At 57.4% G+C, this 68,315-nt stretch overlaps 4 protein-coding genes across 7 annotated transcripts in view; 2 read left to right on the top strand and 2 right to left on the bottom strand.

Annotated features, from left to right (window-relative positions):
- LOC311510749 (syntaxin-binding protein 2-like) overlaps positions 1-8,066 on the top strand; it is an 18,115-nt gene extending 10,049 nt beyond the window's left edge. The window contains exons 10-16 of the mRNA XM_084610712.1: positions 118-183; positions 2,051-2,131; positions 2,465-2,603; positions 4,001-4,107; positions 4,618-4,707; positions 6,799-6,884; positions 8,012-8,066. Of these exons, the coding sequence (XP_084466838.1) occupies positions 118-183; positions 2,051-2,131; positions 2,465-2,603; positions 4,001-4,107; positions 4,618-4,707; positions 6,799-6,884; positions 8,012-8,051 (609 nt within the window). The 3' untranslated portion in view covers positions 8,052-8,066. The remainder of the gene's footprint in view (positions 1-117; positions 184-2,050; positions 2,132-2,464; positions 2,604-4,000; positions 4,108-4,617; positions 4,708-6,798; positions 6,885-8,011) is intronic.
- Positions 8,067-25,260: 17,194 nt separating this feature from the next.
- On the bottom strand, positions 25,261-38,323 carry MCOLN1 (mucolipin TRP cation channel 1; the record flags this gene model as incomplete). Its single annotated transcript, XM_084610110.1, has 8 exons — positions 38,221-38,323; positions 32,810-32,906; positions 31,893-31,992; positions 31,161-31,267; positions 30,333-30,482; positions 28,494-28,651; positions 25,752-26,019; positions 25,261-25,290 (listed from the first exon to the last, which is right to left on the bottom strand). The coding sequence occupies exons 1-8, from the start codon at positions 38,232-38,234 to the stop codon at positions 25,261-25,263; spliced, it is 924 nt and encodes a 307-aa protein (XP_084466236.1). The 5' UTR covers positions 38,235-38,323.
- A 399-nt stretch (positions 38,324-38,722) lies between these two features.
- Positions 38,723-48,417, top strand: PNPLA6 (patatin like domain 6, lysophospholipase). Of its 4 annotated transcripts, XM_084610334.1 has the most exons (6): positions 38,725-38,892; positions 39,076-39,145; positions 42,792-42,908; positions 45,664-45,812; positions 46,370-46,522; positions 47,115-48,417. In XM_084610334.1, the coding sequence occupies exons 2-6, from the start codon at positions 39,127-39,129 to the stop codon at positions 47,160-47,162; spliced, it is 486 nt and encodes a 161-aa protein (XP_084466460.1). In that variant the 5' UTR covers positions 38,725-38,892; positions 39,076-39,126; the 3' UTR covers positions 47,163-48,417. The 4 variants fall into 4 exon arrangements, with proteins under 4 accessions (XP_084466462.1, XP_084466460.1, XP_084466459.1 ...); XM_084610336.1 differs by lacking the exon at positions 42,792-42,908 and having other exon boundaries at positions 38,723-38,892; XM_084610333.1 differs by lacking the exons at positions 38,725-38,892; positions 39,076-39,145 and having other exon boundaries at positions 40,899-42,908.
- Positions 48,418-53,748: 5,331 nt separating this feature from the next.
- Positions 53,749-59,168, bottom strand: LOC311510318 (uncharacterized protein). Its single transcript, XM_084609895.1, has 3 exons — positions 59,004-59,168; positions 56,100-56,201; positions 53,749-55,694 (listed from the first exon to the last, which is right to left on the bottom strand). The coding sequence occupies exons 2-3, from the start codon at positions 56,176-56,178 to the stop codon at positions 54,295-54,297; spliced, it is 1,479 nt and encodes a 492-aa protein (XP_084466021.1). The 5' UTR covers positions 56,179-56,201; positions 59,004-59,168; the 3' UTR covers positions 53,749-54,294.
- Positions 59,169-68,315: the final 9,147 nt, after the last annotated feature.

Below are 68,315 nucleotides of genomic sequence, written 5' to 3'. Positions count from 1 at the left end.
GCCCTGGCCCTGGCACGCGTGGCTGGGCTGCTGCGGCTGTCCCCAGGTGAGGCCTCTGCCCTGCAGGGAGCTCCAAGCGCTGGGAGCGGCCGGGATCTCACCACCGCCTCCCTCCAGACCAACATCGAGGACCTGTCCCAGATCCTGAAGAAGATGCCCCAGTATCACAAAGAGCTGAACAAGGTAACGGGGCTGGGGCTGTTAGTGGGCGGGGGGCAGGGCATTCGGGGACTGATGGGAGGCACAGGGTGTTCTGTGGGGCTGGTAAGGGACAGTAGGGACTCTCCTGGGGGGGCAGGGCACTCTGGGGTACTCCGCTTTACTGCCTGATGAGAGCTGCTGACCTGTCCCATTGGGCAGAGCCATTTTCCCCCCAGGTGCTGTGTGGCACCATGGGCAGCAGCCTGCCTGTCAGTGCCCAGAGCTGCCACGTTTGCCCCACCAATGGCAGCCCTTGGGTAATGCCCGTGCCTTGCTGCTGCAGCTCTCGGGAGAGGGCCTTGGTGGGCTTCCAAACCAGCCCATTGGAGCCACTCCTGGTGCCACTGGGCCATGTGCCAACAGAAAGCTCCTGGCCACTGGCACAGGTACCCCGACACCTGCTGGTCTCCAAGCCCCCAACCTCGTGGGCTGTTTTGGAAGCTGCTCCCTTGTAGCCAGACAGCCAGCCCCCCCCCCCCAGACCAGCATTGCTGGAAACACAGGAGGAAGCCGGAACAGGGCACTTAACATATATTCCAGCACAGCCTTTGAAGCTGTGAAAGCACAGGTGTGCTGCTACAATGTGCCTCTGGGAACAGATACGACGATTAAGCTCACAGCAGGCAGAGGCCCTGTGACAGACATGGCTCTTAGCCCCTACTAAATAGCGTGATGCACACACACCAACATCCTAGGTGGGAAAATATTTACCCTGATAAAAGAAATGTCCAGTAGTCAAAACTTATTGTTTCTCTCCCTTGCAAGTGTAAACTACTCTTGCGAAAGCTGGTGTCACCCAGACAGACCAGCCTCAATTTGGCATAAGAAAGGAGAAAGAGAATAAAGGAGTACAGAGGTATAAGTAGGGGACCTACAGCACCATGATTTTTGAGTGCTTTTCACTATCTATCTGCTGGTCAGATAAGTGACAGCCTCCCAAGGCTTCTGCAGCTAAGAGGGTCCCTACGCCTTGTCCCTTATTCGTCTTTCCGCGGAATTGAGTGACCGATCCTGGCTTGGCACCGCTGGAATCGAGAGATGCAAGGAGGGTAAGAAGCACCCACACCTGATCTCCTACCTTTAGTGTACACATATTTTGAAATAGAGCTCTATACTTTGTTTTCTTTCTTTGGGATTGTGGCTTCAGTTTTGTAACTTGTTTGTGTGTGTAACATCTCTACATTTAAATAAGTAGGCACTAGCAATTTTGTAACCACATGATTAGAATCTAGCTTAATAAATTTTGGTAACCATTTATGCATAAGCCTGACTTGTTTTCTCTGGTTTACTGTAAAGCAGCCAACACAATTAAAGAACCTCAGCCATTTTGGCTCTAAAGCCTGGCCATTAGGTGAGAGTACTAAGAGCCTAGCGTTGAGTTGTGCCGCCTCCACGGGGCAAACTCTTGGGGCACCTGTCAGTCAATCCTGGCTGCCCGCTGCGAAGGAGCTCTGAGCTCTAGCAGTTAAAGTCACGGGTGTGGAGAGGCTCTTAGTGCTGCCATTGGGGCACCTGTCAGTCAGTATTGACTGCCCGCTGCGAAGGAGCTCTGAGCTCTAGCAGTTAAAGTCACGGATGGTATAAACGGGAATAGCTGGCACCTCACCAAACATCCTTGGCCGTCGGCTAACATCCCTTCTCCTGATCCTCCCCTCCCGCTGCCCCGCTCCACCCCAGAGGTGGCTGTACATCAGTGCTGGGCAAAACTATCCCTATATACTCAGCTTCTACAACCGATTGGGGCTGCCCCTCTGGCTGAGGGGCCCTCCTTGTGGGTTGGGGGGTTCAGGTGCTCTGGACCAGCCGGTGATGCAGTAAACTCCCCCCGTGCCTCGGTCTCTCCCCGCAGTACTCCACGCACCTGAACCTGGCCGAGCACTGCATGCGGCACTTCAAAGGGACGGTGGAGAAGCTGTGCAGCGTGGAGCAGGTGGGTCTGTGGGCAGAGCCTGGCTGGGGGGCAGAGTCTGGCTCATGGACTCAGCCCGGAGAGAGGGGTCTCAGACCCGCAGGCTCGATGGAGCCAGGGTCAGCCCCCCCATGCAGTACCAGGGGTGCAGAAGGGGGACATGCGGCTCGGGTTACTCCCTGGGGGCCCGTTGCTCACCCCAGGGGGAGCTGACCCCAGGGAGGAGGCGGCCCTGGCATGGGGGGTAGGCAAGCTGTGGGTCGTGGGGCCCTCACATCTCCCATCCTGCTGCGGGGGCAGGAGGAAGCAGAGCGGCCTGACCTGGGCCTTGTGTGTGCGCCCCCTCCCCCACAGGACCTGGCCATGGGAACGGACGTGGACGGGGAGAAGATCAAGGACCCCATGAAGATCATCGTGCCCGTCCTGCTGGACCCCAGCGTGCAGGCCTACGACAAGATCCGCATCATCCTGCTCTACATCTTCCTGAAGAATGGTAACGCCACAGGCCTGCAGGGGGAGCACTGGGGGGCCTGCTGCTGCAGGGGGTGCTCCTGGAGGTGGGGCCCAGGCCTGTGGGGCTGGTGGGGAATAGCACTGCTCAGACTGGCAAGCCCTCCTGCTATGCAGGGCGCTTCCCGGCCAGCCGCTTCCCAGGGCCTGTGTCCAGCCCGGCTCTACGGCCCTGTCTTCCCTCTGCCCACCTCTCGGTGCCTGCGAGCCTGCCAGTGCGCTGTGCCCACGCTCTGCACTGCCCCCTGGGCTCGGACCTGGCGGCCTTTGCTCCCTGGGGCTGCCTTCCGAGCAGTGTCCGCCCTCCACGCTCCCCCAAGCCCGTTCTCTGCAGGAAGGGGGGATGGAGAAACACACCCGAAGCAGCCCCCCAGCCTGTACTCTGCAGGGAGGAGGGACATCCCTCCCTTCCTGCAGGCTGTTCAGATACCATGTTCTGTCTCTGAGCCTCCTGCGACCAGTCCCCTGCCCACCCCTTGTGTCATCCCTGTACCAGCTCCCTGCTTCTTGCTACATCCAGCCCCTTCCCCCAGCTCACCAGGGTCTAGGGAACCTCCCTGACCCTGACACTTGGCACAGTCCCTCTTCCCCCATCAGTTCCTGCCCCATGCTGGCTTGGTGGGGCAGGGCCCTGCTCCGGGGCCCTTCCTGTAACCCTGCTCAGGCACTGACCCGTGCCCATTGCCCAGGCCAGGGTGCCCTCATGTGGCTCCTCTGGCTGCCTGGCTGCCCAGTTTCCTGGCCAGGGGGTGCTGTGGAGTTGCCAGGCCTCCCCGTCTGCACTAAGCAGCAGTAAATGGTTTGGGGGGGCAGGGGTGGGGCACGTTGCCCTCCCTCCAGCTCAAGGCCTCACAGCCTTAAAGAGCCAGGCCTCAGCTCTGACATTGCACCTGACTGGCCGCAAAAGGGGAAGCCCAGATCAGGGGGACGGGGGCTCCCATTGCACTGCCAGGGGGAACTAGAGAGACCCCTGACCCCAGCGCCCGAGAGAACCTGTGGAGGGAGGAGCAGCAAGAACCTAAATTCAATCATTAACTGTGTGGGGTTCAGTGGGTTAGAGCGGATGGTGCTGGGAGCCAGGACTCCTGGGTTCTAACCCCAGCTCTGGGAGGGCAGTGGGGTCCAGTGGGCTAGCGCGGGTGGTGGGAGCCAGGACTCCTGGGTTCTATCCTCAGCTCTGGGAGGGCAGTGGGGTCTAGTGGGTTAGAGGGGGGCTGGAAGCCAGGACTCCTGGGTTTACCCCCAGCTCTGAGAGTGGTGGGAAGAGCAGGATCTCAGGATTTGATCGGGGAACTAGGACTCCTGGGGCCACGGACTCATGTGCCTGGGCTGTGGGTGCGTCCCAGGGGTGCTAGCACTGACCTGTCTGTCCCCGTGCAGGTGTGGACAAGGAGAAGCTCACCAAGCTGATCCAGCATGCCAACATCCAGCAGCAGAGAGACATCATCCACAACATGCAGTTCCTGGGCATTTCTCTCACGCCTGGGGTAAGGGACTGGGGCCAGGGGCCAGCAGCTGTACCCATGCCAGGGGGCAGATCTGTGCTGTACAGGGGAGCCCAGGCCATCCTGGAGGTGCCGCCCTATGGCAGTGACCTACTCCCAGCACAGAGGTGGCCTCTGCCCCTGTACAGTGGGGTGACACCCTCCCCATATGAGGGTGACCCCTGAGTTACTCCCCATCTGGGGTGACTTCTTCTGCCTCTGCAGAGGACCTTGAGGGTCAGGACCTCAGATCTCTAGGGAGCTGGAGCTGGTGACCACTGTGTGGGGTGGCCATGTGGCGAATGGGGAGAAGCAGCTCTGTTCTCCCATCAGTCTCTCTCCCCTCCTCTCTCTCTCTCTCTCGCTCAGTGATCCATTCTGTTCTTTTCTCTGCCTCTCCCCTGCCAGCCTGGCTGGCGCGACTCAGGTAGGCCACGCTCTCCCTGTCTGCCCCCGTTCCCACCCCGCACCTCCTCCCTGCTGCCTCTCACCCCCTCTCCCTTCCTCCCCCAGAGCAGGCAGCTGCGACCGAAGAGGAAGGCGCGGCTGGAGTCCAGCTACCAGCTCTCCCACTGGACCCCCATGCTCAAGGACATCATGGAGGTACCGGGCCATCTGCTTCCTGGCCTTGGGGACTGGGGTCACAACTGGCAGGCTGGGCCCAAGGGGGTGGTTTGGGGTCAGCCATGTGTAGAGCCCTGCATATCCGCGCCCCATTTCTGCGGATAGTGGATTGGCTGCAGATACAACCGTGCAGGGCTGTACTCCCCAGCAGCGCCTGGCCCGCGGCATCTGGCTCAGGCAGCCCGGGGGACGCAGGGCACTCGGGGCCGCCGGCCCACAGCCAGTGGCTAGGCAACACGTCGGAGTTGGGGCTGTCCGGCACCCACTCGCCCCACCGCGCGGCTTCCTGTCCAGCAGCTCGAGCAGCACCAGTGTCCCCACCAGCTCCTGAGCAGCAGGATTTGGGATTGGAGAGGGTGAGGCCCCGGCACCCCACCCCTCCACCCCACTGTGATGCAACATGCTCTGCTGCTGCCGTGTACACTCGTGACCCCCCAGGAGCGGCACGTGATGAGAAACCCCTTCCCCCCCAGCCCCCACCCCCTCCACACTGCCCCTTCTCCTCGAGACCCCCCCTCCACACTGCCCCTTCCCCCAGCCCCCAATCCCTCCACGCTGCCCCTTCCCCACCCTCGCTAGCTGCTGCCGGTGTGGATGCGGATACAGGTAAAAGGCGGCTTGTGGATCGCGGGCTGATGCACATCCACACTTTTGTATCTGCGCAGGGCTCTAGCCATGTGAGGGGCTCATCAGAGAGTCCTCTCCTGCTGCCATCCTTAGGGGTCTTCAACCATAGACACGAGTGCAGGGGAGTTGTCTTACCCGGTGCTGAGATGCTGCCACCTCTGGGGTGGGGCACGGGCAGTTTATACAGCGGTCCCTCACCGGGGCTGAATTCTTCCTAAGGAGTGGCAGGCAGCTATTAACAACGGCCCAGCAGCGCTGCATGAGAGTCTAGGGCAGGAGATGATCCGTGTGGGGCTGGAAGTGCAGGGGATCCAGGCAGCACACTGTCATGACTGGCACTGGAATCTGAATGGCTGGCAGGGTCCTTGGTCTAACCTCCAGTGAGGAGCAGCTGTGTGACGCTCATCTAAAGGATGAACTCCTGCAGCACAGTACTGGTCACGCCCCCTGCAGACCCCCACCCCCTCTCCCTGCAGTACAGCACCCCCTAGCGCCGCACTGGGGTCATAGAGCACCCTCTGCTGACTCACTCGCACCCCCCAGCACGCAGTGGCTTTTCCTTAGAGGTCTCCTATCCAAGCACTGCCTGGGCCCAAACCTGCTTAGCGTGTGAGAGGTGACATAGTCACTCCTTCCCCCCACCTTTGCTGGGGGCTGAGCCCCTCATCACCCTGTCCTGTGGGGCACTCCTCAAAGGGGTGGGGGGCACACTTAGTTGCCTTCAACCTACTGGCTTGGGGCTCCTCCAGGCCAAGAATTAGCCCCCCAACCGGAGCTCCTGTCCTTGGCAGATCACAGACAGGAGGCTCCCAGGCCCCTGTTCCAGCATTGTGATGGTTCCTCCTGTGGGATTTTGGGGCAGGTAGTAGCGGTAATCTCAGTCCCATGCCTAATCCAATCAGGGGCGCCCCCTTCTGCGCCAGCCACAGCTTGGCAGGCCTTAAGCTCCCTGTACAAGTCAACGCAGCGGACTAATGTAAACACCCCTATTATGTGGCATTAGGATGTATCATATCCTGGGCCCCCTGCGTGTCTGGGATGCACCTCATGGGGCAAGAGGCAGGGCCTGGATCTGCCCGCAGCAGGGAAGGGGCACTGAGGGCAGCCCCCTGCCTCCCCATCCCAAGCGAGGGGCCCTGGATCCAGCTGCAGGAGGTCTCTGCCCTCCCCATAACGGTGGATGGGTGGGGAGTTCACAGCAGGGCACTGAGCAGCTGAGGGGGATGTGGGGAGTTGGGGGGCATCACTGGAGGAGTCAGCGTGCTCTTTGCTGGCTCCCCATGCCCCACCCTGGAAAGGGGGCCCCAGGCTGCTCCCCACAGGGACTGTCAATCATTCAGTGAGGAGCCGCCCCAGCCCCTCCGCCCCAGTGCGGCCTGGCTTGGCCACCAGGTCTGAGGTTCCTGCTGCTTGGCCCCTGCTGACCTGTCCTCCCCCCGTCAGGACATCATTGAGGACAAACTGGACAATAATCTATGGCCCTTTGTCTCGGACCCTGTCCCTACCACCAGCTCCCAGGCTGTGGTCAGGTAAGGCAGAGCCCTGACAATGCCCCCCCCCCACCCCCAGGGTGTAGGAGCCTCTGTGCCTAGGAGTGTGTGGCCAGGACCTGCCGTCTATGGGGGAGGGTTGCCCAACAACCTGGAGCCCTGGACCCCTCTTACCGTGTCCCCCTCACCCCAGCAGTCCCTCAACACAGCAGGGCCCAGGATGGAGGAAAGGGACTGGACGAGCTTTAGACAGACCCCCAGCCCAGGGCAGGTGCCACCCTCCCCTACTCCCTTCTGCCTGCTTTGGGACTCCTGTCCCACTGCCTTGGGCAGGGCCTGCCTCCCATCCTCCTCCAGGCCCTGCCCTTCCATGCGGCATTCCCTCAGCGAGCCCCTAGTATCCACACCGCCCCTCTCTCCCCCCAGCCCCCGCTTCAGGCAGTGCCCACCCCTACACCTGGCATTCCCTCAGCGACCCCTGGTATCCACACTGCCCCTCTCTCCCCCCAGCGCCCGCTTTGGGCATTGGCACAAGAACAAGCCAGCGGCTGAGTACCGGACAGGCCCGCACCTCAGCATCTATGTGCTGGGTGGGGTGTCCATGTCTGAGATGCGCTGCGCCTATGAAGTGACCCCAGCCACCAAGGGCAAGTGGGAGGTGGTGATAGGTGAATGGGGCAAGTCCTGGGGGGAAGGGCGGCTGGAATGCCCAGGTCAGGGACAGTTGGGACCCCCACAGGGCACCCATGCTACCCTCTGTCCTCCTGCACCCGGGGGCCTGGGAACAGATGTCCTTGCCCCACATGGCCTGTATCTAGCCGCCTGATCTCCTGGCCCCTGGTTCCCCAGGCCTCTCATTGCCCAGGGACCATGTGTGGGGGCCCAGTCAGACACCCCCAGTAACTCCCATAGGGATATGGCTCACTCCCTGCACACACCCCTCGAAGACCCAAGGGTGAGGAACACTGTCAGCGCGGGGATTCTTGCCTGGCCGTGCAGGGTACAGCGGCACGAGGGGTGCGGTGCCAGGCCACAGGGGGTAGGAGACAGTTCCTCCCCTCCTGCACTAGAGCAGGGTCCAGCTGCAAGGATGGGGGTGATGGTGATGCCAACCTCATACCCGCGCCACTGTGCCGACCGCTGCCAACCACCTCTCTCTCCCCCAGGTTCCAGTCACATCCTGACCCCCAAGCGCTTCCTGGATGACGTCCAAACCCTCAACCAGCTGGACCCCGAGGAGGCCTAGAAGCAGCCCCCTCCCCCCAGAGACTCTGCCCCCCACAGCTCGCTGTCCCCAGCTCCACCTCCTCTTCTCAACAAGGCACCTTCCCCCTACTCCTGGCTGCGGTGTCAGTTCTTGGGGGCGGGGGGGAATGACCCCCAGGCTGCTTGGCTGTTAGGGCAGGGGGCAGGCCAGGCTTCCTCCCTCTGGCACAGCCTCTAGGGCTGTCACCCTTTGTGCCCTGTGGCCCCCTGCCCCTGATGGGGTAGGGGGAGAGTCAGGCTCCATTATCTACCAGCTTCAGCCATTCCTACCTCCCCTGCCTGGGACCCAAAGCACAGCCCCGCCCCTCCCCCTCCTGTCACCCCTCTGACAGCATATGCGGGGGGGGGAGCAGCACGGCTATTGCAGGCAGCTGGGGAGGGCGGGGGGCTGCAGGGCACTGACTTGGCCATGCAGCCATGGGTTGGGGCCCGGCCTGAGCCAGGTTTGTCTCAGGGATGGCCTGGCTGGGCGCGCCCTGTTTGTGATCATCTGGGCCTGGCCTAGGCCACGTTAGGCTAGCACCCCTTCAAGCCCAGTGCCCCTGGCTGGTTCACGGGAGGGCAGGTGGCTGCTTCCCAGCCCAGCTGGGGGCTGCCCTGGGTGGGAGACAGGCAGAAGGAGAAAATGCAGTTCCTCTCCGCAGCAGGAGGGGACCTGCCAGGTCAGGCACTCTCAGCCTATGCGCCCCCCTGCAGCCCAGACTCTGCATTGCACCCCTCCTGTGCCCCTACCCATCTCACCCTGTCATGGCTCCCCAGCACCTGCCAGCCTCAGAGTGCCCCAGGCTTGGCAAAAATTGATCCCAGCCCCCCAGGGGGCTTGGAAAATGCCCAGCAGCACCCGTGTGACACGAAACCTCAATAACAGACACCCAGAGCAGGAGTGACTCACATGGATTTGGGGGCAGAGCTGGGCATGGAACCCAGGAGTCCTGCCTCCCAGCCCCCCCTGCTCTGCCCATCCTTCTCTCCCCTCATACTCCTGCTAATAATTGCACACGCAGCCTGCTGGGAACGTGCCCCGGCCCAGGTCAGTCCATAGAGCCCAGCAGGCCCCGTTTCCCCTCCCCCTGGGCCAGCTCCTGTCTCCCTGCTGGGCAAACGAGCCCTGCCAGCCCTGCGTGCCTGCTGTGGACGGGGTGAGAGACCCTGGCACCTCGGATCTGCTGCTCGGGCCCAGCCCCAATCTGCTCAGCTGCGGAGCTTTCCATCCCTGATCCCCGTGGGGAATTATCAGCCGCAATTAACAGCCATTTGGATAATTGCTGCGCGGCTGCCAGGCAGGTGGGCGGCGGATTGGGGGCGCGGAATTAAAACGCTCCAGCAGAGACACCTGCCCAACTGTGGGCTTGCCAGCTCCCACCATGGCTGCCCTTACACCTGGGCTGCCACCGGGGCAAGGGGGACCCCAGCCACACGCGCTGTACCCCTCAGCCTGCCCCCAGAAGCATGAGGGGGGTACAGGCCTGAGACAGCTGGCCACGTGTGACGAAGTGGGACTGTTCTTAATGTTTCCTCTGAATAGTGTGGGGGGTGCTTCAGTTTCCCCTATGCAGTTCTTAAGTATCTAGGGGGTGGGGTAAGGGTGTATGATCATTGCAGATCCCTAGAGGGCAGGTGTGTGCAGGGGTCTGGACACAGAGAATGGCTGACACCCTGTTTCCTGGCCACTGATGGCCTGGGCCCTTCCCTCCTGCAAGGTGAGAGCTAAAGGGTTGGAGAACAAAGAAATCAGGTGACCTCCTGGCCTGGGAAAGGAACAAAGCCCAGAGGAGGAGGGGCTGGAGGGAGTTTCAGTTTCGGGCTGGCTGGGACATGGAGTGAAGTGCAGACGTGGTTGTCTGGCTCACGGCCCCCCAAAATGGACCCAGCTGAGGGGTCCCGTTCTCTGCACCTGCAAGCTCTGTTTTAGACCATGTTCCTGTCGTCTAATAAACCTTCTGTTATACTGGCTGGCTAAGAGTCACGTATGACTGCAAAGTTGGGGTGCAGGACCCTCTGGCTTCCCCAGGAGCCCCGCCTGAGCAGACTCGCTGTGGGAAGCGCACGGAGGGGCAGAGGATGCTGAATGCTCCGAGGTCAGACCCAGGAAGATGGAAGCTGTGTGAGCTGTGTGTCCTGAAGACAGGCTGCTTACAGAAAGGCGACTGCCCCAGAGTCCTGACTGGCTTCATGGGGAGCAGTTCCAGAGCATCGCCCAGGGACTCCGTGACAACATGGGCCTGGTCGGTACCAGGCAGGAGGGTGGGTCCGTCACGATGCTGCCCTGGCTCTGCCATGCTCTGCCCCAGGCCCTGGTGAGGGCAGCTGGAGAGGGCTGCACGCATCAGCCCATGCAGTGGGCCTGGGGGTGCTGATCACTGCTGGTCCCAGCCCTGGGGGCTGGTGGGAATGGGGCGCCAAGATGCCCCTGTCTCCTAGTGCCAGCTGTGCCAGGGCCCCCAAGATCTTTGGGCTGGATTGGGAGGATCATGACTAGGGTTGAGCTGGGACCCAGGGCCAGGTGAGGCTGCACCAGGCTTGCAGAAGGGCTCAGCCTGCAGAGACCTGCATGCAGACCCTGCTGGAGGGAGAGTGTTTGGGGCAGAGCGGGACGACTGGGGGGCTTACAGCAGGGCTGGGGGGAGGCAGTGGGGGTAGCAGGGAGGGGGAGAGGTTTACAGTGACTGCAAGCTGTATACAGTGCATGGGTGGGGGGGTCAGGGGGTGATTTGGGGTGGGGCAGTGGGAGGCAGGAGGTGCGGGTAGGTGATACCCCCATGCAGCGGCAGTGCCCCCTGTAGGCAGCACAGGTGCATCCAATGGGCCGTAGAGGAAATATTGTCTCAAGATCAGAGTTCACCAAACCCAGGCTGAGCCAGCCCTGCCCCCAACCTGCCCATCCCTTGTGGGTGTGGACTGCAGCCTGGTGCCCCCTGCCCTGGGCCTGGCCATGCTGGGAGCTGAGCAATCCCAGAATGATGCCCAGCGCACACCCCTTCTCCCGGGCAGGGACTCAGCATCTCGTCCCCCAGCCCTCCTCAGAGTCGGCCCCCAACCTCTGGGGCTGGGCGGGAGGCGGGGAAGGCGACCAGCCTGAGCCAAGTTCACAATTATGCAACCAGCCCGTGTGATGCTGCTTATCATCTTACCGCGCAGCCCAAAGCCGGCTCACCCGCCACTTTCGTGGCATTTTGTTGCCTGAAATTAAATCTCATTTCCTAATTACTGGGTGGACTCCAGCTGTTGGGCTGGGCTGGGCTGTGCTGGGCTTTAAGAAGAGGGCAGCGTAGTGTGATCAGCATCAGTTACAGAGACAGCCTGTTGGAGAGAACCCCCTCAAAGCCCGAGACCTCCCTCACCACAGCCAGCCCCCCAGGCTGCATCTAACGAGGCCCACTCACCTCCCTCTGCCCTGCAGGAAACTCAGCCTGGCTGGTTCCTACAGGGCCCATCCAGCCCAGTATCCCCTCTCCCTGCTACGCTGGCTCTGGGTGACCAGACAGCAAGTGTGAAAAATTGGAACGGGGTGGGGGGTAATAGGAGCCTATATAAGAAAAAGATCCAAATATCGGGACTGTCCCTATAAAATCAGGACATCTGGTCACCCTAAGTTCATGTGGTGTGGAGCAGCTCACAACATGGTGCCAACCTCAGGGCAGCCCCGAAACTGGCTGGGTGTTCTCAAAAGAGCTTACAGCAACCAGGTACTGGCTGTGAATTCCTCCAGCCCTGCAACAGCCGCAGACAGTCCCCTGAGGCACCCCGGTCTAGCAAGCCGGCCTCAGTGATAGACAGGCCCAGGGTTAGGTTCCAAAAGGCAATAGAAGCTGCTGTCACCTCCAAGCTCTGTTTCTCTTTCCGGGCTAACCCCAGCTGAGCTGCTTGGGGATCCCTTGCTTACGCTTCGAAATCTTGCCCTCCCCAGGTGCCAAGCTCGGCAGTGCTACAGCTCCTTCTGGCCAGGCATTTTATTCCTTGTTCCCAGAGCTCAAACTGATGGAATGAGTGTCGGCGCCCAGCTCCCCTTCAAGGCCGTGGGGGCTGCAGTAGGAAGACAGCCTAAAATAGGAACCCTTGTATTAAAGGCCTAGTACAAGGCCTAAGCTAAAGTAGGGGCAAATTTGCTAATAGAAAGCAAAAGTCAGGCTGTGAGAGAATGTCAGGCCCTGCCCGCTGGGACGTTCCCAGGGTCTGGCGAGCCCAGCACTGATCGTGCAGAAACGCGCAGTCCTGGACCGTGCTCGGCACAAAGGACTCACACAAACCCACTCCAGAAGCATGGTACGAAAACCACAATATCAAGAATGGTGCAAAAACATTCCCCAAGGATAACTGGAACACACTGAGCCCTCCTAAAAGATAAGGTCATGTAGCAACGTAATAAATAAAAATGTTTTAATCAAACCAACATGTACAAAAAAGTGGACAATAACTAGCAAGGTCAGAGGACAGTATCTAAATCAGAGGGGCAGCTTGTTTGTAACAGGGTATCTCTGAGAGAATGTTTTGGTCCAGCCAAGGGGGAAATGGAAAGTCCCGCCATTCACTGAGCTGCGTCCATTGTCACAGGCATACATGTCTTAGTATCCTCGTAGAGTCTACCAGGTGCTATTATCATGCCTTGTCAACAATAAACCTGGCCGGGTGCCTTCATCCCTTAACGGATCTTGTGGTCATTGGGCAGTTCACTCAAGGTCTGCTGTGCTGGCTGTCTGCGCAGAGCTGGGGCAGCACACAGGGAGAACACACACACGCAGTGAAATATCTAACAACAGAGGCAATCAGTAAGGTCTTTGATGTTTCGCAATGGCTCATTTGGTTTCAGTGGGCAGGCCCAGCACTTTACACTAATTCATGCTTCTCCCCTGTTGAGGGAGTTACACAGGCTATAGCTACACTACAAAATCAAATCGCCCTGCATGCAGCCGCCACAGTAGTTACAGTGCTTTTGTGTGTGTACACCTGGCTCCTTGTGTCTGTGGTGTGTGGTATCGATTGTACTGTCAGTGTGGGGTATTGCGGGACAGTCGATGTAAGCAAAGCAGTGTGTACACTGACACTGCATTGACCTAACTACGCTGACTGGGGGAAGTGGCAGGATTAAGGCAAAGCAGGTGAGTTACACCAGCGGGAGCCAAATTTTAGTGTAGACTCAGTGTTAGGTGGACGTAAGCTGCCTTGCAAACTCAGTGGTGTAGAGCAGTTACAGAGGTTTACGATGCAAACATTCATTCTAACTTTATACCACGGGCTACAGAGGTTATGGGAGAGATCAATCCTGCAAGCAATTCCACAAGTCGAAACACTCCACACACGCTGATCAGCAGCTGTTGTCACACGGCTAACACACAGGCTGGGTCAAGCTCTGCGCTTGTCAGTGTTCAGTGAGGCCTAAGGGTCTGGGCATGAGCTGGCACCTGGTCTGCTAGCGTCACAGGACCCATCTAGCCCAGTACCCCGCCATCTCCCTGCTGCCTCCTTCCCCAAACCAGATCAATGGGGCCAGCCACCCCAGCACCAGCTACTTCAGAGGAAGGTGCAAGAACCCCCTCTAGTGGCTAATGATGAAATAACCAGTCGGGGGAGGGGGGGAAGGGGGGCATATCCCCCTCATCCTGACTGTCAGCAGTGGCCTTGTGGCCTGTTTTCTAAATTCTGTCCTAACACCCTTGCCCCCCCCCATAACCCCTCACCATCCTTGTCTGAATCCTGCCAGGTTCGCAATGTCAGTGACATCTAGTGGCAATGAGTTCCCCAGGCTAATTATGTAACTTCCCTTGACATTTGCTTTCACAGAGCATCCCATTGTTCTTGCAACACTGGGGCAGGTGAAGGGGGAGGCAAATAGGAGCACCCCCCTCCTTTCATTATATTCTGTACCTATTTCAGCCCTGCTTCTTTCGCTCCTCTTTAAACTAAAGCCTGAGCTTTTTTGTTGGTAAATTGGCCTTTTTCTTGACAGTGTTGTAGAAAAAATTTGCTTCTTTCTAAACATTTCAGGTTTTTGATGAGCAATTTAAAAAAAGCCTTCGAAAAATTATTCCTCCCTCCCCCATTTCTCTGCCCTTTGTCCTTTTCTCATTTGCCACTGGAAAGTGGACGGGAGGGGATGAAAACATACACACACACACACATTTTTGGCTTTTGAAAATTTTTTGCAAGGGATGAAAATATAAGGGTTCCACCCACCCAGCCACCCACGCACAGATACCCAAATTTCCAAGGCAGCTTAATTGTGGGGCTGCTGCTCTTCCTGCTGCCCTTCTAGTGCCAAGGTAGACCAACGCCCTGTCACACTTTAACCCTTAAATGGCCAGCGTTGCCAACGCCCATCATTGCATGGTGAGCCCAGCAGTGGGTGGGTGGGTGAGTTGGAATGGTTTCAGAATAGCAGCCGTGTTAGTCTGTATCCGCAAAAGGAAAAGGAGGACTTGTAGCACCTTAGAGACTAACAAATTTATTTGAGCATAAGCTTCCATGAGCAACAGCTCCCTTCATTTGGGTTCAGTTGGTGGGTTCAGTTGGAATGGGATCAGTAATGAAGAATCTTCGCTTTCTTCTTTGAATGATTGTTCACGTCCATTCCAAGCAGGTGCGTGCGCGCCACGTGCATGCCAGCCGGAAGATCTTTCCCCTAACAGGGTCCGTAGGGTCAGCCTGGGTGTCCCCTAGGGTGGCGCCTTCATGGCACCCAATATCGAGCCCCGCCGACCCCCCCACCCCCTCAGTTCCTTCTTACCACCCTTGACGGCTAGCTGGAACTTTGCTCACTCTTGCAGCAAGTGCCTTAGCCGTGTCTTTGTTCTTAGTGTAAATAGTTTTTTTCTCTATAGTTGTACTTATCGCAGAGTTAGTAGTGTTTGGTAGATAGCTAGTTTCCCCTCCGGGGGTATGCCCGGGTCTCTGGGGTTTAAACTCTGTGAGTCCTGTGGCAAGTTTATGCCCAAGAGCGATCCTCACGCGTCCTGCCTGCGGTGCCTGGGTGAGACTCACCAAAAAGGACAAGTGCAAGGGTTTCCGCCCAAGAACCCTTAAGGACAGAGAGCAGAGACTGAAACTCCTGCTCATGGAGGCAGCTCTGAGACCGCAATCTGACCCGGGACCCAACGACCCGGCACCGAGCACATCCTCTTCGGTGTGCAGTGCTCCGGCACCAACGGCGCACGAATTGGGCCAGACTAAGGACTCTAAAGCCCATCGGCACCGCCACTCTTTGGGACATAGGGCATCGGCATCAGTTCGGCACCGTTCTCCATCTCCGGTGCCGGTAAAGAAGAAGAGGCCAGTGAGGGACAGATCACCACCCCCCGACCCCAAAGCCTAAGGGGCTGGTGCCATCCGCGAGTGGCTCGGCACAGACCGCATCCACCTCGCTTCCACCCAGGGTCTCATTGACTCCTGCCCCGGCCAGGGTCCAGTTGACTCCGAACCCTCCTCAGTCCCCGGACCACCTGGTGGACATACAGCGTTCGAGGTGGCAATGGACCTGATGCGCCGCCCAGTGCCGGCCTCCCCCGAAGGAGGGACAAGTCTCCGGCAACCGCACGACCCCTGTTTCACTCCAGGGGCAAGTCAACCATGATGGCTCGTCGGTCTCCATCTCCGGCACTGCCCGCACAGACACAGGAAGCGCGCCGCTCCCCGGAGTCAAGTCGTCGTTCATTGGCGACCCAGGGGACTGCTCCTCCGTGGTCTTCTTATTCGGAGACCTCGGAGTCGGAGGTAGACTCGGCTTGATCGAGCAGATCACGCAGCAGAAGATCCTGGTCCCGGCGCAGTCAACAACCATATCCGGCACCATGACAACAATAGTGGCAACCTCCTGCTCCATGGCCTTTCTGGACACCCTGGGCGTACCATCAGAGCCAGGGTCAAGTCCATGGTCCGTGCTCCAGAACGGTGTCGGTCTCCTCAGCGTCGTTCGTGCCTCAGCCAGCCCCGGCACCAACTCCCCAACTGACGGCACCGGTGGAAACCTCAGCTCCGTCCCAACCAACCTCGACGGTCTCGGTCCCACCAGTTTTACCTGCCCTGGCACCGGCTGCAATACAGAGTTCTTCATCGGCGCCGGTTCCTCAGTCCAAGTACTGTGTGCCGAGGTACGCCGAGCGGGGGGCTGAAGGCAGTGAACTGGGTCCACCTCCGGTTGGGCCTCTCTTCCTCGTCTTCACCCGACGAAGCGGTCGCGGGGACTTCACCGGCCCCAGCTTTGGAGGACAACCTGGTTCTTCAACAGCTTTTGAAGTGGGCCGCCCAAAGCCTGGGGATTCAGGCAGAGGAGGTAGAAGAAGACTTAGACCCAGTCACAGACATCCTGGCTCCCTCCGGCCCATCCAGGGTTGCATTGCCATTTACCACGTCAATAACTGAAATGTCTAAGAACTTGTGGCAAACCCCTGCTTCTCTGGCACCTAGCGCCAAGAAATCTGAGCGCCACTGTTAGGGGGCTTATTCCTTTACCCACTTACTTCCCTGGTCCTTCTCGCATGAACAGAGAGCAACAATAACCGAAGTCCAAAGGTGCAAACAATTCCATGTTTATGCCACTACTTTGTTCCCTATAAAGGGTATGAACACCTTTATACCGACCCTCCTCCAGACTCTTTGGTGGTCGACATGGCCAATCAGAGAGAACGTCAGGGGTTTCAAGGCTCCACCCCTAAAAACAGGGATGCCAAGAAACTGGACCTGTTTGGCCAGAAGGTCTACTCCACAGCAGGTCTACAGCTTCATATAGCCAACCAACAGGCCATAGTAAGCCACTACAGACACAACACCTGTTCGTCCATGGCAAAATTTACGGAGCTTCTGCCCCAGGAAGCTCAGGGAGAGTTCTTTGCGCTCATGGAGGAGAAGAAGCTGGTCTCCCGAGAGTCTTTACAAGCGGCTCTGGACGCGGCGGATGCGGCCTCTCGCTCTTTGGCCACAGGGGTGATTATGAGGAGAGGCTCCTGGCTACAGGTCTCTGGTCTTCCCCACAAGGTCCAACAGACCATTCAAGACCTCCCCTTCGAAGGTGTAACTCTCTTCTCTGAGAAGACGGATAAGAGACTTCACAGCTTGAAAGACTCAAGGGCTACCCTTCATTCGCTGGGGCTTCACACACCTGCTACCCAGCACAGACAGTTTAGGCCTCAACCTGCTCCTCATCGTTATCAACCCCAGAACCACCAGGACGCTCCACATAGGTGGAACAGGAGCACTCGGAGGAGGCAACGTCCTCCCTCTGGGCAAAACTCGGGGAAGCCTAGGGCCCCACAGGGCTCTAGACCACCCTTTTGAGGGTATGGTCGAGGATGGATTGCCAGTTCGACCTTTGGATCCTTCCCATCTTACTTTCTCGTCCCGTCTATCCCCTTTCTACTGTGCCTGGTCTCAAATTACTTCGGACTGCTGGGTGCTCCACACGGTAGAGAGGAGATATTCCACCCAATTCTGTACCCTCCCGCCCCACCCCCTTCCCCATCCCTCTTCAGGGACCCCTCTCATGAGCAACTTCTGTGTCAAGAGGTGCAGTCCCTCCTCTCGGTAGGGGCAATGGAGGAGCTAAGGGGCAAGGGTTTTTACACCCGGTACTTCCTAATACCGAAGGCCAAGGGGGGCCTCAGACCCATACTGGACCTGCGACAACTCAACAAGTACGTAAAGAATCTCAAGTATCTTATGATCTCGCTAACCTCCATTAGCACCTCACTGGATCCAGGAGACTGGTACGCTGCCCTCGACTTGAAGGATGCGTATTTTCATATCGCAATAGTCCCACATCACAGACGCGACCTCAGATACGTGGTGAACACAGGCCACTACCAGTTTGCAGTCCTCTCATTCTGACTGTTGACTGCCCCATGATTATTCACAAAATGCATGGCAGACATTGTGGCGTTCCTGCGCAAACGCCAAATACAGGTTTTCCCATACCTCGACGACTGGCTGATCAAGGGTTGCTCGAGGGCCCAGGTGGAAGCTCAGGTCAAGTTTATAAGGAGGACCTTCCTTGACTTAGGTCTCCTCCTGAACAAGGAGACATCCACTCTGTCTCCAGTGCAGAGGATAGAGGTCATAGGCACGGTCCTGGACTCTATTCAAGCCAGAGCATACCTCCCGGAGGCCAGGTGTCGCTCACTTCAGGACATCATACAGAGCCTCAGACAGTTCCCCATGTGGTCGGCAAGAAACTGTCTAAAGCTGCTGGGACACATGGCCTCATGCACTTACATGGTGCAGCATGCCAGGCTCAGGCTGTGCCCACTCCAGTCTTGACTGGCGTTGATGTACTGACCAGCCTGAGATGCGTTGGACAGGGTCGTAACCCTGCCCCGCCTGGTACTGGACTCCCTCCTATGGTGGCTCAACCCTCGAATGGTTTCCGCAAGGGTGCCTTTTGCCAGCCCTCAGCCCTCGCTCACCTTGGTGTCAGACACCTCGGATCTGGGTTGGGTGGCTCACCTAGGGGACCTCAAGACCCAAGGCCTCTGGTCTCCGGTGGACCTCGCTGTTCACATCAATGTCAAAGAGCTGAGGGCAGTGCGTCTGGCCTGCTATGCTTTCAAAACGCACATAACGGGCAGATGTGTTTCAATCCTCATTGACAACACCTCGGCGATGTTTTATATCAACAAACGGGGGTGCACGCTCCTCTCCCCTGTGCCGAGAAGCCCTTGCACTGTGGGATTTCTGCATAGAGCACTCGATCTACCCACAGGCCTCATACCTTCCAGGGGTGGGAAACACACTGGCGGACAGCCTCAGCCAGACCTTCAACGGCCACGAGTGGTCCCTTCAGCCAGATGTGGTGAGCTCAATCTTCCGGTTCTGGGGCTCTCCCCAGATAGACCTGTTCGCCACTCCAGGCAACAGGAAATGCCAGACAGTCTGTTCTCTCAGGCACCATGGTGCAGGGTCCATCGGGGACGCCTTCCTCCTCTCGTGGGAGGGCTGCCTGCTGTACGCTTTCCCACCCATCCCCCTAGTCCACAGGGTGCTCCTCAAGATCCGCAGGGACCAGGCTCGAGTCATACTAATAGCGCTGCCATGGCCGCGTCAGCAGTGGTTCACCTCACTCCTGAAAATGTCCATAGCAGCCCCTCTCACCTCACCGCTGGTTCCCAACCTGATCGCGCAGGACTAGGGCCGTCTCCGGCACCCGAATCTGGAGTCGCTCTACCTTACAGCCTGGATGCTTCATGGCTAAGTGCCACAGAGCTCTCTTGTTCGGACCAGGTCAGACAAGTCCTCCTGGGTAGTAGAAAGCCCTCCACCAGGGCTACTTACCTGGCTAAGTGGAAAAGGTTCTCCATCTGGGCGGAGCAACGTAGTCAGCCACCGCTCCTCGCCCCTATGCCATTTATACTCGACTACCTCCTTCACCTAAAGCACCAGAACTTGTCCCGGTCATCAATAAGGGTCCACTTGGCCACTATCTCCGCCTTCCACCCAGGTTCAGACAGTCTCTCGGTCTTTGCAAACCCTATGGTCAGTCGTTTTCTCAAGGGTTTGGACAGGCTCTTCCCACATACACATCAGCCAGTCCTTGCCTGGGACTTCAATTTAGTCCTCTCCAGGCTTACAGGCCCACCATTTGAACCTCGTTCCTCGTGTTCCTCGTGGCAACTACCTCGGCCCGATGGGTCTCGGAGCTCAGGGCCCTCACGTCTGAGCCCCCTTACACAGTTTTTCATAAGGATAAGGTCCAGCTCAGGCCTCATCCAGCTTTTCTCCCAAAGGTTGTCTCCCATTTTCACATGACCCAGGACATCTTCCTCCCAGTGTTTTATCCCAAGCCACGATCCTCCAATAGGGAGCGCAGGCTGTACTCACTGGACGTGCGTAAGGCCTTAGCCTTCTACATAGAGAGAACTAAGTCGTTCCAGAAATCCGTCCAGTTCTTCGTAGCCGTGGCGGACAGAATGAAGGGCCTTCCGGTATCATCTCAATACATATCGTCATGGATAACGTCCTGCATTAGGGAGTGCTATACCCTGGCAAAGGAGCCCGCTCCGCAGATACCAGGGCCCAGGCCTCCTCTGAGGTGTTCCTGGCACAAGTCCCTATTCAGGAAATCTGCAGGGCAGCCACCTGGTCCTCAATACATACATTTACGTTGCACTGTGCAATTACACAACAGTCCAGGGACGATGCGGCTTTTGGGAGAACCGTGCCCTTTTCTGTGGATAACTCCGACCCCTCCTCCTGAGCTCTAGCTTGTGAATCACCTGCTTGGAATAGACATGAACAATCATTCGAAGGAGAAAAAACGGTGACTCACTTTCTCGTAACTGTTGTTCTTCGAGATGCGTTGTTCACGTCCATTCCAATACCCACCCTCCTGCCCCTCTGTCGGAAGGGTCGGCAAGAAGGAACTGAGGGGGTGGGGGGTCAGCAGGGCTCGATATTAGGCGCCATGAAGACACATCCCAGGGGCACCCAGGCCGACCCGACAGATGTTGCTGGGGGAAAAATCTCCCGGCTGGCATGCACGCGGCGCACACACACCTGCTTGGAATGGACGTGAACGACACATCTCGAAGAACAACAGTTACGAGAAAGTGAGTCACCGGTTTTTCATTATATAAAGTGCCCGCCTCGGCGTGGAGGAGAAGCTCCAGACCTCGCGCCTCCCAAACACAGCCACGCCAGAATGCAAATGAATATTAAAATCTTGTGATTTTTTAAGCAAATCTCATGGTTTTGAGGCCTGACCAGTGACTTCTGAATGTTGGGGGACAAGAGGGGCACCAAAGCTGATGGGCCTGCTCGGCCTTCGTGCCATCTGGACAGAGGCACCTGTGTGGGAGCTGGGGTGGCTCGTGCCTCCCCACACTTGGGACAGACAATACTAAACATCTCATGGCTCCCCCTGGCAGTGCGTGGAGGGAAAGCCGCTCCCGAGCTATGACCACAGAGTCAAGGGAGGCAGCGTGGCCTAGTGGGTAAAGCACTGAACTGGGATGCAGCAGACTGGAGGTCTATGTCTGGCTCTGCCACTGGGTGACCTTGAGCAAATCCCTTCCCTGCCCTCTGCCTCAGTTTCCCCATGTGTACAGTGGGGATGATGACACTGACCTCCTTTGGGAAGTGTTTTGCTGGACAGTGCTGTGTAAGATGAATAATAATATTCTGGGCTGGTGGGGTAGGGGGCGTCTCTCCTCTCTGGGGCACGGGTTTGAATCTGTCCCCGGGGAGCAGTGTCTGACAGTGGGGGTGGCTGTGGAGAGGGGCTCAGTCCAGTTCCTGTTGGGACAGCACCCATGTTGCCTGCCGGCTGTGGGACCGGCACGCTGGGGCTACAGAGCCTGAGCTCCGCTCTGCCCCTAGATGGGTCCCTTCAGGGCAGGGCCGTTGGCATGGGGGATGGGGGTGTGACGCAAGCCTTGGGCTCTGGGGCAGTCGAGCTGGCCCTTTCCCCAGTGCTGGAGTCCCCTCCACAAGGCCCAAAGCTCCCCAGGCCTGAATTCCGGCCCCACGGAGCCCGGCTTGGTGGGAGGGAGGCGGTTCCTGCAGCCGCACGGCCTCTCCGGTACAGCCAGTGGCCTTGGCACTCTGGGGCAAGGCAAGTCACTTTCCAGCCCCCACCCCTGGTGCCAGGGGGCACAGGCCAGCCCAGGGCTCTGAGGAAGATGGGGCGCGCCCTCCGCCCCTCTGGTTTAAACGTCTCTCTGTCCCTTCCCCCCACTCCATGGCCCCGTGCACAGCTCTCCTCTTTCTACATCTTCCCCTCCTGTTCTTTAGGATCTGGCCCCCTGGGGTACCCAGGTGTCAAGGAAACCCGCTCCCGGCTGGGGAGCCATGGTTGGCTTTTGGGCCCCAGGCTTCTGCATGGCCCTGGCTAACGAGCCCCCTGGGAGGGCAGCGCTGCCCGGCCTGGGCCCTGGGGCCTCGGCAGGAGCTGCCACAGAGTGCCAGCGGGCAAAGCTGACAGTGGAGACTTCTCCAGTGCCCTGCAGAGTGGGGGAACTGGGCTGAACTGGGGCCAGCGTCAAAGCCGTGGGAGGGACCAGCCAGGTAAGGGGCTGGGTTCCCCACTGTTGGGCCTCATGGCGTTAGAGGGATCGCAGGGACAAGGCCCAGGGGGCTGCTGGGAGTTTGGAGAGGGGTCCGTGTTCAGCTCCTGTCTCCCCACACACGGTTCTGATCCAGAATGGCCTGGGTGCGAGACCTTCCCCTGGCTGGTGCCGAATGGCCAGTGTTTGCTGGGAGGCTTTGGACCCGGCAGCTGCTCCCTGCTTCTCAGGGAGGTTCATCACTGGGGCAGTGCTGCCAGCCCCAGAAATTTAGGGCCTGGGCCCCACAGCAGATCACTCTGCACCCCATCCCTTGCCCTGCCTGAGAAGTGGGGGGCACTCTTGGCCAGTCCTTGGCTGCTAGCTAATGCCCGTCAGAGCATGGACCCATCCCCCTAGGGACGGGGTTGAGACCCCCAACCTCATGTCACACATAGGCCTGCTGGGTGCTGGCAGTGGGGCAATCCCTTCCCTGCCAGGGACTGCGGGGGAGGCTCTTGGGGCAGAGATGGGACCAGCGGGGCATCCCTGGCACAGCAGGGGAGCAGGTCCGTAGTCCTGGCCTAGAGAATCCGTTATCCACCCCTTATTACCAGCTGCCCAGTCGAGGCACCAAAAAGAAACTGTGTGATTATAGGTGACCTATCGAGTGGCACATAGTGCGATTCAGAGCAACATGGCTGGCACAAAGGGCTTGGTGAATGGGGAGGGCTGGCTGGGAGCGGGGCACTGACTGAGTCACTGGGCTCCCACAGCCAGAGGAATCTCAGCCCTGGCCTTGCACCACCCCAGGGCCCCAATCTCTGATGAGGCCTTGCCCACCTCCCCGGCAAGAGGCCCAGCAGTCCTGGTCACTCCCAGGACTAGAGTCACTTGTATTCCAGTCACTCAGTTCATCCCTGGGGTTGCGATGTAGCCACCTCTGGGGTGGGGTGCAGGGGCTATTTATACAGGGATCCTTTGCCCAGCACTGAGATGCAGCCACCTCTGGGGTGGGACGGAGCAGCTCTTTAACAGCCACACAGCACAGTAGATGAGAACAAGTGAAGAATCCCACACCTAGTTGCACTGCGCTGCACAGAGCGTGGGGAGCTGGGCCTGGCCCAGACACCAGGCTGCGCTGCACATGGGCTCCTTCGTGACAAGCACTCAGGAGCTTAGATTTACAACCCCCAAAATAGCACAAATTGAGCACTATGCTGGGGCCAGCACAGACTATAAGGGGCGAGCGCCCCCTACTGGGTCCTCCCACCCCACTCACTGCAGCCCCGAGCACCACACTGGGGCCAGCAATGGCTGTGCAGGGAGAGCACCTCCTGCTGAGCCCCCAGCACAGCCTGTGGAACTGGGCTTCCTCTGAACATCCCCCATCCAAATCCTGAGCCGGTCTGGCCCCCATAAGCTCCATCCATGCAGAGTAAGGGGACTGGCACCTGGAATTGCAAGCTCAATAGCAAGGATTTCTGATGACTCTGTAAACTCCGGGGGGAGGGGGAGTGGAGAATTGCTAATATAGTTCCTATGTTTGAGAAACGGAAAAAAACGTGCTCCAGGTATCTACAGGCCTTTTAATTTGACCTCAACTGTCTGCCAGGTCTTGGGACAAATTTTGAGAGAGAAAGTAATAAAGGACATAGAGGTGAACGGTAATTGAGATAAAATACAACCTGGTTTTACAATCGGTCGGTCCCGCCAGGCCAACCTGATCTGTTTCTCTGCGAAGATAACTGAGGTTTTAGACAAAGGAAATGCAGTAGATCTAATCCAGCGATTTTTGATATTTAACACTATGCTAAATACTAAATTTAAACCCTATTGCCTAAAATGAATTTACCTTTTCTCACTGCTTTTAAATTAAGACTAAAACACAGCGGGTGGCAGGGCTCGGGGCTGACAACCCTGTGTGTGCTCCCGGCTGATAACCCTCAACATGGCTGAGCTCTGCCTGACAACCCCAGTACAGGGGTCGGGGCTCCCAGCGTCCTGGATGCCCCAGCTCAGGGCTCACAGCCCCACTCCTGGTTCGGGTCAGGACTCGCAACCACACATGGCAGTCAGACTCGGGGATCACAGGCATGATTCCCTGTCAGGGTCGGGGCTCACAGCCGCGCACCGGGGTCGGGGCTCACAGCCACGCACAGGGGTCGGGTCGGGACTCACAGCCACGCGCCAGGGTCGGGGCTCGCATATGCGCACCGGGATCAGGGCTTGCAGCCTCGCGTCCCTGTCAGGGTCGGGGCTCACAGCCCGGCGCAGGGGTTGGGACTCACAGCTGCACGCCCGGGTTGGGGCTCGTAGCGCCGCAGCTCCACACAGGGGTCGGGTCTCACAGCCATGCGTCGTGGTCGGGGCTCACAGCCTGGCGCAGGGGTCAGGGCTCGCGACCCCCCCCACATAACCGGGTTGTGACCCCCAGTTTGAGAACTAATGATCTAATCTATCTGGATGTCAGTGAGGCATTTGATACAATTGGGAAATTATTAGCTCAATAGGAGAAGATGGGGTTTAATATGGGAATTGAAAGGTGGATAAGGAACTGGTGAAAAGGACCTGGGGTTACAGCGGATGAGAAGTTGGATATGAGTCAGCAGTGTGCCCGTGTTGCCAAAAAGGCTAACAGCATATTGGGCTGCATTAGTAGGAGCATTACCCGCAGATTGAGGGAAGTGATTATTCCCCTCTATTCAGCACTGGTGAGGGCCTCATCTGGAGTATTGCGTCCAGTTTTGGGCCCCCCACTACAAGAAGGATGTGGTCAAATTGGAGAGAGTCCAGCGAAGGGCAACAAAAATGATTAGGGGGCTGTGGCACATGACTTACGAGGAGCAGCTGAGGGAACTCAGTTTATTTAGTCTGCAGAAGAGAAGAATGAGGGGGGATTTGGTAGCAGCCTTCAACTACCTGAAGGGGAGTCCAAAGAGGATGGAGCTCAGCTGTTCTCAGTGGTGGCAGATGACAGAACAAGAAGCAATGGTCTCAAGTTGCAGTGGGGGAGGTCTAGATTGGATATTAGGAAACGCTATTTCATTAGGAGGGTGATGAAGCACTGGAATGGGTTACCTAGGGTGGTGGTGGAAGGAAAAGTTCCACAGAACTGAAGAGAAAGCCAAAGCCTCCCCAGAGAGGACTTCCCTACTCAGTACACATGAGGGCAGACTCCAGGGCCCTCACTCCCCTTCCCCACAGCCCTTGGAGGGCTGGCAGCAACAGGACAATGGCAGCACGACCAGACATGCTAGGGCCGGAGGGACCATAGGTGGCGCCACTTTGGATTTGAATTGGTGGAGCCCCTGGGTTGTACTGGGAACGGGCTGGCTCAGGCACACAAGTGCTTATGGTCTCAAGCAAAGCTGTCTCCAAAGCACGTCCCCAGGCAATCACTGCCAGCTGCAGCTAGGCCCAGGGGAGGGGACGTGTCCTAGCCCACACTCCTGTCATTGGGTAACTAAGCCCACCGTTGGCACCACTCTAAGAGGGCAGCCCATGGAGTTCACAATACTCCCTGCTGGAAGGGCTTCACGTCCCAACATGCTGTGCTCCACCCCAAGACGGAGGTGGCTGAGGGAACCTGAGACAAGGTCCATTTCATGCAGGTTGGACATGGCTCTCGGCTCGGACAAGCCTGCAGCCCAGGGAAGGCAGCACTCCCCAGACTGACCTTGATGGTCTCATAGGAGCCGGTGATGAGTGCAATGAAGAGGCTGAGCACCATGTAGGTGAAGAGACTGATGAAGGTGTAGAGGTAGAGCTGGCTGAAGAGCCACACCAGGTAGCTGTTCTGTTGCATCTCAGCGAAGGTCACGAACATATCATCCCCATTGATGAGGGAGAAGAGGCATTCGGACACCATGGAGAGGGAGCGGAACTGCACATGGGACAGAGAGAGCCAAGCCCCTGAGTACAGTATGGCCAGGCAGGCCCTGGAGCTAAGCCACATGGGGAGCTGGAGCAGCGCTGCGTGACCATCTAGGCTCAATGTATAAGTAGGGGCATAGCGAGCAGATCGAGGGACGTGATCGTTCCCCTCTATTCGACATTGGTGAGGCCTCATCTGGAGTACTGTGTCCAGTTTTGGGCCCCACACTTCAAGAAGGATGTGGATAAATTGGAGAGAGTCCAGCGAAGGGCAACAAAAATTATTAGGGGTCTGGAACACATGACTTATGAGGAGAGGCTGAGGGAGCTGGGATTGTTTAGTCTGCAGAAGAGAAGAATGAGGGGGGATTTGATAGCTGCTTTCAACTACCTGAAAGGGGGTTCCAAAGAGGATGGCTCTAGACTGTTCTCAATGGTAGCAGATGACAGAACGAGGAGTAATGGTCTCAAGTTGCAGTGGGGGAGGTTTAGATTGGATATTAGGAAAAACTTTTTCACTAAGAGGGTGGTGAAACACTGGAATGCGTTACCTAGGGAGGTGGTAGAATCTCCTTCCTTAGAGGTTTTTAAGGTCAGGCTTGACAAAGCCCTGGCTGGGATGATTTAACTGGGAATTGGTCCTGCTTCGAGCAGGGGGTTGGACTAGATGACCTTCTGGTGTCCCTTCCAACCCTGATATTCTATGATTCTATGATTCAATGGCAGCACAGCTACCAGCAACACAGATCTTCCCTCTTCATAGCAAAAGGCCCTAAGCTCTATCCGGCCATTAGCCCCCTTCCCCAAATGGGTGCAGAGAGGGGAAGGGACTAGCCAACATCCCCCAGCAGGGTAGCAACAGGAACAGGCCCCTGAGGGCTCCCATTTCCTGCTTGCCTCACTTCCTCCTGCCTCTCTCGCCACCCGCTGCTTAGCGCTGCCTGACCAGGAGCAGAGGCTCTGGCAGAGCCAAGCCAGGCCGAGCCGAGCCATGGGCCAGAGGTTCTGTTGTAGCAGCCTCACCTGGCTCCAGACCCTATGCTGCACTAAACAGGGCAATAGGACAGAGGGTGATTCCTCACTGCTGCTACCCACTGGTTTTAAAAGCAGTGAGAAAAGGTAAATTCATTTCAAAAGGTTTTAGTTGGGGGCTGAAGGTGACGGCTAGTGGCGTTCTGTTACTCTCTTTGTTGGGCCTGTCCTGTAGCAGGTAACTTCTGGGTACTAAAACTAAAACCTCTCCAACGCATCATCAAGGATCTGCAGCCTATCCTGAAGGACGACCCACCACTCGCACAGATCTTGGGAGACAGGCCAGTCCTTGCCAACAGACAGCCCCCCAACCTGAAGCAAATACTCACCAGCAACCACACACCACACAGCAGAACCACTAACCCAGGAACCTATCCTTGCAACAAAGCCCGTTGCCAACTGTGTCCACATATCTATTCAGGGGACACCATCATCGGGCCTAATCACATCAGCCACACTATCACAGGCTCGTTCACCTGCCCATCTACCAATGTGATGTATGCCATCATGTGCCAGCAATGCCCCTCTGCCATGTACATTGGCCAAACCGGACAGTCTCTACGTAAAAGAATAAATGGACACAAATCAGACGTCAAGAATTATATGATTCAAAAACCAGTTGGAGAACACTTCAACCTCCCTGGTCACTCGATTACAGACCTAAGAGTTGCAATATTACAACAAAAAAACTTCAAAAACAGACTCCAGTGAGAGACTGCTGAATTGGAATTAATTTGCAAACTGGACACCATTAAAATAGGCTTGAATAAAGACTGGGAGTGGATGTGTCATTACACAAAGTAAAACTATTTCTCCATGTTTATTTTTCCCCCCAACTGTTTCTCACATGTTCTTGTCAACTGCTGGAAATGGCCCACCTTGATTATCACTACAAAAGGTTTTTTGTTTTGTTTTTTTTCTCTCCTGGTAATAGCTCACCTTACCTGATCACCCTCCTTACAATGTGTATGGTAACACCCATTGTTTCATGTTCTCTGTGTATATAAAATCTCCCCACTGTATTTTCCACTGCATGCATCCGATGAAGTGAGCTGTAGCTCACAAAAGCTTATGCTCAAATAAATATGTTAGTCTCTAAAGTGCCACAAGTCCTCCTGTTCTTTCAGCAGGCTTCAAAATGATTCTCAAAGGGGGCATTGGAAGCCCCATTCTTTCAGAGCACTAATGTGGAGTGGACAGAGCACTAGCTAACACAACAAGTTTACACTGAATTGTTCCAGTTTTGTTTGCTGAGAGAGCAGGGCTGGAATAGCGGAGGGTTGCAAGTCAGCTCTGAGGGGCACTGGCAGAGCTGGGGGGCGGGGTGAACCCCATCTGCAATCACAGGGGCGCGGCTGCAAGTCAGGATTGAGGGGTATCGGCAGAGCTGTGAGAGAAGAGCCAGGGGTAGGGAGATGCAGTGGCATGCTGCAGGTCAGGATTGAGGGGGCAAAGTCTGCCCAGGCCTTCGCTTCGAGCAGAATACAGCACCTCGAGCAGCGTTGCCACTCACTGGGACAGAGCTCTCTCGCTACATGCTGCGTGCGTCTGCACGCAGGCATCACTCACATTGTATTTCTGGAAGAAGCTGAGGTAGCGGATGACCCCGACCCAGACCAGGAGTGTGGAGGTGCCCAGAAGGATGCTGCACACGTTGTAGCTGGCCAAGTTCTGCAGACACAGACACAGACACGTCAGGCGGCCCCGCCCTTCACAGCAAACGTGCCTCCCATCATTCACAGGAGCTGAGGTGCTTAGTATCCCGGACTACCCAGCACTCACTACCATTCCGCCAAGGGCTGTGGTGGGTTCTCCATCACTGGCAATTTTTAATTCAAGATTGGAAGTTTTTCTAAGAGCTCTGCTCTGGGGAAGTTCTCTGGCCTGTGCCAGACCACATGATCCCAATGGTCCCTTCTGCCCTTGGAATCTATGAATCCATTACAGCCAGGGGAGCAGAATCCAGCTGACAGCTACCAGCAGGTGGACAGGAGAGCCCGAGGAGCAGCCATACAAGACAGTGAGGGCAGCCCTCAGCCCGTTATGCATTTGGAACATGATGGATTGGAAAAGATCTGCATCAGGAAAGGCCTTGCAGCCTCTGGAGTGGGGAGGCAAGCGAGGGGAGGGCAGGGCAGGTCAGCGAAAAGCAACAGGACCAATCAGAGGGGAGAGGAGGAGACTGATCACTCCCAAGCCTGGCTCCAGGACAACAGCAGAGTCTGACCATCCTAACCCGGCCAGGGGTCCCCTTTGGGATGGGCCAAGGGCCAGAACAGGTTGGGCTCAGGACAGGGTTGGCTCGGAACCTGGCATGGTTTCCCAAGGGAAGGGAGGAAGCCACTCGGGCCCTTTTAAACTAGGCAAAGACCTGGCACAAGTACCTAGTGACTTGGGTCCCCTACGTTACCGTCTGTGGCGGGGAGGGGCTGTACACTGGAGGGGGATCGTCACTCAGGGCCCTGTATGGACCTGCGCAGACCAGGATTTCACTAAACACTCAGACGTGCTCAGTAGGCATGATTGTTCCCTCACTCCAGAGCATGGGGACAGCAGCAATCCGGCACCCATATGGAGCTGTCGGGCCACCCAGTCTCAGAGTGGGTCCTTCCCTGTCCCTCTCTCCCTGCTGGGAACAGAACAGGCAAATGGTGCCTCAAGCTCTGCAGGAGCCTACAGAGCCACAGGATTACTGCACTGATCTTACAAACAGCCCTGAGTTAGGAGGGAACATGACCCCAAGGCAGGAGGTTTGGCAGTGCCCACATCTGCACCTAGGCTAGGATCTCCATGCCCAGCAAGCTGCCAGCCCTACAGCCAAAGTCACTTGTCAGTGAGGCTATTGGCTGCCTCTCTGTTTTGTGAAAAGAAAAGGAGTACTTGTGGCACCTTAGAGACTAACCAATTTATTTGAGCATGAGTTTTCCCATTGAGCGCCCTGGCCTGGGGCCGCTAGGGAGCTGGTTCCTCTAGTTCCTCCATGAAAATCCCCTCAGGCTGCAGCTATTAACAGCTCTGGCAGGGGGCAAATGGTGCATTCCCAGAGGACCAGCATCTTCCTCTTCTCCTCTGGCCTGACTGAGCAGGGTCCTTGCCCCTAACCCTATCAGGGAGGCACAAGGAGGAATCCCAGCGCCCCAGCCACAAGAGAGCAGCCGCCACCTGCTGGGAGCGAAGGTGTGGCCTTCCAGTGGCTCTGCACACCCTGCCAGTGCCCCTGCCCTGGCAGCATTCCCAGGGTGCAGAGGAGATGTTTTATCAGAGAGATTCTCTGGGAGGGTTCCCCGGCACAGCCCCATGGGGGAGAGGGGGAAGAGCACACACAGGAATGGATGCTTGGCCATCCCCTCACCTTTGACTCAATTCTGATCTTCATGATGGTCCCAGACACTGTCAGGACATCACTCACCACCAGCAGGATGTACCAGCCATTCACAAACTCCATGCGGTCTGACAGGGAGACATCCTGGTTGTAGCGTCTCTGAAAGAAATGGCCCAGCTCCTGCAAGCAGGATGGAGAGCGGTGATGGACCCACAGCAGGGACAACGCTCCCCAGACAGGTGGCTGAGGTGGACTCCCAAGAGTCCCTTGGGGATGTTTGGTTTGGAACATGGCTGCTGGGCAGAGAAGGCCCAGGTGGGAGCAGCAGGGCCCCATCTCCCAGAATCCTCACCTTGCAGAGGGAGAAATAGACAAAGCAAAACTCCCAGCTCTGCCCAGTGCTCCAGGAGAGAGAGATTTTCACCTGGCTCAAAATAAAATTCATATGTGCCCTTTTCACCAGGTCAGAACATCACGTTCTCTCACTTCACTGGTCTCATGCTCTGCTCACCTCCAGGGCAACTCAGCTGGGAGCAGCAGGTTCCAGCCTCTGACAGCTCCATCTCAGACTGACTGAGCCATTCCACCCCCAGAGATGCCCACGGCCCTCAGCCTTATTCAGTAGATGTGTGCCTCAAGGGATTCATAGGAGATGCCCTGGGAACCCTACCTCCTGCCAGAGAGACCCAGCCTCAAAGGGGATCGCTGCAGCAGGCACAGCCTTACACCCAAGTGGAGGCCCATCATTCCTGAGAGGCTGCAGGAGTGCAAGGGGCTGTGCTGTCAGAGCCTGATGTTTGCCCAGTGGCACTCGAAGGGTTCATGCTGGTCAGCCCAGCAGGCCAGGCCAGTACTCACATGCTGCAGCATCAAGCCCCGGATGATGGAGCGGGCACACAGGATGAAGGACAGCACACAAACAAGGATCACAGCCACGTCAAAGAACACGCGGAAGGTGTTGTCTCCTGGAAGAGGCAGTGGATCTCCTCAGCAAGGGAACACCAAGGTGGCCAAGCGGAGCCCAGAGTACGGTGTAGGACAGCCCCGGTGGAGGAGAAGCAGCGAAGGAGACAGGCTCCTCCACAAGAACGGAGTGCTCAGGGGTCTGAGAATGGAGACAGCAGCGCCCGGAGCCCACATGCCACACCGGCCAAGAACGCCCAGCAGAGAGCAGCCACCACCATCAGCCTGCTAGACAGCAGGGGTGACACCCAGTGCCCATCCTGAAGCCAGGATTTTAGTTACGTGGGAGTGAGGAAGTAAGGAGTAGGCGTGTCTGCTCCGATCACAGGAGCGGTGCATGGTCTTCCATGGACACCTGCCCTGAGTCACATCATTCAGAGATCACTCCAACGCTGCTGAACAGATCCCTCCACCTGCCCAAATCATCCCCCGGCACAGATCTAGCTGAGGAAGGCTCAGCCCAGAGGCGAGGTCACATTTGCTGTGAAAGGGGGCGTCTAGAATGGACAGGCCTGAATGGTTCACAGCAACGCTAGCGCAGCCAAACCAATGGCCCTTCCAGTTAGCAGTGGTGGGGGGGGAGGAGGAAGACTGCCCCCCATTCTGTCTGCCCTTCCCACCCCCTACCTCGGCCATACACGCTGGGGTCCTTGCACTCTTTGATGTCAGCTTTGTTGTCCAGGCTGATCTTCACCCGGCCACTGTGAGCCTTGTTGTCAAACGTGATCTGGTGAAGGAAGAGGAAGACTGCTACTGCACAGCGAGGAGGGAATGGGATGGCCAGGAACCTCTCTGGCTGGATAGTCCTCACCAGCCCTGCTCCTGCCGCAGGACTCTCAGTCCCTTATTATAGTCCTGCTCTGCCAGGCAGCATGTGCCAGCAGCACAGCTGGGTCTCACACTGACCCTCTGACGGAGAACCTGCTCAGCGAGCAGCCATGCAGAGAGGGTGCACCTGGCAGCCCCGCAGGCTCAGGGAGCCCAGCTGGGCTCCTCCTGGCTCTCTGGGAAGAGTTCTTGGCTCAGACGCATGAGCCAGTTGGAATCCAGCTCCTGAGCTGGTTCTGCAGGGGCAAGAGGAATGAGCAGCAGCAGACTTCGTCGCTTGAGTCAGCAGGTGGCACTGTGGAGCAAGGGCAATTTCACAGTGTCTTTCCAGCTGAGAGCCCCACTAGAACTGCACCACAGCCAGAAACCTTGGCCTCCTCCCTGGCTCCCTCCTCCTATGTCACGGCTGCTCACCACCCCAGGGACTCAGCCCAAAGAGCTACCTGCCCTCGCTCGCTGGCCCAGGGGCACATCGCTCGGAGGAATTCAGCCTGACCGCTCCTTTGCTCAAGAGTGAGCGTTCCCTGACAGCGAGAGCGACCAGGCTGTGGGGTGGTCTCCCAGGAAGAAGGTTGTACAGGCTAACGGCTTGTCCATCTCTAACTCATCCCAAACTCCCATGCTTCCCTCAGGCAGCTGCAGACCTAGGGGAGTGCTGGCTATGTATTTCTCTGGCGCAAGCAGGTGCAGCTCAGAGCTGGGCCAGGGTTACTCACAGTGATGGTGAAGGTGTAGCAGTCCGGGATCTCATTGTTAATGATCGTCTGGATGTTGATGGCCTTCAGTTTAAACTGGATGGTGACGTTAATGAGCCTGCAGGAGACAGTGATCAGACTAACAGGACGTCTTCGGAATGGAATGGACCATACCATTCAATCACTCCACGAGGGAGCTGCTCTTCACAGCTAGAAACTCAGCACCATACTGCCCCTTTCGGCCCAAAGCTACACAGGCCACCCCCCCTTAAGAAGCTGGTGTTGGCCCAATTTACAGATGGGGAAATAGCAACTTAGCTGAAATCACGGGAGCAGTGGCAGAGCCAGGAGCAGAACCCAGAATTCTGACTCACTGCTCCATCCCAACCACTTGATAACACAGCCTAAAGGGAAACCAAGGTAATGTCTTTACACTGCAGCTGAACATGAGCGCCTAGCACAATGCTGTAGCCAGAAGGGCTAATGCAATCCTGAGATGCATAAGCAGGAGAATCTCAAGTAGGAGGAGGGAGGTTTAACCTCGTATCTGGCACTGGTTCAGCTGCTACAGGAATCCCGTGTCCAGCTCTGCAGCCTGCAATTCAGGAAGAATGTGGGTAAATTGGAGAGGGGTCAGAGAAGAGCCATGAGATTAAAAGATTAGAAACCTACCTTAGAGTCAGACTCACGGGGCTCTATCTAGTTAGTATAACAAAGAGAGGGTTAGGGGGTGACTAGATCTCAGTTCCTACCTGGGGAACAGATATTTGATACTGGGATCATCAGTCTAGCTGAGGAAGGTCTAACGTGATCCAGTCACTGATAGTTAAAGCTACAGCCCTGCACAGATACAAAAATATATATCTGCATCCGATCCGTGATCCGCAAAAATTGTCCGTGGATCTCTGCATCCCTGAATGGGGATATCTGCAGATACCCACGGATATCCAGGGCTCTACTAACAGCGTCACAGGTCACCGTGCAGCAGTGACACAGGGCTGTGCCAAGTCCCCGACCCCCAACTGTGACAAAGTGGGACTGTTCTTAATGTTTCCTCTGAATAGTGTGGGGGTGCCTCAGTTTCCGCTATGCAGTTCTTAAGTATCTAGGGGGTGGTGTAAGGGTGTATAATCACTGCAGAGCCCTAGAGGGCATGTGTGTGCAGGAGTCTGGACTCAGAGGATGGCCGACACCCTGTTTCCTGGCCACTGATGGCCTGGGCTCTTCCCCCCTTCAAGGTGAGAGCTAAAGGGTTGGAGAACAAAGGAATCAGGTGACCTCCTGGCCCGGGGAAAGGGACAAAGCCCAGAGGAGGAGGGGCTGGAGGGAGTTTCAGTTTGGGGCTGGCTGGGGACAGACGTGGTTGTCTGGCTCACTGCTCCCCAAAATGGACCCAGCTGAGGGGTCCGGTTCTCTGCACCTACAAGCTCTGTGTTAGACCATGTTCCTGTCGTCTAATAAACCTTCTGTTTTACTGGCTGGCTGAGAGTCACGTCTGACTGCGGAGTTGGGGTGCAGGACCCTCTGGCTTCCCCAGGAGCCCCGCCTGAGCGGACTCGCTGTGGGAAGTGCACAGAGGGGCAGAGGATGCTGAATGCTCCGAGGTCAGACCCAGGAAGGTGGAAGCTGTGTGAGCTGTGTGTCCTAAAGACAGGCTGCTCATAGGAAGGGGACTGCCCCAGAGTCCTGCCTGGCGTCATGGGGAGCAGTTCCAGAGCATCGCCCAGGGACTCCGTGACACCAACTGCCCCCCGATGGCTCTGTCCTTCCTGCCTAGGGTTGCCAATTTTGGTTGGATGTATTCCTGGAGATTTCATCACATCACATAACCTTTAATTAAAGATTAATCTTTAATTCCTGGAGACTCCGGGCCAATCCTGGAGGGTTGGCAACCCTACATCCTGCCCCACTCCAGAGAGGGAGGCTACAATCCTGAGCCCTCATGTGCAGCACCACCCTCCCAGTGGCTCGGACAGCCCTATGCAGCCGCGGCGGGTCCAGCGCACGCAGACCCGGCCGGGACAGACAGGCTGCTCTCCTCACAGCACCGCAGTTGCCACTTGCTAATGTAAAATACAACCGCACCTCTTTCAAATGGCGCTTGGCTCACTCCCTTCTGGGAGCTGTAGTTTATCTCCTCTGTCCAAGCAAGCTGGGGACTACAACTCCCAGGATGCTCAGTGGGCTAGGCCTATATGATTGAGAGAGCTGAGCTGGAGCCTGAGGGCTGATGACAGCCGCTCCCTTTGGCTTAGCATGTTCTGCAGAGCCCTGCGCGGAAACAACATCTGTATGTGCATCTGAGCCGCAAGCCGGAAAATGGTCCCCGGATAGCCACATCGCCAGATATAAAGTGGATATCCGCGGTTTTGCAGGGCTCTTCTTAAAGCTAGACAAAGTCAGAGAGGAGACAGACAGAGTGATTAACCATTGGAACAACTGACCAGCGGTGGCAGTGGATTCTCCCTCACTCGACATTTTAAATTCAAGATGGGATGTTGTCTAAAACAGAGGTCCTCAACCAGGGGTACGTGCATAGGCACCAACTTCCCCTCTTTCCCTTGGATGCTCCACCCCTTCCATGAGGCCCCACCCCTGCCCTGCCCCCATTCCAACTCCTTCTCCAAATCCCCGCCTCTTCCCCGCCTCCTCCCCTGAGCGCGTCGTGTTCCCGCTCCTCCCCCTCCTCCCACAGCGTTCTAACGCCGCCAAACAGCTCTTTGGTGGCGGCCAGGTGGGAAGCGCTGGGAGGTAGGTGGAGGAGCAGGGATGTGGCAGGGACGCTCAGGGAGGGGGCGAATGAGGAGGAGGAGGAGGTGGGGCGGGGGGTGAGGGGAGCTCGGCTGCCAGTGGGTGCAGAGCACCCACTAATATTTCCCTGTGGGTGCTCCAACCTCGGAATGCCCACGGAGTCAGCGCCTATGGATACGTGTACCCCTGGGGGTCCACAGGGGTCTTCCCAGGGTACATCAACTCATCTAGCTATTTGCCTAGTTTTACAACAGGCTACATAAAAAGCGCTGGCAAAGTCAGTACAAACTAAAATTTCATACTAACAATGACTTGCTTATACTGCTCTGTACACTCCACACTGACATGTAAGCACAGTATTTATATTCCAATTGATTTATTTGATAATTATGTGGTAAAGATGAGAAAGGAAGCCATTTTTCAGTAATAGTGTGGCTGTGACACTTCTGTATTTTTATGTCTGATTTTGTAAGGAAGTAGATTTGAAGTGAGGTGAAACCTGGGGTACGCAAGACAAATCAGACTCCTGAATGGGGTACAGTAGTCTGGAAAGGTTGAGAGTCACTGGTCTAAAAGATCTGCTCTAGGAATCCTTGGGGGCAGTCCTCTAACCTGCATCAGGCGGAGGTCAGACTTGATGATCACAGTGGTCCTCTCTGGTGTGGGAATCTGTGACCAGCTTCCAAGTCCCTTCTGCAACTTCCCTCCAGACTCCTGCTGGGAAGGGCTGTGCATGCCATACAGGGGTGGGGGGCTCATCCTGGGGGGGGGGGGCGATGAGCTGGGCTGGGCTGCAGCAGACTCATGCTGGGAGGGGGGAGGGGGAACTGCCTGCTGAGGGGGCTGTGCAGAGGCTGTATATGTCGTGCAGGGATGGAGGCTTGTGCGGGGCGGGCATCTGTGCATTGGGATGGGGCTGTGTGTGCTGTGCTGGGGCGGGGATCATTCCACCGGGGAGGTGACTCATTCTAGGGGCCCCTGTTCTGCCCTTGCAGCTGGAGCAGATGCTGGAGAACACAGCCGTGCGTGCCCTGAAGCAGCTGATTCTGCTGCACCGGGAGGACGGCCCCAGCCCCTCCCGCACCGTTGAGTGGCTCAACATGCGCAGCTGGTGCTCAGGACACCTTCACATCAAGTGCCCACGCCGTGTCTTCTCCCGCCGGAGCCCCAACAAGCTGGTACTCATCCCCAGGATGTCCCTCTCGTCCCCAGGACCCTTTGGGCTGGTGTAGCATGGTGCCAGACGGCGAAGCTGTCTGTGCTAAGGAAGACAAAACCCCATGGGGGTGGGCACAGAGCTGCTGGGGCACTGAATTCCCATGGTACTCCTTTGCACCCAGGCGCAAACCTGCCCCCAAAGGGGGGCCGTAGGCATCCACAACCCCAGCTTTACAGTGGGCCGGGGGGACAAACCCGGGGATAGAACCCAGGAGTCCTCGTTCCCAGCCCCATGTCCCTAGTGGTACATGAACACTGCCTCTCAATAAGAGTCGTGGGAGTGGGGCTGGGACAATGACCCTGCTGCCCACCACCCTGCCCGGAGCAGTGCATGCTGGGAGCACCATTGCAGACCGCCTGGCCTGTTGGAGGCATGGCAGCTGTGTGGCAGGTTGCAGAGTTTGGGGCCGTGTGATGGGCCCTGGGACAGGCTCCCTGCCTGCCACTGGTCTCTGAGCCTGCCCTCTCCCCCAGGGGCTGCTCCCACATCGGGGTGATCAAGGCCATGGAGGAGGCCGGGATCCCTATTGACCTGATCGGGGGCACATCCATTGGCTCCTTCATCGGGGCTCTCTATGCTGAAGAGCGCAGTGCTGTGCGCACCAAGCAGCGTGCCCGTGAATGGGCCAAGGTGAGGGGCAAGGCCTGCTGTGGGGTGGGGCAGACACAGAGTGGGTGTGCTGTGGGGCAGGGCCAGACTTGGGAGGGTGGGAGCAGGAGAACTCCCCAAACCAGCCCCTCCCAGAGCTGCCATCCCGTGACCCAGCCTTCCCCACAGCCGCTGGCAGCAGGCCCAGGGCTGCACTGGGAGCTGGGCGTCACGGCCAGCAAGTGCAATACAGAGGTCCCAGCATGCACTGGGGCCTGATCGCTCTGCCTGAGGGGGCCTAGAGACCCTCCAGGCTCTCTCTGCTGCAGGCGTCTCTGCCCCCTGCCCATGCTGTGCAGCTCTGCCCTGTGAGTTCAGAGGCAAGCCTGCAGGCTGTGGGGGTTTGTCCTCCCTTTGGCCCTGGGACGTCTGCTTGGCTTGGAGCGGAGAGCCCCATGGCGCGCTGCAGCATTGTGCTGCTAGGCACGGCAGCCTCTGCTGCGCATGCAGCAGGCTCGGGCAGCAGGGGGGTTCCGGTGGGAACCGCAGCATCCCCAGTAACAAGCCGTCATGCTAGTTGGCACACAGTGCTTTGGCTGGAGGACATGCCACCCCCCACCAGCAGTTCCGGGGCTGGCATGCCAAGTGGAGGGGCTGCACCAGAGCACCGCCTGCTTCACAGCCACATGCAGTGAGTGAGTGTCCTGTGAGCTTCAGGCTCGCTGCCGGCTCCCCGACAATCCTCCCTGCCTGTCCCCATGAGCCTGGACTCCAAACACTGCTTGTGCTGGGCCGTGCCCCCCGTGGAGTGACCCCTCGCCCTCTCCTGCAGAGCATGAACTCCGTGTTTGAGACGGTTCTGGACCTCACCTACCCCATCACCTCCATGTTCTCCGGCTCAGCCTTCAACACCAGTGTTAGGGACACTGGGGCATGGCCACTAGGTAACTCGAGGGGATGGAAGACCACGAGTATCGATGAAGCCCCCTCGCACTAGGCCAGGTGTCCTTGGCCCCCCCTCCTGCCTGGAGGCACTCGCAGCAGCTCTGCGTACTAGGCCCAAGTGTCCTTGGCCCCCCTGCCTGGAGGCACACACAGCAGTTATGCTGAGAATCTGCAACAGTATGTTGCAGAGTCAGACTGCCTGAAACTAAGCAAGGCCAAACAGGGGAGATATGGAAGAACAATGCTGAATAAAGCAGCTTTATGTATGGTTTAACAAATGATACAGAGAATCAGGGAACTAGCTGGGAACTGGATTGGCTGGCTATATGGATACTTGGGGCAGCTTGCTATTGGATAGGTATGCTGGGAAAAAGGATGTATAAAAGCCTGTGTAACTTCCTGCTCTGGGTGCAGGATTGGAGATTTTATTCTCCCTGTACCTTTTTGCAGCTGCAAATAAACTTTTCTGCTTCTCCACCCCGTTGTGATTATTGGGTGTAGCACACCGGGTAACGAACCACTCAAGCTGTTGTTCAGCCTCTCGGCACTGGGTGCCGGCAACACCAGCATCAACAAGGTCTTCCAGGACAAGCAGATTGAGGTAGGGAGATCCAGGAAGCTGGGCGGGGGTCCTGGTGCAGAACACTCAAAGTAGCCTCTTGCTGGGCAGCCCTGAGCAACGCCCCCTGCCGGCAGCGGTGTTCCCTGGAGCCCGGCCTTGCCCAAGGAGCGTGGTGCCTTGCACAGCCCCCACGTCTCTGATTAGCCCTTTGTGCCCCTGCAGGATCTGTGGCTCCCCTACTTCAACGTGACGACGGACATCACAGCCTCGGCCATGCGGGTCCACAAGGACGGTAAGTGCCTGCGCCCCACACCCGTGGCGTGTCCCAGGCTGCACGAGGTGCATGGCGCCCTGGCTGTTGGGGCCCAAGTCCTCAGCATCCTGCTCATGTGAGGGCCCAGAGCCAGAGGCCTCTCCCTGCCCCCCACCCTGAGCCAGGAGCGCAGCCTGTGGGGTGGAGCCTGGTTGGTTGCTGAGAGTAATGGGCCTCACTGGCCTGTCTCGGCCCCTGCTGGCTCTCTCCAAAGAGCCCTGCTGTGTGTGTGCTCGATGGGTCCACGTGGCCAGGCCAGGCCTGGGCTCAGCTTAGGGAGGCCTACTCTGACTGAAGCTATTTCAGGAGATTTTTTTTTTCCAACATGACATAATGTCGTTTCCTTAAAATAGCCTATCAAAATCTCCTGGATGGCTTTCAGTAGACGCCGGGGGATCGATGCTGGTTCCGGGAGACTCCAGGCCAAACCTGGAGGGTTGGCAACCCTAGCTGAGCATTGCCGCCCCTCAGGTGCCGAACCGATGTTTCTAAGGATGGGAGCAGGTTATCGCCTGCTCTAGAGAGTGCCCCCTGCCCCCCAGGAAGCAGTGCTTGTAACCCCTAGCCCACATCAGCTGGCATGGGCCACCCGACTGCCAAGCCATCTACTAACACAGTGAGGGACTGGGCTGGGCATGGCCATCTCAATGTCTTTGCCCCCACACCTGTCAGGGCCCCTCGGCGCCCTGCCCTGCAGAGAAGGATAATGTTACAGGAAAGGGCTGAAAGGAGGGCAGGGGCTGTCAGGGCAGGGCTCCAGAGGTCTAATTAGGAGTGATGGGCTGAAATAAAGGAGACACGCCCCCACCCCTGCGAGAGAGCCAGGGCAGAAGCTGCTGTTGGTGGCACAGGGAGCGCTAGCTCTGCTGCCAGGGCTGGGCTACAGGCGAAGCCAGGCTCTGGGCCACCCCCTCCTTCCGCAGCAGCCCTGGCTGCTCTCCCAGGGGCTGGGGCACCCCTTATAGGGAGCACTCAGCCCCAATTGACTGGGGCCAAACACCAGAGCCTGGGGGCTTCCCCCACCCAGGGCTCTGCCCGTGGCAGCAGGAGCTGCTGGCTCCCCCTGATCACCTGGCCTCAGGGCCCAGAATCCCCAAGCGGCCAAACACCATTCCTGTCTTTCTGGGGGCAGCAAGGGCCAGCCTGGGCCAGCAGAACCCAGGCCCAAGAGCTGCTGACGCTGCTCCTGGTCAGAGCTGGTCCCTCCCTTCCCCCTTGCCCATTCCCACACTCTGCTGCCCACTTGGTCCCTGTCTGGCTCTTCCCCTGTTCCCTGATTGTAACAATTCTGCTACTCACTAACCCCTGGTAACACCCCCCACCCCTGACTGTGTGGAGAGAACACAAGATGGGGCTATGGGACACACTAACCTTGCTGCCCCCTGCCCCTCACGTCTGGCCTGAGCGGCCCTCCTGTCATCTGACACCCCCATTGGGCCAGCTGGATGGCGTGTTAGCAGCAGCAGCAGGGGCAGCTCTGGGTGAGTGGGGGGAGCTGTGGCAGCATTCTGTCCTTGCACTTGGGTGGTGGTGGTTGGGAGCTCTGGGTGGATTGAGGGCCTGCTATGGGGGTGGGTGGGTGTGTGGTGAGGCTGGGGCTGGGGCTGAGGCAGACAAGGGGCAGCGTTCTGTTCTTGCACTCAGGCGGTGGTGGTTGGAGGCTCTTGGGGGAGGCAGGTGGAGGGGGGTGCGTGTGGCGGGGCTGGGGCGGACAAGGGGCAGCGTTCCATCCTTGCACTTAGGTGCTGGTGCTGGTTGAGGGCTCCCTGGAGAGGTAGGAGGGGGGAGCTGCTGGTTCAAACTCAGTCTCTGCCCTCGGTCCTCATCTTGTGCCTTGTCTGTCACAGGCGCCTGATCTCACCTGGGACATTGATCCATCCATGCCTGTCCACGGGGTGCCCCGGCAGCTGTAACTGCCTGGCTCTCACTCTGCCTGCTTGTCTGTCCTAACGCCAACTAACCCCACTCACCCCTAACTCACTGCGTCCAGGGGCCAGGGAGATGGGTCAGGGAGGGGCAGGGCTGGCTCTGCTGCGTGTCTGTGTGTGTGTGAGTGCTCTCTTCCTGGGCAGATGCCAGGGGAAGGCCTTCTCCCTACCAGGACCCTGCTGTCCTACCCAGGGGTCCTCAGCTGGCATCCAGAGGCATCAGCTGAAGCCCTTCCCCCAAAGCCCATGGAATGGGGCTTCTGCCTCCTGCAGTGATTGGAGACCCCCTGCACCCCCATCTCAGCGTGTGCCTCCATCTCCTCCTGGGCCAGCAGTGCCCAGCCTGTGCTGCTGCCTCCGGCCCTGGACAGTCCTGTCCTGGCGTCTGAGCCCTGGGCGCTGAAGAGCTCTGTCTAAGGTGAAGGCTGCAGGCTGAGGCAAAGTCCTGCAAAGAGCTCCTGACAGCCAGCTGAAGTCATAGCCTGCGCAGCCTCATTCCCGAGCTGGCCTGGCCCCCGGGGTCCCGCAGCCCCTTGAGTGCTGGTCCCAACATGCCCGTGTGCGTGTTGCCGGGCAGCCTTCTGCCAGCAAGCACATAGCAGCGTCTCGTTGGGCCAGGGCCTGGCACTGCCCCATGGCAGGGAGAGCGAGCAGGGCGTTGGGGTAGGTAGAATAGCCCAGCCCAGTTGTCAGTGTAGCCACCACTAGCTGGAGTGGGCTGAGGGGGACGGGTGTTCAGGGAATTGGTCCTTCCTCTGGTGGGGGGCAGATTTCTGGGTATGTCACAAGGGTCTGTCCCTCTATTAGGCTGGGGGTGGCAGGGGATACCTGTTCCCACACCCAGCCTGACTCCTAGCACAGACCACCCCTTGTCTGAGCCGGTGTGCCCTCTCCCTGCCAGGCTGGGGAGACCTCCCAGTACCCCTGCTCCAAAGAAGGCATCTGGATTTCTGAAGCTTCTGTCCTGTCGTTTCCTGTCTTCTCTCCGTCTGTGCTGTCCCCGTGCCCTGTGACTGTCTCCTCTCCCTCCAGCAGGCAGTGTATGGCGCTACGTCAGAGCCAGTGCATCTTACCCCCCCTACCTGCCTCCTCTCTGCGACCCCAAGGACAGCCACCTGCTTGTGGGCGGCTGCTATGTTAACAATGTCCCAGGTCAGCATCATGCGCTCCTCGGGCCCTGGGCCACGGGGATGACCTGCGTGGCTTGGAAGGGAGGGCCAGGCTGGGCCGGGGTGGCAACTGGCTGCAACCCCTGCCCACCATACTCTGCCACGGCCGCCCCAAGTTGGGCTGCAGCCACTGCCTCCTTCCATGCCATAGCTTGTCCTTCCCTGGCGAGGGCTGGTTCTGACAGGCCTGAGGGCACAGGCTGGATCCCAGCACCCCGGCCAGATGTGTGCTGCTCAAGCTGAGAAATCTGCACCTCATGGGGGCCGGTGCTGGGAGCCTCGGCCACGAGGCCAGGTGCTCGGTCTCTCCTGAGGCCTTTGGGAGTCAATCCAAGGCACCGGCTGTTCCAGAGCAAGGGGCAAGGACGGGACCCAACCCCTGGCTGAGTTCTAAGCAGTTGGCTAGACTCTCGCTGGCTCCAAGGACTCTGCAGATTCCCCAGCCTGGGTGCCGAGGCGCCCTCCCTTTCCCGGGGCTCCGGGACTGCAAGAGGCCGTCTCCTGACTGCGTCTGTTCCTGCCGGTTAGGCTCGCTGTGGCGGTATGTGCGAGCGAGCATGACCCTTTCCGGGTACCTGCCGCCACTCTGTGACCCAAAGGATGGCAACTTACTGATGGACGGTGGCTACACCAACAACCTGCCAGGCAAGTACCTGCCGCTGATGGAGACGCTGCTCACAGACCGCGAAGCAGGCCACCGGGGGAGGCACCACTGCTGCCAGAGTTCCCTGCCCCCGTCGCCTGGCTCTGCCCTGGCGCGTCTCCATCGCCCCCCTCTGGTGTCTCCGCAGCACTAGAGCCTCCTCACGGCTGAGCTGGGGCCCGGGCCTCTTGCCCTTCTGTGGGGCTGGAGGAATGTTATCGTTAAAACCAGCAACTCACTCGAAGTGGGGATCCTGCTCAGGGAGTGGGGCTTCCCTCCCACCACCCTGCGGGGCTGGTGCAGCACCTGGGCCCATGGCCAGCTGGGCAGGCTCATGTTATATGTGTGTGTAGGGGAGCAGCTCTTCCCCAATGGCTCCTTTGCGTTCTTGCTGTCTGCTGTCCCTGGCATCCCAAGTGGGGAATGGGTTTGGGGGGTCGGGGGGTCCCTGCTTTGCCTCCCCCTTGGAGTCAGGCTGAGGGCTGGACATTATGGAACCGCAGTGCTGGGCCCCGGCCTGGGTGAGGGCTTCTTAAACTGGAGCAAAGGCCACGGAAGAACCGCAGGCTGCTCCCCAACTGGAACCGTGCCCAGCTCTTTACCCATGGAGGTTTTGAGCTTTTCCCTCAGCCCCTGGCCCCACAAGCCCCCGAGCAGGGACGGGGGAGGCTTGTACCTGAGGCTCCAGAGCAAACAGCCTCAGGTCCCAAGGAACCAGGTTCCCTTTGCAGCTGCGTGGAGTCGCACTGAGCTCAGCCTCGTGCATCAGCACCTGCCGATCCGTGCTGCAGCCAAATGGTACCAGCGCAGGCAGGCAGCCCCGGGGAGGGGCGGGGTCTGGCTGCTTGGAACGGAGCACCAGCCTTGTTGCTGATGCCCTGGGCCGAGCGGGCTCCACGAGTGGCGGTTCCCATCGCTACATGCAGGAGCTGGGCTGAGCGTGGGCCTGTCAGGCCCTGGAATGTCCCTGTTCCCCTTCAGCCCCAGTGAAGTGAGGCCTTGCCGGGGCCTCCTCCTACAGGGAGAACCAGGTGGTTCTGTCTGTGGACTGAGAACGCCCCCAGCCGCCTTCACATGGGAGCAGCAGGAGCAAACAGCAGCAGGCACGTTCCTTGGTCCCGATTTCCCAGCTGCCTGTCCTGTCCCCCCAGAGCTCTGTCTCTGTCCCCGTCATGGCCGCCCCCACCATTACTACTGCCGCCGGCTGCTCGGTTCAGGTCCTCACAGCTTCAACCAGTCCCCCCTCTGTCCTGGTGTCCCAGGGTGCCCATCATGCTCAGGATGCCCCTATGGTTGTGCTAGGCCTCAGGCCTCCTCTTTGCAAGGGCGAGCCCTATGACTCTGAGACTTCAGGCTCCAGCCCCCCTGCTTCTCGCCGGGGCTCCCCAGTGAGTCCAGCTGAGTGTAGACCCCGTGGGAGACTCGACCCTTTTGGCAACAATGCAGCCAGCAGGGAGTGGCAGTGACGCTGCACAGCCTGTTCAGACCACGGCCCCGTCATTAGTCACCTGGACTCCAGGACCGAGGGGCTCAAGTCTGTCTGAACTCAGAGCCTTTGTTAGCAGTAGCCTCTGCTCCAATCCGCCTGCATTCTCAATCTTCCGGCTGGGCAGCAGCCATCTTAACCCCCTCCACACACATACACCTGCTCTCTTTGTCTCCGCGGCTGTCCTGCAGGGCTCCCCTCAGCTCCCAGTCTGTGACAGTCACTGTCCGCTCAGGGTGTCTCCGAGGCAACTTTGTCCATGTGGGGACAGTTCTTGATAGTTCATTCAAACCACCGCAGACCTGCCTCTGTAACACCCACAGCTCATCTCCCTGTCCCTGAGGAGTGATTAGCCCCTTCATACCCAGGAGGTAGCATTACACAATAGGGAAACTGAGTCACACACTTTCAAAAAAATGTTACAAAAACTTACAGGGAAGCCTTCAGCTCACACAGTTCAGCTGATGGTTGGCCTTGCCATGTGACACACCCAGGGCCTTGGGCAATGGCTTCTGTTTAGTTACCTCACTCCATAAAGGGGCTTAATTGCTCCTTCCATGGAGCCTAACAGAAGAGACTGCACCCATTGGCAGTCACGGGCTTGGGTGAAGCCTTCAGCAGGTCTTTGGCAGACAGCCATTTACACACTGCCCCTGGAGCTGCACTGGGCCCTCCCCAGCACTGCGATGGGCTGTCCCTGTCGCAGCTTGGAGTCCAGAGTTCAGCGTGGGACAGTCCTGCTGCAGCTTGTCTGGCCAGGGGTCCTTGCCTGGGACGAGTTGCGGGTTCCTACTGCCCTCTGAATGTGCCATGGAGGGGGAGCTCCCAGGCACAACAGAGCCAGCCGGGGGAGGCTGGGTGAGCTGGACCTGCACTTCACACAGAGAAAGTCAGAGGTGGGATGGGGAAGATCTAGCCATGCTGGACCCTGCACTGGGAAGCACCACGCCTGGCCAGTTGGGCAGTGCTAGTGGGAAGGGGTCCCTGGACTCCCTGGTGCTGCGGAGCCACCCCCACCTACCCCGCCTGCTCTCATGCTGGTCATGCCTCCCACGCAAATGGGGGTGAGGGGAGAAAAGTGGTTGCTGCAAACCTGGCTTTGCTCCCCACCTCCTGCTTGTGGCTGGGGTTCTGCCCTGCTCCCCAGCTGTGGTTGGGGGTTGGGGCATGGGGCGGGGAGCTGCCCTAATGGCAACAGGCAGGAGCATGGGGAGCCGGCAGTGCCACTCCCTGCCGGGCCGCCGCCCCTGACACGCTCTCTCTGACGCCAGCGGACATTGCCCGGACCATGGGCACCAAAACAGTGGTCGCCATCGACGTGGGCAGCCAGGACGAGACTGACCTCTGCAACTACGGCGACAGCCTCTCAGGCTGGTGGCTGCTGTGGAAACGCCTCAATCCCTGGACCCAGAAGGTCAAGGTGAGCCCTGCCCTGCCCTGGGGGCTTCCGTGCCCGAGAGCCCCCTCCAAGGGGAATCTGCCCCATCTCTCCTGCTGCCTGCAGGCACGTCCCCCCAGCCACCTGGGCCGCACCTGACACATGCTGCAGGCCGGGGGGGCATGTGAGGGGAGGCAGGTGGGCCCCACCCACCCAGGGCTGGGGCTTTTCACCATCCCTCTCCCCTTCTGTGACTCTGCCCTCTACCCCAAGGGCAGCGACAGCCCTTGTTGCTGGCAGGGTCCCTTCCACCACAGCCCCTGCCTCCCAGGGCTGCTCCTGCCTGAGCATGCGGGCCTGCCTTGGCAGCCAGGTGGCTTCCCTCAGGCTGGCTGGGCACAGTCACTCCTGATGCCCCAGGAGCAGTTGCTGGGATCCGGCTCCAGCCACTCAGCTGGACTGAGCCAGCTGGAGGGGAGTCAGACCTGCAGAAAGTAGGAGAGACTGTCCCTTGCAGCCTCCTGCCCCAGGATGCTGTCCCAGGTGGGGCTGATCCAGCCCCTTGCAGGACACTCCTGTTTTTCCCCACACACATACAGGTGCCCGACATGGCAGAGATCCAGTTACGCCTGGCCTATGTGTTGTGTGTGCGCCAGCTGGAGGTAGTAAAGTCGAGCTCCTACTGCGAATACATTCGCCCGCCCATCGACCACTTCAAAACCATGGACTTTGGCAAGTTCAACGAGATCTATGTGAGTCCAGATGGCCTGGGCCGTGAGGGTGGGGAGTGTGGGAGGCCCTGATTGGGGGGGTGTCTGTGCTCAGCTGGGGGCGGGGAGGTGGGAGGCCCTGATTTGGGCCCTGGGCTGCACTGGCCTGGGGGTGAGAGGCCCTGATCTGGTGGGGGGGGTGTCTGTGCTCGGGCAGGGGTGGAGAGGGTGGGAGGCCCCAATCTGGGGTGCCAGGGGAGGGTCTGTGCTCGGCTGGGGGTGGGGCAGGTGGGAGGTCCTGATCTGGGGGGAGGGTGGGGTCTGTGCTCAGCAGGGTATGGGAGGCTGGGGGCTGCGCTTGGCCGGGGAGGGTGGGAGGCCCCAATCTGGGCCATGGGCTGTGCCCAGGTAGGGAGAGGCCCTGTGTGTGTTCTCCGCTCAGCCACTGACTGGGCTCTAGTCTGAGTTCACACTTGTCCTGCTGGTCCTTCTTGGCCCTGAGCTCTCTGGCCTGAGGGCAAGGGCCCACCATGACAGCAGCACTGCTGCCCCCTCCTGCCCCTTGGTGGCTGGCTGGGCCCCATTCTCCCCAGGGGCTGGGGCTGTGCCATCACACGGTGTCTTCTCCTTCCAGGATGAGGAGAAGAGTCTGCGGCACCGCAACTCCCCGCCCCAGGAGTGAGCCCAGCCGCCTGCTCCCGCACTGGGACAGATGGAGCCTGCAGGCCCAGGGCTGGCACTTGGAGACTGCGGCCTGCATGTAGCTGGGGCACTGGAGCCTATCCTGCGCTAGATCCCCCCGGCCTGCATCTGCTGCTGGAGTCCTGAGGCCAGCCTGGTTCCACTCAGTTAATGGCCAGGGTTCTGCTGGGGTCAGCAGCCCTTCTGCATCTTCCAGTATGCAGTGGGACCTGGCCTGGACGCACCGCAGGGTGGAGGGGCGGCCACTAGGCCCAGCACTCTCCATCAGCCAGTACTTGACCCAGGCCAGCGCTGCTGCAGTTCCAGGGGGGCCCTCAGCTAACCGCTGTATCAGTTGCAGGCCTATTGTTGGATTATATTGAAGTTCTGTATTAAAATCACAAATGAGTTTGATTCCCCATAGTTTAAATTCCAGGGTATTACTAATTAAGAGGTCTCTTGGGTTTTGTTTCTCTCCCTCTCTGGGTAAAACTTGCAAGCTGCTAATTGTGTTAGTACATCCTAGACAGAGTCTGTTCTCAAAGCAACACTTTGTAACAACTACTCACACGGAGGGAGACTCAAAGCAATACTCTGTAACAACAGAAACAGCACCCAGAGACTCCCCGCCCTTTTGTTGTATTCATCTCGCTTTGTTAACAATTGTGATTAAAATAGAGATAGCGGATGTATGTGGATGGATGCTTGGTGTGGATAATAACTGAATGATCAGGGAGGTGCCAGCCTAAGAATCCAGTGTCCATCGGCTGAAGAAGGCGTCAAGTGGAAATAACCAGAGGACCCCCGGAGGGCAGACTGGAATCCACCCAACAGCCTCAAGAATGGGAGAACCAAAGAACAAGATAACATCTGGCAGCACGGAGCCGTCAGGAATGTGCCATCTGCTGATTGATTCAGCAATAGCATGATGAAGCAATTCCCACAGACTGGCCTAAGAAGAAATTCCTATAAAAATGGACTCTAGAAAGTGAGAACTTTGGGGTCTGCTTCTGCAAACCACCTTCCAGGAGCATCAGATGTGCATCTGACAAGGCCCTGCTCCCTCCTCATATCCAGGCCACCTGGCCAGTGGCTTGGCATGAGCAACTCTAAGGCTGGTAACTATGATAACAACCTTGCAGAACCTCTGTGTGTGTGTGTGTATAAATATGAAATTGAATGGAATGTTATAGCTATAACTAACTGCTTACTGTGATTCTTTCTGTATTCACAATAAATGTGGCATTTTGCCTTTTCCCCTTTAATAAGATCCTGCTGGTTTTTATTATATTGGTATAACACTATGCTGCTCAGTCCAAGGCCCTGCATCGCTTCAGGGACAGCAGGGCCCAGTCCAGCAGCCTCTGCTGGTAGGGGGTGGGGATGAGGGCAGGATGCTGGGGCAGGCCTACCCCAGCCCCTCCCCGCCACACACACGAGGGCCCATAGCCCTTCCTTGCTGCTCCCTTCACCTGCCCTCTGCCTGCCTCATGGAGGGCCATGGGGTGCAGCTGGCAGCCAGGGCCATGCACACTTCCCCCATGGCCCTATGCCTGCACACTCCTTGCTGGGTGCCAGGGCTCAGCTCCTGGCCGCGTGCTGCTGCATGACCTACTCAAGTGAGGGGGGGGTTTGCAAGATGGGGTGAGGCAGATGCCCCCAGCTTCTGCCGGCTTCTCTTCCCCTGGATTGCCACCTGGGATCCTGAACACCACACTGAGTCCAGAACCTGGGAGTCCTACGTCTCCCTACCCAGGCTGAGTGCTTTGGTGAAAACACTGCCTCTCCCTCCTCCCCTACATGCACTGGGTATAGGGGCAGTGTCATTTCCCTCTTGCCCTCCTCCGCATTGCTGCTTTGGGACATGCCCCTCAGCATCTCTCCTGCAGCTGCTTCTCCTTCCCAGCCCCACCTGACACCCCTAGAGAGGGCCTGGGCTTTCTGGGGGGCAGAGCTGGGCCCTGCACTCAGTATCAGGGATCAGCAGGGCCTGCTATAGCCCCAGCTTGCCTGGCTTGTAGGGGAAGCCAGGGGACCCATGGCCAGGGGGTGGTGGGTGATTTAGGCCAGAGCCTTGCTCCCTGGCTGTGTGTAACTCTGCCAGGTCAGGCTGCTATTCCTGGGCTCAGCAGACATGCCCCCCCCCTGGCTCCTGGGCACCCCCACATTCCTGGCTGAGCTGCTGGGATGCTGTTTGCACCTCCCTCCAGGCACCCCATCACTGTCATGGAGCCCCCAACCCAAGGACCAGGACCCATGTAGCCCCAGCTTCTGCAATTAACCTTGGTCTAGTAGCAGCAAGGAGAAATTGCAGCCACCTGGTGGGCAGTTGGCCATGGCTGAGCAGGCCCCATACCCCTGTCAGCTGCTTGGCCCGGCTCTCCTCTCAGCTACTCCCCGGTTACTGCCCTTGGATCACTGCACGGGTGGCCTCCCACCTGCCCTAGGGGCCTCCCTCTGGCTCAGGAGATGCGGCCCAATCTGGCTCCCAGCAGGGCCCAGTGGGAGTCCAGGAGCTGTGTGACGAAGTGGGACTCTTCTTAATGTTTCCTCTGAATAGTATGGGGGTGCCTCAGTTTCCCCTAGGCAGTTCTTAAGTATCTAGGTGGTGGGGTAAGGGTGTATGATCATTGCAGAGCCCTAGAGGGCCGGTGTGTGCAGGAGTCTGGACACAGAGAATGGCCGACACCCTGTTTCCTGGCAACTGATGGCCTGGGCCCTTCCCCCCTGGGAGGTGAGAGCTAAAGGGTTGGAGAACAAAGGAATCAGGTGACCACCTGGCCCGGGAAAGGAACAAAGCCCAGAGGAGGAGGGGCTGGAGGGAGTGTCAGTTTGGGGCTGGCTGGGACATGGAGTGAAGGGCAGACGTGGTTGTCTGGCTCACGGCCCCCCAAAATGGACCCAGCTGAGGGGTCCCGTTCTCTGCACCTGCAAGCTCTGTTTTAGACCATGTTCCTGTCGTCTAATAAACCTTCTGTTTTACTGGCTGGCTGAGAGTCACGTCTGACTGCGAAGTTGGGGTGCAGGACCCTCTGGCTTCCCCAGGAGCCCCGCCTGAGCGGACTCGCTGGGGGGAAGCACACGGAGGGGCAGAGGATGCTGAATGCTCCGAGGTCAGACCCAGGAAGGTGGAAGCTGTGTGAGCTGTGTGTCCTGAAGACAGGCTGCTCACAGAAAGGCGACTACCCCAGAGTCCTGACTGGCTTCATGGTGAGCAGTTCCAGAGCATCGCCCAGGGACTCCGTGACAACTGGTGCCAGCGGTGGGATGTACTGCACCCCGTGGATGGCGCTTCCTGCAGTAAGTGACTGGGGAGCAGTAACACGAAGGGGGATCGCCGAGGACCAGGCCTGCTGAAGGCTCAGAGAGGAGCGGTTTCGGGGGGCGGTTAACCCCTGGGAGTGTGTGACCAGCGAGAAGGACTGTGCAGTAATGGGGTCCCCCTGGGGACTGCAGTGAGCAGTCTCAGGGGCGGAGGAGCCTGCAGCTTGGCCCGGGGAGAGAGAAGGACTTTTGCAGTAACAGGGTTCCCCTGGGGATTGCAGTGAGCAGTCCAAGGGGCGGAGGAGTCTGAAGCTCGACCCTGGCAAAGAGGTGGTGACCTCGAGAAGGGCTGGCACACTAGGGGTTCTCCCTGGAAACCGTGGGGAGCTGAGAACACACGGGCCTGTGAGTCCACAACAACTTGGGAGGAGCGGAGTGATGGTCTGTCACCATCTCCTTAAGAAGGACATTGTAACCCTGTGCAAAAAGAGAGGGTTGAGCGTTGGAAAGTTCACCAAAGCACAGTTAATCGTGCAGCTGGAGGAGGATGACCGCTCTAAGGAACAGATTCCTGACCCCCAATGGGGCTATAGCAGGATCTGGGAGCAGCTGGAGTGGTAGCCAGGCATCCCCAAGACTCCTGTCCCCGACCAGACGAGGGTCTTCACGATCGGGTTCCCCATCGGGGGATCGGAGATGGACGGGATTGGAGCTGAGTCCGAGGGAGCAAGAGGACTGTGGGAGACAGCGAGAGCCCGAGAAAGAGCTGCAGAAGCAGCAGCAGCATGAACTGGTGGTGGTGGGGCGGAGAGGCCTAGGGGACCTCCCCGGGGTGAGTGGGGATAGACCCCGGGGGGCCAGTTCCGCAGGGAACCTCGAGACTAAATTGCTGCCCCTGGTTAAGGAGGGGGAAGGGATGTGGATGCCACCTCACTGCCTTTGAGCAGGCTGGCGATTTGAACCAAGGGGACGCTGCGGAAAAGCCCCGGTGTCTAGCTCCCTTGCTGGGTCCCAAGGCCATAGACTCCGTCATCCAGATGGTTGGGGATGTGGACAGCCTCCCACTCCTGGTCCCAACCTATATGTCTGTGTGGAGTTTCCTGGGGCCGGGCCCCTCAGACCTCCAGTGGGAGCAGAAGGTGATGGTCAATGGGGAGACATTGTTGGGGTGGCCAAAGGGCATGGGCTGCATAAACCTTCCCACATGCGGCCTGCGAGTGCTATCGACCACCCCCGACCTAAGGGAGGGCGTGAAACTGGAAGGGCCTGGTGTAACTCCTACCAAGGAAGGCTGGGGCATCCATGGGAACGTTGGTGGCTTCGAACTTCCCCAGGTCACCGGCTAAAGTGACCCCGCTCAGTTCGATCTCGAAGGGGGGAGAGATGTGACGAAGTGGGACTCTTCTTAATGTTTCCTCTGAATAGTATGGGGGTGCCTCAGTTTCCCCTAGGCAGTTCTTAAGTATCTAGGTGGTGGGGTAAGGGTGTATGATCATTGCAGAGCCCTAGAGGGCCGGTGTGTGCAGGAGTCTGGACACAGAGAATGGCCGACACCCTGTTTCCTGGCAACTGATGGCCTGGGCCCTTCCCCCCTGGGAGGTGAGAGCTAAAGGGTTGGAGAACAAAGGAATCAGGTGACCACCTGGCCCGGGAAAGGAACAAAGCCCAGAGGAGGAGGGGCTGGAGGGAGTGTCAGTTTGGGGCTGGCTGGGACATGGAGTGAAGTGCAGACGTGGTTGTCTGGCTCACGGCCCCCCAAAATGGACCCAGCTGAGGGGTCCCGTTCTCTGCACCTGCAAGCTCTGTTTTAGACCATGTTCCTGTCGTCTAATAAACCTTCAGTTTTACTGGCTGGCTGAGAGTCACGTCTGACTGCGAAGTTGGGGTGCAGGACCCTCTGGCTTCCCTTGGAGCCCTGCCTGAGCGGACTCGCTGGGGGGAAGCACACGGAGGGGCAGAGGATGCTGAATGCTCCGAGATCAGACCCAGGGAGGTGGAAGCTGTGTGAGCTGTGTGTCCTGAAGACAGGCTGCTCACAGAAAGGCGACTACCCCAGAGTCCTGACTGGCTTCATGGGGAGCAGTTCCAGAGCATTGCCCAGGGACTCCGTGACAAGCTGTCCCCCAGCTTTGCTCTAGGAAGCCTCCACTATATGGAAAAGCTTAGGCCTGCCCAGAGACCCAAACTGCAGGGTCCCCCCGTTACTGCAACCCCCAAGAGCCCCCTCCCCCAGGCACCAGGCCCCTAGCACAGAGACACCCCTCAGCTGGGCACCTGTGATGCTCACACTAAATCCAGGGCCAAGGCACCCATGCAGCATGCGGGCCCCATCACCGGGAATCGATGCTCCAGGGGTTAACGGCCAGGGTGCCTGCTGCCAGTGACCAGGCCCACAGTAGCATGCAGCAGAGCTGGTGCCCCTCAGCCTGCTGCCTAGCGGGGAGTGTTCAGGTCTAGGGAGCTGGAACTATGAGGAGCTGCGGCTCCTAGGAAAGCCAAGACCCAATCGCTGCCCCTTTCCACCAGACCTGGGCACAGACCCCCTGGCCTGAAGCCATCTCCCCTCTGCTCATTGTCAGCCCGCCTTGCTGACACCAGGCAGTGGCTGCCTGGCCGTGCTGCTGCAGCCATGTCCCACCCCACAGGTGGCAGATGAGGCATAAAGCTGATCTGGGGCTCTGGGCCCATAAGCAAGGCCCCGAGTACCCAGGCCTGCCGCAGGCCGTTCTGCAGCAGCTTTAGACACTTCCAGGCAGAGGAAATGCAGAGCCCGCGCAGGGCCACAGCGGGCTGGTGATTTCCACAGGCAGCTGACGGCGGTGTCCTCATGCAGGCTGGTCTCGCAGCGCAGCAGGATTGTGGCCAGAGCCAACCGAGCCCCGTCCCACCTGGCGGCCGGAGAAACTGGGATGGAAGAGAGGGCACGCTGCGGGGCTGCAAGCTGAACAGAAGCCTCCCGCTGCGGTGCTAAGAGCTGGGAAGCAAAACAGTCACTGACAGTGCAAAGGATCATGCCCTGCTGAGACGAGGGAGACAGCTAGCTCCTCTCAGAGTGACTGGCGCGGAGCAGGGAGGTGGCACTGCCCACGTTCACACACAATGTGGTGACAACAAAAGCCCCCAGAGAGACATTTCTCCAAAACGGAGCCAGGATGTGGCAGCACCAATGAAGCCCTAGCAACACCGGGTGCCTGTGCCCAGCTGGCATTCCCCTCGGGAGCGCTTGGTGCAGTCAGGCCATGGGGCCCAGCCTGCCCGCTGCAGACATGACACAGGGCCCCTGGGAATTTCACAGGTTTATTTTCACTTTGTAACAAAACATTTTAGAAAATTCATTAGAAGCTGCTCCCGCAGCCAGCCCCCCCATCCCTCCACCCAGCCCCTCCCGTTTCCCACAAGCCTGCACTGAGTGCTGGCGTCCCCCTGCTTCTGTTCCCCAGCCCCGCACACGTCTGGACAGCTGCAGGGCGGGCTTTGGCTGGGCCACACCGCAGGGCCCAGGGTGCTGGAGCAGCAGCCCGGGCAGCACCAGCCAGCAAGAGGGGAGAAAAATGGGGTCAGGCACTGCCTGGGCACAGCCCCCATTCCCTGAGCCCCACCCCTGAGCAGGGCCCCACCTGCAGGAAGCTCTGCCCCCATGTTTGCTACCTGGGCTGGAGAAACCATGACTGGTGGCAGCAGCTTCACTCGCTCTCAGTACCTGGACAGGCAACGCAGGCCTGGCCCAGCCAGCCCCATTCCTGGCAGTGGGCGGGGGAGTGGCCACGCACAAGTATGGACTCTGGTCAGGGCCAGACCAGGCCAGGACCATCCCAGCATGCGGGGGGTGGGAGTCACCGGCTGCCAGTGATGTCGCGGGGGCTGGGATGTCACTCAGCAGCGTGCACCCGCTGGTGCAGCAGGAGGTTGGAGCTGCGGGTGTAGCCGCGCCCGCACTGCCCGCAGCGGAAGGGGCAGGCTCCGGCATGGGAGCGCTGGTGGCGAAGCAGGGCCGAGCGGTGGCGGAAGCGGCGCCCGCAGCGGGGGCAGGCGTGCGGTTTCTCGCCCGTGTGCCGCCGGCGGTGCTCCACCAGGCTGGCCAGCTGGGCAAAGTGGCACCCGCACTGGGCACAGGGGTAGGGGCGCTCCCCGCTGTGTGCCCGCTGGTGCGCTGCCAGGGCTGAACGGTGCCCAAAGGCTCGGCCGCACTGGCTGCAGCCGAACGGCTGCTCCCCGCTGTGTGTGCGCCCGTGCTCCCGGAGGTGTGCCAGCTGGGCAAAGCACCGCCCGCACTCGGCACAGGCGTGGGGTCGGGCGCCTGCGTGGCCCCGCTGGTGCCGCAGGAGGTTGGCACGGTCGGCGAAGGCGCGGCCGCAGTCCGGGCAGGCGTGGGGGCGCTGGCCAGCGTGGGCACTGCGCTGGTGCTGCCGCAGGTAGGAGCTCTGGGTGTAGCCGCGCCCGCACTCCCCGCAGCGGAAGGGGCGCTCGCCCGTGTGCACCAGCTGGTGCCGCAGCAACGTGGCGCTCAGGGCAAAGGCCTTGCCGCAGACCGGGCAGGGGAAGGGGCGCTCGCCCGTGTGCGCTAGCCGGTGCCGGAGCAGGTGGGCTCGCTGGCGGAAGCGGCGAGGGCAGTCAGGGCAGGCGTGGGGGCGTTCGACGCTGTGGGTCTGCAGGTGCCGTGCCAGCGTGGAGCGCAGCCCGAAGCTCTTGCCGCAGCGACCGCAGGTGTGAGGGCGCTGGCTGGCGTGGGCGCCCTGCTGGTGCTGCGTCAGGTGGGCGCTCTGCCGGAAGCTCTGCCCGCACTCCCCGCAGCGGTAGGGGCGCTCGCCAGTGTGCACGCGCTGATGCACCAGCAGCGCCGAGCTGCCCGCGAAGGCCTTGCCGCACACCGGGCAGGGGAAGGGGCGCTCGCCCGTGTGCGCCCGCTGGTGCGTGGCCAGCGCCGCGCGGTCGCAAAAGCCTTTGCTGCAGGTGGTGCAGACGTAGGGCCTCTCGCTCGCATGGAGGAGCTGGTGCCTTGTCAGCGTGGCGCTCTGCCGGAAGCTCTTCCCACACTCGCTGCATTTAAAGGGCCACCTGGCTGCGGGGTCTCTGTGCCGCGCCGGCTCTGCAGCAGCGCTACCTCCCGGCACAGCCTCCTCCGCCCTGGCCCTGCCTCCTCGCACAGCTGCCTCTGCCCCCGCAGCCGGGTCTTCGTGCCACGCTCCTCCCACCAGCTCCACACCAGTGCTGCTGCTGCCCCTTCCCGGAGCAGCATCCTCTGCCCCAGCCACGCTCGCCAGCCTCTCACCTGCAGGAACAAATGGGCAATCGGGCATGAGCCGTCCCCACAGGAGGCCAGCTAGGACAGGGCCCCTGAGGCACCACCCATGTGGCCCCCGCCCCCCCCGGAGCCGGTTTCCACACACCTCTTGCAGCTTTTTCAGGCGGCTGCAGACTCAGGCAGGCGTCAGCACCACCCAGCTCAGGTTCACAAGCCTTTCTTTGCCTCTGTGTAGGCTGGAATTATTATTTGCATTTTCAGGGAGAGCCAAGACACGGCTCTCATCTGGTTCTGGGGGCCGTGGTGCACACAGATCAGGGAGAGGGTGGTGACAACCTCTGAGAGGAGCTGGGCCAGGAGGGCTTGCAGGGGTGGCTTTGGGGGGGTCCCATCTGCCCCCATCCCTCTCAGCTGGGCTTATTGATCCCCCACCTGTTTGGGAGCCGGGCCAGCTCTCATCGTCCTCGCCTTTGCTGAGATCTGGGACTTGCAGCTCTTCCCCTAGCTCCATCCAGTATTGGGATTGGGGCCCTGCTGGGAGAGAACAGAGCAGGTGGGATCCAGCTAAATACCCACCCAGCTCAGCGTTCATCTGCCACTCTGGGCTGGCATGGACAGAACAGCCAGGAAACACCTGTGGAAACACAGGAGGGTCAATTCAGACACAAACAATCAGAGTGGAGGGGAGACGACCCCACGGACTCCCCGAGCCATGGTGCCAGCGAGGCTCCACAGCCGTTCACTAACACAGGGGTATAAAAGTCCCCTGCCAGCTTCAGACTTGAACCAAACTGGCTCCGTGCAGTGCCAGGACTGAGCCTCTGAACGGAACTGGTAGGAAACAGTTGGCCTGGCTAATGCCACCCTGTGTGGTGAACACCAACTCCGTGCAAAGGAGCAAGCCAGGGAAGCGCCCATGTCCTGTGAGCCAACAGCCCCACCGGGGACCCCACTGCATGGAGCAGAGAGCCAGCAATCCCCTCGGTCACAAGAGGGTGGCAGAGACTCCTGCACTTTCCAGAGCAGACCGCGTACTCAGGCCCTGCAGGGGAAACAGACCACGGCCCTCCCGAAAGAGCCCCAAACCAGCCTCAGAGCGCACAGCCTGGCCATCAGAGCTCTACAGGGAACAGCTCTGTGGTCTTCTGAGCCACAGAGCCCTGAGCGCGCTCGTGCTGGAGACATCATCACACCACTGGATTCGACCTAGGGAGGAAGTGCCTCACACTAATGAGGAAACCCCCCTCGCTCCACAGCACACCCAGGGACCCCTGCCGCTAGGACAGCGCCCCAGCTCCTTGGCACAAGGAGCGTCTTCGTTCTGGGCTTGTGCAGGGCCCGGTGCCATAAGGCCTCATCTCCAAATGGCTCCGAGTACTACCATGGGCCAAAGAGCAATCACCAGCTGGTGCTGCCATTGCAAAGCAGCACCTCTCCCGATACCCCCAATCATAGAACTGGAAGGGACCTCGGGAGGTCATCTAGTCCAGTCCCCTGCACTCATAGCAGGAGTGAGCATTATCCCTGACAGGGGTTTGTCTAACCTGCTCCTAAAAATCTCCAGTGATGGAGATTCCACAGCCTCCCTAGGCAATTGATTCCACTGCTTAACTACTCTGACAGGTAGGAAGTTTTTCCTAATGTCCAACCTAAACTGCCCTTGCTGCAATTTAAGCCCATTGCTGCTTTATCCTCAGGGTTAAGGAGAACAATTTACCTCCCTCCTCCTGGTAACAGCCTTTTATGTACTCGAAAATGGGGAGCATGTCCCCCCTCAGTCTTTTCTTCTCCAGACTAAACGAACCCAGTTTTTTCAATCTTCCCTCATAAATCATGTTTTTTAGACCTTTAATCATTTTTGTTGCTTTTCTCCAATTTGTCCACATCTTTCCTGAAAGGTGGTGCTCAGAACTGGACACAATACTCAGCTGAGGGCATATCAATGTGGAGTAGAGTGTAAGAACTACTTCTTGAGTCTTGCTTACAACACTCCTGCGAATACATCCCGGAACGACATTTGCTTTTTTTGAAACAGTGTTACATTGTTGATTCATATTTAGCTTGTGATCCACTCTGACCCCCAAATCCCTTTCCGCAATACTCCTTCCTAGGCAGTCATTTCCCAGTTTGTATGCGCGCAACTGATTGTTCCTTCCTAAGGGGAGTACTTTGCATTTGTTCGTATTGAATTTCATCGTATTTACTTTAGACCATTTTTCCAGATCATTTTCAATTTTAATCCTATCTTCCAAAGCACTTGCAACCCCTCTCTGCTTGGTATCGTCCACAAACATTATTAGTGCACTCTCTGCGCCATCATCTAAGTCACTGAAGATATTGAACAGAACCAGACAGAACTGTAACCCTAACCCAGAACTGATCCTCCCCACCCCCCAAACACACACACAGGTCACACCGCCTCCCCCCATACCCCTGCACAGACACCAGTCACAGGCACCCCTCACACGTACACACAGAGCTCTGCACAGAGAGCAGCCAACCCCCGCTCCCTGCACAGACAGGGGTCACCCCCCCCACACACACACACCCTACACACACAGAGCCCTGCACAGAGAGCAGCCAACCCCCACCCTACACACTCCTGCACAGACACAGATCACCCCCCCACACACACACAGTCCTGCACAAAGAGCAGCCAACCCCCACACACACCCCTGCACAGACACCGATCACACACACACACACCCCGAGCCCTGCACAGACAGGGGTCACCCCCCCCCACACACACACCCCCTACACACACAGAGCCCTGCACAGAGAGCAGCCAACCCCCCCCCATACACACTCCTGCACAGACACAGATCACCCCCCACACACACACACACAGAATCCTGCACAGAGAGCAGCCAACCCCCACCCACACCCCTGCACAGACACCGATCACTCACACACACACACACACACACCCCGAGCCCTGCACAGACAGGGGTCACCCCCCCCCCAGCGCACCGTACCAGCTGTCCCGGAGCCGGCTGGGCGGCGGGGCAGATCCGCGGGCTGCAGCCGTGCACCCCACCGTGGAGCGGCCTGGCTGCTGGAGGGCGCCTGCCCGCCCCACACGCTGAGCCAGCTGCGGGCGGGGGAGCGGACCGGGCTGCCCGCGGCGTGCCCAGAGCTGCCCGGGAGCAGCCCGGCCCCGCTTCCGCCCCCTCCGCCCGGCCCCGCGCCGCGGGGGCTCAGCCGCCCGGCCCCTCCCGCCCCAGCGCGAGCACTTCCAATGCCCGCCCCGCCGCCGAAGGACCCGGCCTCCCCGAGCTCCGGCCGCAGCCCGCGCCCTCCGCCCCGCTCGGCTCCAGCCTGGCCTCGGCTGTTTACCAGGGGCCTCGCCCGCCGGCGGCCGGGGCTCCGTGCAGCGCGGGGACGCCGAGCGGCCGCACGAAGCAGCAATGCCGGGGAAGGGCTCCCTGCCTGTCCCCGCGGGGCTGCCCCGCTCCTGACACCCGCTTCCCCCTCCAGGCCCGGCTCCCGTGGAAATCACCGCTCCTTACTACTAGCTCCGGACAAGAGCCCGTGTCCCGCAAGGCCACCAGCGTCCCGGGCCGGCCTGCGACTCATCAACTGCCCGTGAATGCCACACGGAGCAGCCCGCCGGGATGTGACACGCTGGCCCCCCCACCTGACCCTTCTTGTGCTATGGAGAGAGGCGGCTACGCCCCTCCCAGAGCCCACAGAGGGGTTTCTGGCCTGACAGATGCCTTACCCCGTTTTTATTTTGGGTTTACTTTGTCCCTTCACACCCAATACCTACATACAAATCAACAACAAGCCATAGTCCGTGGGTTTCAAATCCAGCGATCATTTTTTCCACTCGCTGTAGAGGAGGAGTGCGCTCATGTCTCCCCAGTCCCCCGGGCTTGAGCGCCTGCAGGGCCTCCCCCTAAAGCCCTTCTTGGGCTTAGGTCCTTATCCGTAATCAGTCCCATAGTCTAGTAGTGGTTTCCGCTCTGACAGCAGGCCTTACTCCAGGGCTTCCCCCTGAGGCCATGTCCTCAGAGGGCATCTCAGGCCCCAGCTCTCCTACTGGGCCACTAAAGAATTCAAGTTCCCCTTCTGGGGTATCTCAAAATCCAGGCCACTTCCCACAGTGGCTAATGGCAGGTGAGGAAGACCCTGGTCCACTCGCTACCCCTGCGGATAGCAGTTGTCCATCATGCCCCTTTATCTACACCACCGCTCTAATTCCCAGGGCCGCTTCCCAGTAGCCCTACACCTTCATAGAATCATAGAATACCAGGGTTGGAAGGGACCCCAGAAGGTCATCTAGTCCAACCCCCTGCTCGAAGCAGGACCAATTCCCAGTTAAATCATCCCAGCCAGGGCTTTGTCAAGCCTGACCTTAAAAACCTCTAAGGAAGGAGATTCTACCACCTCCCTAGGTAACGCATTCCAGTGTTTCACCACCCTCTTAGTGAAAAAGTTTTTCCTAATATCCAATCTAAACCTCCCCCACTGCAACTTCCTCAGCAGCAATCAGCCCAGAGCTCCTTCTTTCCACCAGCATTGCTCTGTCTGAGGTCCAATTACTCCCTCACCCCACCACATTCCTCAAACTCTAGCAAGGACCTGATTTCATAATGGCCCTGCATTTCTTCTTATACTAAGCTGCTGGGGCCTGATTGGCTGCTCCCTTCAGCCCCTTTCTGATTGGCTGTGTCCCAAGCACCCACTCTAGGCAATTTGGAGGACCCTCTCCACTGCCCTTTTCTGGGGCAGGGAGTGGCAAGGCACAAGACCTCCAGCAGAGGGTCTGGTACACCCCTTCTGGGGACATTATACACTAGTTACAAAGGAAGGAGTTTGTTGTTTGGTGAATTAAGAACAGGAAAATGGCAACATTTATCTAAATTTGTTTCATTGTGTTAATAAAAATAATAAAACACATTATTAAAGTTGTGTGTTTTGCATGTTACACAGCAAAATTCATATGAAGACACTGCTCGGGCATAGCTGGCTCTCAAATAACCATGTTTATTAACTATGTGCAAACATCCAAGGTCTAGCTTAACCTATCCTGAAGTTGTGAGTGATTTCTGATGGCTTCTAAAATATAGACAACAGTGAATAGCACTACAGTTCTCACAAACTCTTTGTCTTCTAGCCCTAATCCCATCACTATGAGGTCCGATCTCTGAGTCCTTCTTCAACTTCGAGTCTGTCTCAAAGCAGTAGAGTGTACGCAAACTACTTAAAGAAGTACTCTCCTAGTCCTAGATACTACACTAAGTTAAACCCGCTAGCATCCTTAGTGTTTTCGGGAGACTCGTACAGCAGCAATGTGGCTTGGTATGCGTTAATAGAGTTTGGAAACTCTATCGTATTGCTAGAATACCTATACCTCCTTTCCTCTTACATTCCCCAAACTCCATCATAGAAATGCCAGCTCTCAGTTTTCAGAGTAGCAGCCGTGTTAGTCTGTATTCGCAAAAAGAAAAGGGTACTTGTGGCACCTTAGAGTCTAACAAACATGAACATAAGCTTTCGTGAGCTACAGCTTCATCCAATGAAGTGAGCTCACGAAAGCTTATGCTCAAATAAATTTGTTAGTCTCTAAGGTGCCACAAGTACTCCAGTTCTCCGTTTGACCATGTTTGTGGAAATATATAAATATATGTACAAAGTGGTTCTCACTGTCGTATGTTATCCCGACAGCTTTGAAGCTATCATGACACCTTTGCTTTAATACATGCTACTGTTTATGCAAATAATTTTGATGATTGCTATTGAACTGATCAATAGTTGAAACATTATTTTAAATATTAATGCTACATTCAAGTTACATGGAAAAGTGCTACAGAGAGGGCAGACGAAGAATTTTGTGGGACAGTGGTGTAGTCATGCAGGATTTACATACTGCTTGCTATTTTAACAGATTTACAGCTCAAGCACTGGGGTAACAGTTTAAGTCAGTGGCTCTCAACCTTTCCAGACTAATGAACCACTTTCAGGAGTCTGATTTGTCTTGCGCACCCCAAGTTTCACCTCACTTAAAAACTACTTGCTTACAAAATCAGACATAAAAATACAAAAGTGTCATAGCCACACTATTACTGAAAAATTGCTGACTGTCTCATTTTTGCCATATAATTATAAAATAAATCAACTGGAATGGAAATATTGTACTTACTTGTCAGTGTACGACATATAGAGCAGTCTAAACAAGCCATTGTATGAAATTTTAGTTTGTACTGACTTCACTAGTGCTTTTTATGTAGCCTGTGGTAAAACTAGGCAAATATCTAGATGAGTTGATGTACCCTGGGGACACCTCTGCGTACCTCCAGTACACACATACCCCTGGGTGAGAACCACTTATGTGATTCTCAAGTGTAGGGGCTGAAAACAGCCAAAGGAAAGGTTACAATTTTATTATTTTCTGTTTGTTTATTTTGGGTAAAGGAAACAGAACAAAGTAAAGCAAAAACAGGAGCATCAGCAGAGCAACTGCAAAGCTAGAGCTGGCCAAATTGGAGAGTGACAAATCAAGACAGAAGCATGAACGCCAGAACTGTTTAGCTGAGCAGGAAGCCAAAGAGTGTGAACACCAAAACTGGGAAGCAGGAGCCCAGGAGCGGGAGGCAGAAAAGCAGCAGCAAGAAAAAGCATACTGATGGGCTGTGGAAGCAGAAGCAGCCGCACACCAATGATCCATGGCCCTTCCTTCACCACCAGGCTCAGCATCACCTTTCTCACAGCTTGACTAAATGTTGAGGTGTAACCTTCAGAAGGAGCCATTGCAAAGGTTCCCTGGACTATAAAAGAGAAGGCCAAAGACCCCCAAATGATCTCTTTCACCTAAGAAGACAAAGGAGCCAGCACTTTGGCTTCTAGAGGAGATTCTGACCGAGGGTGGGAGGGACAGCCGCCATCCTGCTGGAAGACTTTGGGTGAGAAAAGCCATCTTGAACAAAGGCTGTATCTTGCTAGGTTCAGTTTTAGTCACTGGAAAGCGTTTCACTTTTATCTGTTTGAAACCACTTCTGCCTTTATCTCTTATACCTGAACTCACATCAAATCCTATCTTCTTTTGTTACTAAACTTGTTTTACTTTTGAGCTAAACCAACAGTGCTGTATTTGAATAAAAAGTGTAGCTAACTCCACTGAATGTGGCAAGCTGTGCATTTTGTCTCTTTAGAGGAGGAAACAGACCTTATTTTCCTCTGAATGCTGCAGGAGAGGGCTGGACATCGCAGAGCACATAGGTTTGAGACGGGAGGTGTGCTGGGGTCACCTGCTAACATCAGCCAAGTCAGGAAGCCAAGAGTATGTCTGTGAAAAGCGGTGGCAGGCTGTTGGATACAAAATGGCTGAATCAGAGCTATACATGAATGAGAGAGGTAAATAGTGGTGTCCCCCCACCGCAGGGTTCTGTACTGGGCCCAGTCCTATTTGACATATTCATAAATGATCTGGAAAAAGGGGTAAACAGTGAAGTGGCAAAATTTGCAGATGATACAAAACTACTCAAGACAGTTTGGTCCCAGGCAGACTGCAAAGAGCTACAAAAGGATCTCTCAAAACTGGGTGACTGGGCAAGAAAATGGCAGATCAAATTTAATGTTTATAAATGCAAAGTAATACACACTGGAAAACATAATCCCAACTATACATATAAAATGATGGGGTATAAATTAGCTGTTACCACTCAGATCTTGGAGTCATTGTGGATAGTTCTCTGAAAACATCCACTCAATGTGCAGTGGCAATCGAAAAAATGAACAGAATGTTGGGAATCGTTAAGAAAGGGACAGATAATAAGACAGAAAATATCATATTGCTTCTATATGAATCCATGGTACGGCCACATCTTGAATACTGCATGCAGATGTGGTTGTCCCATCTCAAAAAAGATATATTGGAATTGGAAAAGGTTCAGAAAAGGGCAACAGAAATGATTAGGGGTATAGAATGGCTGCCATATGAGGAGCGATTAATAAGATTGGGAATTTTCAGCTTGGAAAAGAGAGGACTAAGGGGGGGATATGACAGAGGTCTATAAAATCATAACTGGTGTGGAGAAAGTAAATAAGGAAGTGTTATTTACTCCTTCTCATAACACAAGAACTAGGGGTCACCAAATGAAATTAATAGGCAGCAGATTTAAAACAAACAAAAAGAAGTATTTTTTCATATAATACACAGTCAACCTGTGGAACTCCTTGCCGGAGGATGTTGTGAAGGCCAAGGCTATAACAGGATTAAAAAAAGAACTAGATAAGTTCATAGAAGATAGGTCCATCAATTGCTATTAGCCAGGATGGGCAGGGATGGTGTCCCTAGCCTCTGATTGTCAGAAGCTCTCTGGGGCACCTGGCATTGGCCACTCTCGGAAGACAGGATACTGGGCCAGATAGACTTTTGGTCTGACCCAGTATGGCTGTTCACATGTTTTTATGTTCTCATGTACAGTACACATGTCACGGAGTCCCTGGGCGATGCTCTGGAACTGCTCCCCATGAAGCCAGTCAGGACTCTGGGGCAGTCGCCTTTCTGTGAGCAGCCTGTCTTCAGGACACACAGCTCACACTGCTTCCACCTCCCTGGGTCTGACCTTGGAGCATTCAGCATCCTCTGCCCCTCCGTGTGCTTCCCCCAGCGAGTCCGCTCAGGCAGGGCTCCTGGAGAAGCCAGAGGGTCCTGCACCCCAACTTCACAGTCAGACGTGACTCTCAGCTAGCCAGTAAAACAGAGGTTTATTAGATGACAGGAACATGGTCTAACACAGAGCTGGTAGGTGCAGAGAACAGGACCCCTCAGCTGGGTCCATTTTGGGGGGCAGTGAGCCAGACAACCACGTTTGCCCTTCACTCCATGTCCCAGCCAGCCCCAAACTGAAACTCCCTCCAGCCCCTCCTCCTCTGGGCTTTGTTTCTTTCCTGGGCCAGATGGTCACCTGATTCCTTTGTTCTCCAACCCTTCAGCTTTCACCTTGCAGGGGGGGAAGGGCCCAGGCCATCAGTGGCCAGGAAACAGGGTGTTGGCCATTCTCTGTGTCCAGACCCCTGCACACACCTGCCCTCTAGGGCTCTGCAGTGATCATACACCCTTACCCCACCACCTAGATACTTAAGAACTGCATAGGGGAAACTGAGGCACCCCCACAATATTTGGAGGAAACATTAAGAACAGTCCCACTTCGTCACAACACAGAACACAGTGCATGCTGGTTGAAGGCTGTGTACCCCCAGGCAGGCAGCCACAGGAGCAGAAGCATTTTGGGGCATATAGGGTTATAATACCAGCAGTGACACAACATCTCACTGAGCTGAAATGCACTCCAGAATGTGGCACTAATCCTTATTTGAAACCGCATTGTAAATATGAATGCCATATTCAGGTTACATGAAAAATGCTCCAGAGAGGTCAAATGAAGCATTTTTGTGGGGTAGGGGCATTTCATTTTTGTCTGTATGGCCAGTGAATGGTATTTGAAAAAAGGCAGGTCACTACTTTGAGATGCATTAACCAAGACACATCTTGTTTTCTTTCAATTTACTTGCCATCATGCACAGAATTCTCCAATGGAAATAGTTAAGGGCCAAAGACTTTAATCTTTCTGTGATCAGACTTAACTGCAAGTGAAACAAGTGATATGCATGGCTCACCAGTAATGTAATGATGTGCACATTCTTGACCTAATCTATTAAACTTGTTCACTTTGACTCAAGAAATTGCTACTTTCAAAATATTTGAAATAAATGAGCAATTGTTGCTGTTAGTGCTGACCACCGGTAACCCCTATATTTAAGCGTTAGTGAGGATTTGTACAATAAGCCCCTGTTTTGCACAAAAGGAAAGGTTCTTCGTGAATTTCTGCATGGACTTGCTGCATCATTTGGTGTTCTCTGCCTCTGCATAAAGAGCTTTTCTGGTCTGTAATCCTCGCACAAGCAAACACTGCATTAAACTTCCACATGGAGGAGGAAACATTGCCCCCCTCTTTTATGGCCCAGTGAACTTTTGAAATGCATTCTCAAAGTTCAGTGCACTGTGGTGAGGAGAGGTTCCAGGGAGTCTGATGATGAAGATTCCTGCTGTTTCCTTCCCGCTGCGTTCCTCTATGCAAATTACTCTGTTTACCCACATCCCAGCCTTGTCTGGTTCAAACACATTTTAGTAACTTCATAGAGAGGGAGTATGATGAAATGGGGTTTTTCTTGGTTTTTTCAATGGTTTGTATGCAGAGAGGGTGGGACGGTTTCCTTGGGTGTTACTGGTTTAATGAGGTGATGGGAGAGGGAGTTTGTTGTTACAAAGGACCAGTGACAGAACTTGAGACCCCAGCCTATGGCCTGGATAATGGATACCCCAGCAACTGGTGACCTGGTGACTGGGAGGCCCAGCTTGGGAGTCACAGCCAGTTCTTCCAGTGGGAGGACAATGGGCTGTGGAGAGAGGACCCCGGTGACCTGACCAGCTGGTTCCAACCAGAGGGGAACAAAGGACAGAAGAGAAGAGAGGAGGCCCAGGCGACCCTGTTTACCTGGACAGAAGACAATGGACAGAGGTGGGGCTTGGGGGAGGTGATATCGGATGCCCAGACACCTGGATGCGGGGGAGACTTGAATTTGCTGTGCTGAGGGAGGCCAGGCCTGAGGGCCCTGAGAGTTTCCTATGTTGTGTTCAGACGCTCAATATACCCTCCTGCTTTATGCTGGCTGAGAGTCACTCCAGTCTAGAGAACAGGGTTGCATTATTTCCTCTGGGAGTGGAGGCCCCTGGGGTCCAGAGAGAGTGGGGCCCACGGCGAGAGACAGGCCTGCTAAGGCTCAGAGAGTTGCGATTCCAGGAGGCAGAGGGGCTTAACCCCCAGGGACCGCACAGGGCCAAGAGAGGGCATGACCTGTGAGTCCATAACAACGTGGTAGCAGAGGATGATTGGCAGATGCACCCTGTAGACGGCTGGCTGTGAGCGCAGGCACTTTGCAGGGAGTGGCTGCCAGCGATAAAACGAGGGAATTGAATGAACCAGCGCAGGAATGGCCTATACCCCGCTCCGTAAGAAAGACCTGGCACGTCTGTGCAGAGAGAGAGGGCTAAGCGTGGGGAGGCTCTCTAAGGAGCAGCTGATGGCTCAGCTTGTAGAGAATGACCAGTCTGAGGAACAGGCTCCAGACCCCAGGGGGGCTCCCGGGGTGTCCAGAGAGCCAGGGAGTAGTCGTGGGAGCAGTCCGTGTAGCAGCCGAGAGTCCATCAGACCCAACTCCCCAGTCAGCACAGGGGGACCCCAGTCAGGTTTCTCCCTGGAGGAGCTGTGGAGACGGGAGCTGGAGGAGCGGAGGCTGGTGGACTGTTCAGAACAGCAGAAGCACGAGTTGGAGTTGGAGGAGCAGCGGGCCAAGAGGGCCTGCCGGGGGGTAAGTGGGGAAGGGCCCAGAGGCACCAGTGTTGTGGGGAATCTAGACACCAAACTGCTGCCACAGTTTAAGGAGCGGGGGAAGGGGGGGAATATTGATGCATATCTCACAGCCTTTGAGAAGGCTTGTGATCTGAACCAGATTGACCCCACAGACAGGCTTTGCTGTCTGACTCCCCTGCTGGGTCCCAAGGCCATAGAGCCACTCAGCCAAATAGATGGTATTGAGACGGGGGACTATGACCTGTTCAAACAGGCTTTACTGCTGAAGTTTAAACTGACCCCCGAGGCGTACAGGAAACGATTCCGGGGTGTACGCAAGACCCCAGGTGTCACTTACAAGGAGGTCGCCAACCGGCTGGGGGAATATCTCCGCAAGTGGGGGAAGGGCACAGGGGCCACTACCGCAGAGGAGGTGTGTAACCTGGTGGGGTTGGGGCAGCTGTATGACATCTGCCCTCCAGACCTTAAGATGTGATTAGTGGAGCAGAAGCCTAAAGATCTGCGCAGTGCAGGGGCACTAGTGGATGAGTTTGTGAACAGCAGATCAGGGACAGGAGGGAGACGCACATCAGGGACTCAGAAGGGGAGTCACACAGAGACCTCTCCAAGGTGGGATTCCAGGAAGCCCAACTCATGGGTGCCCGTGAAGGCCGGGGCAGGCCAACCCCCCGAGGGACTTGAGGGACCTGAAATGTAATTACTGTGGCCAAAAAGGACACAAGGTAGCTCAATGCCTGAAGATGGAGGAAATGGCAGCCAATGGCAGAACCCACGGGGAGTCAACTGGGTGGAAGCCCACTGAGAGGGGGCACCGTGGGTCCAGGGGGCCGCAGTTGATAGGGCTATGCCAGGGGCAGGGGGGACACCAAAGCAAGAGGGTAGGGCTTGACAGTGCTGGGCAGGAGCCTCCGTCCCAAGGTGGGGAAATTGAGGCACCGCCAACCAGGGCTGTACCCTCAAACCCAGCAGCCGAATTCCAGATGGAGCTGCAGGAGGATCCCTGCTTAGAGAAGCTGAGGGCCCTGGCTGGCCATAGTGGTGCAGTATCCCAGGGGGAGGACCGCCAGGAGAGATTCCTGTGGGAGAAGGGATTCCTCTACTGGGAATGGGCTGATTCAGGGCAAACTGAACCTTGGAAAGCCAGGAGGCAATTGGTGGTCCTCCCCCAGAGGTACCACCACAGACTGTTGTACTTGGCCCACAATATTCCCCTTTCAGGGCATCTGGCGCACCAGGCAGAGGCTGCAACAGAATTTTACTGGTCTTTGAT

Source organism: Lepidochelys olivacea (genome assembly GCF_965140295.1).
Source record: "Lepidochelys olivacea isolate rLepOli2 genome assembly, chromosome: 20".
NCBI classification, from domain to species: domain Eukaryota; kingdom Metazoa; phylum Chordata; order Testudines; family Cheloniidae; genus Lepidochelys; species Lepidochelys olivacea.
Note: the sequence above shows the minus strand (reverse complement) of the source record. Positions and strands in the feature narration are given on the sequence as shown.

Bases quoted from the DNA above. Each gene is read 5' to 3' on its own strand.
- PNPLA6 (XM_084610333.1), top strand. From the start codon at position 42,521: ATGGGGGCCGGTGCTGGGAGCCTCGGCCACGAGGCCAGGTGCTCGGTC. The intron at 42,909-45,663 runs GCAAGTACCTGC...CTCTGACGCCAG, and splicing joins CTACACCAACAACCTGCCAG to CGGACATTGCCCGGACCATG. The intron at 46,523-47,114 runs GTGAGTCCAGAT...TTCTCCTTCCAG, and splicing joins GCAAGTTCAACGAGATCTAT to GATGAGGAGAAGAGTCTGCG.
- LOC311510318 (XM_084609895.1), bottom strand. From the start codon at position 56,178: ATGGAGCTAGGGGAAGAGCTGCAAGTCCCAGATCTCAGCAAAGGCGAG. The intron at 55,695-56,099 runs GTGGGGGATCAA...TTGTTCCTGCAG, and splicing joins CTGGCCCGGCTCCCAAACAG to GTGAGAGGCTGGCGAGCGTG.